Source organism: Grus americana, chromosome 2 (genome assembly GCF_028858705.1).
Source record: "Grus americana isolate bGruAme1 chromosome 2, bGruAme1.mat, whole genome shotgun sequence".
NCBI lineage: Eukaryota > Metazoa > Chordata > Aves > Gruiformes > Gruidae > Grus > Grus americana.
In genome coordinates, this window is record NC_072853.1 from 74,313,774 (window position 1) to 74,385,862 (window position 72,089).

Sequence of the window (72,089 nt, forward strand, 5' to 3'; positions counted from 1 at the left end):
ACATTAAAATTTGCTTCTCTTGATTAGAAACCAAAGTTAATTGAAGTCAGCAAGAGAAAATTGTGATCTCAATGAAACAGCCTGATGAAGACCAGTGAGATTTGAAATTTTTACTTGATTGACTAATTTGCAAAGGCAGCATAAATTTTCTGTCACCTGAAGATAACATGTATTGTTCTATATTGCAAATACAATAGAGACAGAAAGCAAAAAAGGCTACATAATTTGCTAATGTTTAAAGTATTTGGTGTCTACCAGTGTATTATTTCACTATTACCTGTTCTTATTTTTTCTTCTCTATTGTGTTTTACATTTTTAAAAAATTTGAGTTGTACATATTGTGTAGTTTAATTTATTGCAATTTTGAATGTTTTGTTAAACCACCCTGCTTATTCTCCATGGAGAAAGAAGCCATGGTGAGAAAATGTTAAAAGTACATTTTTGAAGCAGTTTAGATATGCAGTGACTGACCTAGTGATACTACATGACAAGTATGAGATAAGAGCTTACACCTGTCCTATAAATTTAATAGACTTTAATCCTTAGTTGCTTAAAATGGTTGTGCCCAGGTAGGTCAATGATTTGTGGGAGCATAGGAGATTACAACTACCCATCTGCAGACAAAAGCAGAAATTTTCACTTCACGGATAAGATTTTTTCCCTAGAACTTCACATTTAGGCGTGACTAGAAGTCTCTATTCTTCCAGGAAAGTAGACAAAAAAATCTCAGTTATCTGATGTTTATTGAATGAGTTAATCATTGTGATGAAAAAGGCAGTATCATTTAGAAGGATTTTTTTTACAAAAAATTTTGACTGACATTTTTCTTTCTTCTTTGTACTAAAACCAGACCCTGATATGACCAAGGGTGACACATAAATACCCTAATCACCTATAAAATATTTCAAGAAATTATGTCCTATCACCAGAGGTGAAGAAAGGGACACAGGTAATATATTTGTGTGATTTATAGGATTACATTTTTATCTAACCTGCAAGATCCTAACATTGAAATGTCTGATTTAAATTAGTTAAAGCAGGAATCTCTAACCCAAAGACAGAATATGAAGAGACCTTTACTTTGACTCCGATTCAGCCATGCCCAAGATTTACCATGGACATTTTGAAAGAGAGAAGAACAAAAATAACCAGATGACCTTATGAATGATTTCTGGGGCAAGAATGTTACATAAATAGCCCAAATATTTTTTTTCTATTTTTTTTTTTCTGAGCAGTTTCCTGTTGAATATTCTTTATGTGCAAATCATGGTGAAAAAAAGCTGCCAGATAGCTATTATGAATATAAAAAAAAATTCAGTCATAGTGGGAGTTAACAGAAGCGAATAGCATAATGAAATGTCCAGCTTAAGTGCAATTTAAATTGACTGTTGCATTGGTAAATAACTCTATTCCTGTAATATATAGTAGCATTTCTGTGCTAGCTTAATTTAGACAGAGATGACTATTAGGCACAACCAGAATAAAGCCCTGGAGATCTTTGAATTATTTACTTAGGTTGGTAGGCTCTCTGTAAGTACTGACCTCTGTATCCTCATGGCTAGTCGTTTTTCTTCAGCTACGTTATCAATTGTTGCCTTTACGCTTTCATTTAGCAAGATATATATATACACTTTAAAAAGAGAGGCATTACCTGATCAGTAATGAGTACTTTTTTTGGGTCTGCTTTATCCACAGAAAGATGCTAGCTGGTTTGGGTCAAACAGTCATTTAGTTACAATTCTGCACAAATAATTCCCCAGGCTAGCTTGGTAGCCATATTTGTTTCCAGTCTGCTACTACAGCTGCCTGCGTCTGCTCGGGGCTGAGCCAGGTCTGAGGCTGCTCCCACGCGAAGGGTTAGAGATGAGGCACGTTGGACAAGGGGAAGCTTTCGATTACTCTGTTTTGCTCAGTGAAAATGGAAGCGGCCTGCCATGTGAAGCCATAAAAAGCTGGCTTTAGGGAGAAGTGCTGCAGTTCCTGCACCTTTAGAACTGGAAGGCAGAATCGATCTATGTCAAAAGGGGGCATTGCTAGCAATTGAAAAAGCTTATCTTTCCAAATCCTATTGAGTTGTAATGTCCTCTATGTTTATAGTTTTGTTGAGATAAAAGAAACAAACTTTGGAAAGAGAAGAAAAGTACAGCACTTTGCTTGAGAAATAGCTCCTGCCTAGACTTTATTTCTAAAGGTGCCATAAAAGAGTCGTGGTGTGTTTGGGGTTTATTTATTAATATTTTTGGGTTTTGCTTTTTTTTTTTGTTAAGAGCAAGAGAGAAAGAAAATAAAATTATTTCGTTCATTTCAGGGGTTTTTTTGCTGCTACAAAATCTTCTATTCTCATCATCTTGCTTTGGGAAAAATAATATGCTAGTTGATGAATATATACGTAAACAGATATATGCATACATTAATTCTGCTGCTGTTGCTAGCTACTTTTCTCCTACAGTACTAGTCTTTTAAAGGATGTGCTCCTAATATTATTCCACCAAAATAGATCTTATGAGTTACAAAGACAGAACTTCAGAGAGGTCCCTGTTCAAATGGAGTCACCTGAGTCCATGTGAATTATCTTGTCCTCCTCAGTAGTTTACTGGGTTTGCATGGCAAGGTTTTGGTAGTGGGGGGGCTACAGGGGTAGCTTCTATAAGGAGCTGCTAGAAGCTTCCCCCATGCCCGATAAAGCCAATGCCAGCTGACTCCAAGATGGCCTTGCCACTGGCCAAGGCCAAGCCCATCAGGAGCGGTGGTAGCTCCTCTGGGATAACAAAGTTAAGAAGAGGAAAAGCTGCTGTGGAACAGCAGTGGAGAAAGGAGTGAGAATATGTGAGAGGAACAACTCTACAGACACCAAGGTCAGTGCAGAAGGAGGGGGAGGAGGTGCTCCAGGCGCTGGAGCAGAGATTCCCCTGCAGCAGACCATGGAGAAGACCATGGTGAGGCAGGCTGGTCCCCTGCAGCCCATGGAGGTTAATGGTGCAGCAGATATCCACCTGCAGCCCATGGAGGTTAATGGTGCAGCAGATATCCACCTGCAGCCTCTGGAGGAGCCCACGCCAGGGCAGGTTTGCCGGCAGGACTTGTGACCTCGTGGGGGACCCATGCTGGAGCAGTCTGCTCCTGAAGGTCTGCACCCTTTGGGAGACACCCACGCTAGAGCAGTTTGTGAAGGACTGTAGCCCATGGGAAGGACTCACGTTGCAGAAGTTCATGGAGAACTGTCTCCCATGAGAGGAATGCCACACTGGAGCAGGGGAAGAGTGTGAGGAGTCCTCCCCCTGAGGAGGAAGGAGCGGCAGAATGATCAATTGACCATAACCCCCATTCCCCATCCCGCTGCGCTGCTTGTGGGGGGAGGAGTTAGAGAAATTGGGAGTGAAGTTGAGCTTGGGAAGAAGGGACGGTTGGGGGAAAGGTGTTTTAAGATTTGATTTTATTTCTCATTACTGTGATTTGATTGGTAATAAATTATATTAATTTTCCCAAGTGAAGTCTGTTTTGCCCATGATGGTAATTGGTGAGTGATCTCTCCCTGTCCTTATCTCAAACCATAAGCTTTTCATTATATTTTCTCTCCCCCTTCCGGCTGAGGACGGGAGTGATAGAGCGGCTTTGGTGGGCACCTGGCCTCCAGCCATGGTCAATCCACGACAAGTAGGAATGAAATCAAGTCTATAATTGCTCTCTGTAAATTTTGTTTGAGTTCTGAATGCATAGGCAGCCCCTGGGGCACAGGTACACCGAAGACTTGCATAGTCTTAATACTGAGCGATGTCTCATAAGAGACCCTCAATCCTGGATTAAAAAGGCAGATGAACTTTTAGTAATTGTTATTTCTTCCTATTTTTTTTTTTAACAGGAATGTGTAAACTCTGGAAACTCTTCCCTTTATATTGAGTACTTGGATGCAACTTGAGCAGTGTCAGTTACCAAAAATCTTAAACTATGATGTAGCCTATTAAAATGGGAAGCAAAGATATGAAGTCAAATATCAGTTTCAGAGGTGGATACTGAGGCAAAGGAGGATGATTTCTGTCTATGGTAGGCTCACACTTCTATTTATCTATTGACATTTAGCAACGGAGTTAGGAGATGACTCATCTGAAGAGGCAGCAACAATTATTTGAGATGTGAAAGTTCACTGTAGAAGATGCCTTGTTAAATACTGTGGTAACCAGATTAACAATTCTTTGCCTTTGCCCCCCTTCCCTCCCACAGCCCCCTTCCCCCACCCCTGGTTTTCATTGCATTTTCCAAAGCAGGCAGAAACTACTAAAAAATTAGTACGTGTAACCTTAATTAGCTAGTCTTAAGTATGCCCATCAGAGACAGATAGTTTAGAGAATGAATTGGTCCAGACTAGAATTATATGTTTGCAGAATGTCTCCATTGGCCTCACATATTTACATACATAATTTTTCTGTGGAAGAAGAAAAATAAAAGTAAAATATGCATTCACAAATAAGAAAATAAAACTGTGCAGGTTCATTGTAAGACATGGACAGACTTCTCAGGAAAAAAAAATGCAAAAAACCAAAACAACAACAAAAAAAACCCCCAAAAAACCCAAAACAACAAAACCCAACACATTAAGCAAAACAATTACCTTTACAGAAATAAAAATTCTGATGGACATTGTGGAGTAAGCTGGGAAAAGGAAGTGTGTAATGTAAAAAAAATCCATCATGAACTGGAGTACACAAAAATATCTACAAATCACAAAACATGAATTGACCTTAGGACATTCTATTAACTTGAACAACAAAGTAATAGCTACTACCTTCAACTACACAGAAAAGAGAATAAAATGAACTTTTGCTGCAAGGTTAGCAAACTCTTTATAATAAAGTAAGCAAGATGCCATAAAGTAATTTTTTCCCCATCACAAGAACTGAAATCTAGAAATACAGCAGAACAAAAAGTTAAATCTGAAGGTTACTTTTAACTTTTCCTCAGAGGTCCATTTATAACTGAAAAATGCAAGGAAACAGGATGTAAATCAAGAGCAGTTTACAAACTAGCTAAGTATAGTCCTGTATATACAACCATAGCTCTCTGAATAACAAGGTCATAAACTTTTAAGTATCTGTAATTTTAAAAAAGAGTTCACAAATATCTATTTGCTTAGCACTTACTCCTGAATAGTTTCCTGGAAATCAGCAGTTCTTTAGTCTGATATACTTCAACCCGCTAAACTAAACATTCTAAAAATATCTTTAGCAAGTGTACAAAGATCAATATTCTTGTTTAGAAAGGCATTTCATTATATTACCCAAGCATAAAGAAATAATTACATGGTTTTGTCAACCTTCTGTTTTCCCAAGTTTTGACAGTCTGGAATATTTCTTTAATAGGTGCCAGTTTTCAGATGGAAATTCGAGACTATCCATTTGTTACTTCATATTTCACATCCCCTTTTTGTACATAGCTGTGGACAGTGAGATTTAATAATGCTAATTTTTCTGACAAAGTTCTTTGTAATTCTGTGGAGCTTTTCCTTGCAGAAACATGTGGACTTGTTCTCCAAAATGGTAACTGAAGAAGTGATAAGCCTTCTAGTAGCATTAGTAATTTTTGCAGAATCAGATGTTCAGTAAGACCAGTAAAATTTAGTTCAGTAAGTGTAGATTACAATGGGGGATACTGACAGACCCCCTGGAACTTCAAATATCAAGCCTTTGACGATCATTGACATGAATATATGTATCCCTGAGCTGAGCTCGTACTGCTGTTGGCACTGTATGTAGTCCTTTTTTTGTTATTTCGCTCACATTTGCACAGTATTCCATTATTGATTTTCATTGTTCTCTAAGGCTTTACGTCACAGTCTAGTTTATTCATTTGCTTTATAGATAAGTCTTCTAAATTGTTAGGCATTTTCACATGCCCCTTTACCCAGTCTACTACTTTGCTAACTGGTATTGATTTGTAACAATGGGAAACAAAAATCATAAGGCTTTCTCGAACATTAAAGATTCAGCATCTTCTACATAACCAGTGATTGTCTTTTATTTTTTCAACAAGTTTAATGTTAAAGGCAGAAAGGGGATGCCCTTGAATTTTCCTCTAATTATTTTTATAGGGCTTTTGTAATTTTTGGTTTTAATTGTTAAAATACTTTGGTGGGTGTATTAGATACGTTAGTAATAAAAGCTATATCTATTCATCGCTAGGGCTATAAAATCTAAAAGAGAAAACCAAGACTAGTACTGACATGCATTATACTTCCCTACATTTATTTACAACCTACTAATATATTAACAAGATTACATTTAAATCTTTTCTGTTTGACTGGAAGCAATTTCACTCCATTTTCTGTTGCATAAGACCGAAAAGATCTTCTAACTCTTCCAATCCATGTCTGTTGCCATTACTGCAATGTTTAACTGCTGTTACAGTGAGCGACCATGATACGCTCAAACGTGCCTTCCTCTGAATTACCTTCTTTAACTGGTCATTGTTTTGCAGTATCAAAGTGTCCTAATAATAATTTGTATATAATCTCTTTGAGATCACAGTCCTGAGGTATCACAACAAAAGACTCCATGGCCTTGAAGACATAATGTCTTTGCATAAAAGATCTCCTAGACCTTGCTCTTATAAAATGCATAGATTTTTCTCAAATAAAGTGAAATCTAATTATATCTTCCAGATCAAGACTCAAAACTCCTCACTGATGCTATTAGAATTGCAAATGGGATGATTTGCCTCCAAGCTAAAGAACATTGTGTTGTATTATGCCAATGTTGGAGTACTGTGTAAGAGGAAGTATTTAAAAATGAGAATTATTAGCCATTTCAATGTTAGATACTGACTCTGCAAATTTCTTAGATTGTAAATAGTGGAAGTAAGATTAAAAAAAATCATTCCCCTATACTTATATAAGGTATATGTTTTGCTTTCTGGCACACTAGCAGAACTCTGTGGTTTAGAAACTATTGTGCATTTTGTCTGCTTCACAGAGATCTTTACTGTATGTTAAAGACTGCTGGATCTGAAGAATGAAAGAGAAACTCAGCAGAAGTAATCATTTTGCTTGTTGTGTAATGAAGAATGCTCAGTTAATATTAAGGAGACTATTCCAAGAGCATTTTAATGACTATAATTTGAAACACAAAGTAAAACTCCTTAGGCGTTCAAATTATTCAATATGAGAATCCTACAGTATTTAACATCTAACATATGAAATGTTTCTACATCTGTCTGGAAATGAAGTCAGCCTATTTTCGTGGTGTTAATCACTTTTATTGCATATACTACTTCACAATATCCAATTTGTCACATAGAAGCTTGTGTTTTACAGTGTATGGTAGATTCAAAATAGAAAAGAACCTTTCTTGGAAGGAGAAATGTATTAATTTCTACCAATTTAACTACCATGTAATTATCCTCTATAATACTGTCTGAAAGGTAAAAAATGATAAATGACTGCAATAAAGAGACATCACACATGCAGAATGAAGGTTCAGAAGGGCTCATTCAGCCTCCATTTTACCAGCAGTTTGTTTCAGCCACTCGGTATTACTGATAGATTTTTAGTGTAATCTAGATAAATGGTTAAAATAATAACTTATGGTTCAAAGGGACTGAAAAGAGACTTTTTTTAAAAAGGACACTTGTCTCAGAACTGCGGTGAGATTTCTGGCTATGGAACACTTAGCAAAATACAAATAGTTATTAACAATTGAAATTTATTTTCCATATTGTAAAATAGTTACCCTCTTTCTTTTTCTAAAAAGCTAAAAGCCACCCATTTCTCATACATTTTGTTTCAGCTCATATCCTGTGAATGGCATGGACCATTTAAACCACAAATATGGTTCTATTTTTCATAAAGAATTATACTTGTGAGAATCAATTACTATAATAATGATACAGGATTTTTTTCTTGCCCTCCTTGTCTCTCTCCACCGGCTTGTGTAACAAGCAGTGGAGAACATAATTATCTTCAACTTTTCTATAATTTACAAGAAATTTCCATTCATCCAGGTTAAGTACTTGATTTGTAGTTGTGTAAGGGAAGAGATACAGCTAATGATGAATGAGAACTGTTAATTTAGAACAACTGTTGGCACCATGGAGCTTCTAAGTATCGCCACTGTTGGTTAAAGAGAATTAACATTATTTATGCTGACCTTAGTGGCCCCTAAGTCTTGCTCTGTAGAGAGGGTGGTTCAACCTCTTTAATGCTATAGTAAGGTGGATGGGAGTTTCAGGAGGCATAGATCCACCAATGTGGGGGTGAACTGCTGGAGCTTCACAACCTTCCTTAGGAGCAAGACGATTCAGTCCAACCTTGTGCACAGAGGAGGATCCACCCTTCAGGAGCACCCAGGGAATTTCTCAAGTTGAAATTTAGCTCCTCAGTGGGAGCAACCACATAGTAGTTGGTGTCATTGCCATCAGCTTCTGCTGCAAACAATAGCCCCTGACAGCAGCATGTCCTGTTTTCTCTGTGGCCAGTTGGGCAAACAGTGAAGTCCTCCTTCTCCTGCTGCAAGGGCAGACTGCTTACTATTGCATGTCTGGACCAAAACAAGGACTATTGCATGTCTGGACCACCAAGTAACCAGAATGTGAGGAGCGTTTGGAACTGGTTTGTGGCTCCTTATTTCAAGAGAGAAGGTCACTTTCACCTGTACCTGTGCTTTCCCTTTTAATTTGGCTATAATAACTAAGGAAGAAGTGTCAGTGGGCACAGCACAATTCATCTTTTCTTTGCAGCTAGAAACCCAGCTACGCTGCTCCCAGCTGCATGGAGGGAAAAACAAGCAACTTCTCTTGGGTTACACTCTTCCCTATAGTGCCTTATGTGAAATAAGTGTTTAGTGACAAGCTGAGATTATTTGTCTCTGTACCTGAAAACCTAGGATAAAAGTTTTACCTTCATAGTTTTCATTTTTACTGTTGCCATCATGTATCTTTTTCGCTCCACTTTAGTGTTGCTTCGGTCATTACATCATTGGTATGAACTGTGAATGCCAGCTAAAGCGCACTCTGACTCCTTGAAGCACAGTATCTTTCCATTGTCACATCTGTTCACCTCTAATGGCCATGAAAATGTTATTCTTCCCCAAGTCACTAACTGACCTTGTTTGAGGAACAAAAGGTTGGAGCTTAAAGGTCATTTTTCACATGCCTCTTTTATAACCTAGTCTATCTAGTAAGCATGCATGAGCCCATTTTGGCTAATAAGGCATATGTTTGGTAATCCATGTTGTGCGCTGTAGAGTTAAGATTCATTGGCATGTGTCTGATATGGTGGCATTACATATGAATGGTGAAGAAATGATAGACAGCATTATCAGAAATAACTAGTGCTTTAGGGAATATTAAAACATTTTTATTTTTAGAAACTGTTCATTTAAACATCTGGAAGGGAGATAAGGGCCTACTTCTGAAACTCTGTCTCAAGGCTTATCTTTCACATACCTGGCTAGACTCAAAGGGATTATTCGTGAGATTAAGGATCTGCAGAATTTGCTTTACATTAATTTGAGTGGCAAATAACTAGAAAAAGAAAATTGTTTTCTCCACAAAAATATCTTGGGTTTCTGAGCCTGTGCATTGCTGAACTTGTATTATGAAAAGATAAATTATTTTAAATACCAGATAATTAGATGCTGAATGCTCTTTTTTCCCTTGTGATGGAGCCTAGCCTTCTATTGACCATTCCTGTATTTTATTGTCACAATACCTTTCCAGTATGATAAATTAACAATGTGATTTTTTTTCCCTATCCTTTTCCAGGCAGTTCAAACCACTGTCCTATTCAGAAGAGAAATCCAATTGCTAAACATAACTTATTCTACAAAGGAGATTCTCCAGTGAAACTCAAGAAGCTGGCCTCTGAGGCAGCTGCTCCCATCACCCTTTAAATAAAGATGACACTCTGCATCTGTTCTTTGATAGTTTGGACTATTAAGTAGTCCCGGTTTCATAAGCTTCATCTCTAAAGCAGCCCCATTCAAATGTTCAGGATTCACTAGACTGTTTCTCAAGCCAGAAATACTAGATCTTTGTGCATTTTTATAAATGTGTGGCAATGCAGTTTTTCAGTTGATCATTATATAATTTCAGCAGAATTTTTTGAAACATGTTAATGAGACCTGAAGATATAAAATATCTTTGGTTTATAAGAGTAATGTGGATGATCTACATATAGCTCTAATTTTTACTCTTGTGCTCCTTCACATGTATTTTTATCCTGGTTTCTGTCTACAAAGCAAGCAAGTTTATGCTTGCCTTGTAATCAGTTTATCCTCCTCAATAAATGCCCTTTTAAGAAAGGAAATAAGGTCATGTTAAGCACTTACGGCATCAAAGTGTCCCCACCAATAATTTGTACAATTTGTTCTTTGTGGCTTTGCCTTTAACAGTTGTTCAGCTTAACCTAAAGTAGTTATAAAAGTTCTTTAAATGTTTATGATTTATAGCTTAAAGACAAGGTCTTTGAGCTTATAGCTTTTCCTTAAAGAATATAACAAGAATTAATATAAACCAGCTTAATATTTATAGACGTTCTCACTCCATCTAGTGAAATGTTTTAAGTAAACTCCTTCCCAGTTATACTTCTGTGTTGGCCAGTGTGGTTTTGTATGACAGTTTATCAGACTCTGCAGACCCCTACGCTGATGGACTGTTTCTATCATCAGACATGTAACAGCAGGTAGTTATCGAGTGGTTGACTTATATTAGCCGTGGGATCTTTGCTGGGGCCAATATTTATCTGAAAAGATGAAAGACTTGTTCCAGAAGCAGAGATACCTGAGTTTAGTTAGTGGGGTCCTACAATAAAAAGACCTAGGAGCAGATTAGGTTTGTTATTTTTTATAGCAAAACTACAAGGAAGTGAGGAAGGTAAACTTTGACCATATGCAGTATGTTGAAAGTACTTAAGGAATTTTACCTGCTTTTGGTGAAAATGGAACAATTTGTTTGTTTGTGATCCTGAAGCTTGATTTTAACAATGTTCGTGGCTTGATTATCAAAGTGGTTACTTTGGATTAATTTCGTATTCAGCTTGATAGAAGACAAGAGGAGTCTCACTTAATCTACTGGGCCATCTGATGACCAAACTTTACTGAATTTGGAACCACTCCATCAATGTCTTATGGGCTGTTAAAATTTACATTCAGCTCGGCATTAGATGTGGACAGCTGGCTAACAGGAAAATACAGGAGTAATTGCCTACTAAGAGGAAACCTTTCTAAAGCCAAATTGCTTGGTAAAACAACTCAAATAGCTCTTAGGGAAAAGCCCTAAAGGATTTAACAAGACTTAAACCAATAATGTTCTACAGAAATCACTCATACTAACCTGTAAGGCTGAATGCAAAGCACTGTCCTGTCTGATGCAGTTTTTAACCATATGCTTAGTATTCCATAGATAAAAAAGCAGGATTTTATCTCAGGTTACATAAGGTTGTCCACGAAACTTCAGAAAAGTAGTAATTTTCTTGCTAACATTAATTGTGCCTTTCTGTAAGTATATTTCCGGTTTGGGGCGGGGGGCGGGGGGGGGGGACCCAAAGAAAGAAACTGCTATTTATTTAAACTACCAAGTTTTTAGGCAAAGCCAATAAAAAGACCATCATCTGAGGCTGTCTCCTGATCTCCATTGAAAGGCTCTATTTTTAATTACTGATAATTTTATCAGATGTTAGACATTTTGATCGAAACATTCATTGCAAGATATTTGCATGAAGCGATCATTGAAAATAGGACCATCAAATTGGTTCACCAATTTCTCAAGTAGCAGCAAAAATTATACTGTTTCTCAATGGTACACAAATTAACTTGGAGAAAAAAAACAACCTCAAAGCTAGTAAGCATGGAAGAATTTCAGATGGCAGCAGGAAGAGAAGAATTTAGTGAGGGTAAGAGAGATGGAAGCACGATGTGAGGAGCAAACTGGGACTAACTGGATAAAGCCTGGAGTGAGAAGAGGGCCTATAAACTTGGTCCTATATTCTGGACATGGGTCCTGTGACAATCTCATGTTTGTTCCTACAGTGAAGTGCGCCCTTGTGCCAACACACCACAGACTCATATGAAGTTTGTATCATCTGTTACATCATAACTCCAAGTCTTTACTCAAAAACGTATAAATTATCTTTCTGTGATTTCTTTGATTATTTTTGTGTGTGTTTGTGTGTGTTGTGTGAGTATGTAATAAATATCTAAGACTTTGAAATTTATTATTGTGACAAAGGTAAAAATGAGGTTTAGGTCCCCATGGAGCATAAAATAAGTGAAAAAGCTTGCTTCAATGTAAGATGCTTTTACTGGCCTTGGCTTATTTTTTGTGAGCCTCTGTTCATATAAGGGGAAGTATACAGAATATTCTGCAAATTAGAAAAAGCTTCACCCAAAGAATCTCATGATATTACTTTTAAGCTGTCATATTTCCCCTATCTTGTATGAGAGGAAACTGAGAACCATAGTAAATAGAAACCTGATGGTGCAAGTGATATTGAAGATCTCTATAGCATGCATATCTTGAGATGTCTGCCTATATCTTCCCATGGGCTGAGAGAGAACTGTGTTCACACAGAAACATGAGAATCAAACAAAGTATCAGTTTAAGTACATGTCATGCTAACTCAATCTGGATGTCCAACTTTTAGATCGAATATTCAATTATTTCAGAAATTATTCCTGTTATTTTTGATGGATTAAGATGGGGTTTTGTGGCAGAGCACAAAAGGAAACCAAGTGTCCTAATTCCTATTCCCATGTTGCTACCACAGATTCATCTTGTAGTATGAGTTATAACTGAATTATGAGAATAATTTCAATTGTTATTGTCTACTTAGAATGAATAGTCTCCTTCATATACTCTCTTGTTAAACAATGGATTTAAACTTCATTGTCATAGTCTATGGGAAAGGTCTTCTCTGCAATCATTTATTCAGCTCTTTTCAGAGAAAATATAAGGAAATCCTTTTATGAAAGAAATCTAACAAAAAGGCTGGTAACAATACCAGTTCATTTCAAAGGGAAAGAGTGGAAGAGTCACTGATTTTAATTATTTTTTTCTTTTTTTAATTTTTTTTTTCTTTGTAGGTATGGCAAAAACAACATTGTGGCTGTTGTATGTGCTTTGACATTGTTGCTGTGCTGTATTCAGAGACTTGATCACATTTCACATTCTCTGAGATTTGTTTTTTGGTAACAGTAGATAGCAGTGAAATCAAAGGACCAAAACACAAGTGATAGCCAACTATGGAATCTTTAGACCTCTTTTATACTACAAATTTAAGGTCTCATTTAGACTTTGCTACATCACATATATAAATCATTTCATTGAAAAGGAGTCTAATTGGTCTGTGCACACCACAGTGATGGAAATGTAATATTTTATATGCCATCTTTAGTTCATTTTTGTGCCAGGCTTCTGAACACTGGCTTGTATGGCTACATACAGCCTTGCAGAATAAGGGCTTGAGAGCCCACTGACTTCTCATCAGTCAGTCTTCAAGAGAGCAAGGTGAATGTTTGATTTGGTTGATGTCACTGGCTGAGGGCCTATCTACGTGTTGAAGTTCTTTCTTTACTTCCATTAATGAGATGGCACATATCTCTCATCTTTATGTGATAGGTGAGGCAACAGAAATTTATGTTCTTTCAAACAAAGACAATGAAGCCAGATGTCAAAAGAAGGAGTGAGCAAGGGGAGAACACGAAATAAGATGACAAAATGTATCTACCATCTCCCTGACAAACAGGTGATGAGATTAACTAAGCATAATGAGCTGGAGGGGTGGGAAGAGAAAGATTAGGGCTGGTAGTGAAGGTAGCTAGAAGGCTGAGGATTTCTTTCGAGATGAGATAATGAACCTTAAGGCCACTCATGCCATGAGGTCCCTTTCAAATGGAAGGCTCCTGTTCTAGTGACTTTGCAGACACTGATATTGTTCCCTAGTACTGATAAGCTAAGAACATACCTGTCAGAAGAGAAAGAAAGAAACCATGTGGATATTTAACATATCAAACCATTTGCTAAAAAAAGAACAAACCATCAGGAACAGCAACAGTAAACGGAAGGTAATGCTTTAACCTAGCCCAGAATGAAATTGGTTGAGTTTGTGTGACCTTTGCTACAGAGTTAGTGTTTGATGGGTCATTAAGAAGGAAAACGTTTCACAGCAGGAAAGCTGTGAAAGAAATTGAAGTCACAGAGCTTTGTTTGAACACCTAGTCAATGAATGGATGAGGTAGATGTGACCAGTGTAGATTACATTTCCTGTCCAGAGGTGGAGCAGTGACCAATTATAAAACCAAAATCGAAGTAGATGAATGCAGATCAGAATTTAAAGTTCTTAAGATCCTCAAACTGAAATGGGATGCCCTGAAAGAAGAGCTGAGCACTACTTCACTGTGCATCCTCCCCTTCCCAGCTAGTCATTTCTATCCTTGCACTTTCTGAAAAAATTCTTGACGCCAAATGCAAGGTAACAACCTATGGGAATGACTGCTTGTTCCTTAGGGTAACCTGTTGATCTTAGAAATGAGCAGACATAAGGGCGAGGTGGGGGGCGGGGAGAAGGATAAAAACTACCAGAATACTGCTCTGAAGTCTTCTCTGTTGAGGAAAAACAACAAGTCTCTCTCCTTAATTTCTCCTGGACCTCTAGGTCACATAACAAGTTGCCTGTACATGTTTCATGGTGGTATTGATTGAAGGGTACATAATGGTTATGACTGACCAGAAAGGCAAGCCCCCTTTACTCCATTATGTCTTAAGACAGGCGCTTGTAGCTCTCCAGCTATTTTCTGATGTGGCTAGTGGATTTGCCTCTCTCCTGTTATTTTTAATTAGTAGGTAGCAGGTTTGCCAGCCAACCCATTTCTGTAACAGAAAAAGAAAACATCCTTGATCCATTAACTGTGTTGTTTTTGTGGGACTGAGTATTGGGTCTGGCTGGGATGGAGTTAACTTTCCCCACAGCAGCCCCCATAGTGTTGTGCTGTGTATTTGTAGCTAGAATTAAGTTGATAACACACCAATGTTTTGGCTACTGCTGAGCAGGGCTGGCACAGCATCAAGGCTGTCTCTGCAACTCTCCCCAAGCCAAGGTTAACCCATCATAGACTGAGAATGGAAAAACTCATCTCAGGCAATGTGACAGTACAAACATCTAGGATGGGTCATTTTTCTGTTGATAAATACAATTTCTAATATTTTTTTAGCAGTTGTGTTTGCTTGTGGAGAAATATTGGAGCAAGTCTACCCCGTATGAAGTGCTAATGAGGGACAGTACTGCCCAGCAGCATTTCGGTCTCAGCAGATGGGGGTCATCTTTTATTTGTGTGTGAAACTGTGAATTTCTTTTTCCTTTTATTGCTTTTTTTAGTTCTTGCTTAAGCATTATTGGTTGTTCTCTAACATATTGTAGAGATGGGAAGGACTACCAGTGTGCTCTAACATTGTCCAGGCTGATTTTTGAATATATTTGCCTATGTACTTATGCTTTTTAAAGCTGCCTAACAACCTGATATCTGTGGTAACTTGTCAGTGAAATAATATTTCAGAAAGATTTGTATTATGCAGCAGAATGCATCTAAAGCAACAAATACATTCAGTTTTGAGTTTATATGTATTTTTAGGTTTCTTTTTAGACCTAATTAACAGCATATTTCCATGGTAGAGAAATAAGACTTACTAAACTACTGACAGATCTCAAAAAAAATAACAGTGCTAGTTAGGACTGCTTCAGCTGTAATGTTTTAAGTAATAATCTTTGCAATCTAAAGAGAAATTGCTCTGACTGTGCTACATGAACTTAACCTAAATAAATCAGAACTTATTTGATCATACTATAATTTCACATTTAAAATTTTTTCAGCTTACATGATGCACAAAAAAGACTCTGACCTCCAAAGGATGCAAAAAGATGTGGTGCTAATTGCTATCTTCCTGCCCTGAAAAACAGTGGGAGGGCCAATCTCATTTAAGCAACACAAATGCTACAGGTTCCTGAAATTTAAAAACTGGACTTTAATTCAGATATAAAACAGATATTTAGGACAGAGGGAAATATAAAATATGTCTACTGTTCAAAATGAATCTGTTTAAGCCATAATGAATATTTATTGATCTAGTATCAATTTTTGATTGAACAGTAGACAATGACTCAGAATCCTTACTACAGAATTCCTAGGGGTTTCACGCTATAAAAATTAACAAGTTGCCAAAAGGATAAAATACTTGCTCAAGTCTCCTTCAAAGGATAAAATATAGGTTCCTTGTAAATGTCTTTGTGAGGGAATGAAGAGCCTTGTTCTTCATGACACAGGAGGAGGTCCTTCCAAGTCTCGCACTTCTGTCCCCAGGGAAATGGAAAGATCTGCTGAGGTATTTGTCTCCTGGGATCTCTGGGTGATGCCAGACAGTAAGGCAACCTTTTCTGATTAAAAGACTTGGTTCTTGTGCCCTTTCTGCAGAAAGGGCAATGCTGAGTCAGAGATGAGAATTGGAGAATCCCATACCCTCTGGCTCTGTGTCTGATTAGATGCTGACATTTCTTCTGCTTGAAAGTGGCTCAAGCATGCCAACAGCCAAATTAATTCTTTCATGCTTTATAGAAAGCCTTTCATCTCATTTGTACTACTATATGCACAGAGTAACTCCACTGGAAATACGCTGGTGTCTCAGAGGTTAAAATGTTTTTAATTAATCTGATCACTATTGCTGCCTGTAACTTATATAAATTGCCAAATGTCAGTTTGCATGGCTTCTGTAAGACTGCATCTCAGCAAAGAAATGGAAGGTGGATAATTTAATAATGGATTGCACAGGATACAATAGACAGTGAAGGCAAGTACATAGACTATTCCTTTGATGAGGTGCTTTGTGTTTACATGCAATCAGTCTTCTGTAACTCTAAAGCAATGCACAGGATTTAAATATCTTAAACCATGTAAAATGACTTTAGTATAAGACCTCATCTCCCAGGGGGTGTTTTCCTTAAACTTAACTTTTGTTTGTATTTACCTATTCTGTCATCAAAACCAATACAAGCACTCATTTTTCTAATGTGTGTGGCTACTGCACTGTTAATCCGGTGATAAAATGTAGCCAGGAAATCCCCAAGTGAGAAATGTAATGCCTCCAGTCCCTTCCTGTATCACCAGCAAGAACTGACCTGACGTTCTCTGAAATGTGCTTGGAATGGTTACCTTTATATTACAGGGATTTGGCACGCAAAAAGCCAATCTGTTTGTCTAAATTATTTATTTATTTTTAACCACCTGTCATGTTTGAAACAAGGAGCATTTTTCTTTGGAAAAACATAAATCAGAGTGAAGTCATTTGACTATACAAATATGTAATAATATTGGTGTGGGCTGAAAAAGTTGCGCAACTTCAGTATTATAACGATGAATGTAGAAATGTTTAACTGTATACATTCCAGGTGCCAGTGGTCCTGAAGAAGAAGATTAATCAGCCTGTGGAGCAGCTCTGAATGAAGATGAAGGAGCTCATCTTGGGTTTCTCAGACATTTGAAATAAGGGTATGATTCACTGGCCTCCTAAGACTGTGGAGCTAGGCTGGGGTGCTTACAGTGCCAGATGTTTATGAAAAAGTCAAGGTTGCTACATGTGGCTGTCCTTGTAGAGAGGAGGGGCTGGTCTTTCTGCTTGACAACAGCTTTCTTTTTTCATGTTTCAGGTAAACCATAGAATTTTTCCATAGAAAGGAAGGAAGAGATCGAGCGAGAGAGACTTCTTCACAAAGTAATTTGGAGGCTTCTCCATATTCCATTATTATCAACGCTGTAAGGTTTTTTGATAGTTTCTACATTATAATACTGTTATACTAATATATAATAATTTCCTTATCAAATAAGATTATTGTATTCTATGGTATTATTTCAGCTTAAATACATGTTCAAAATAATTTTCTTTACTAAGTCTTTTTGCCTTTCAACTTATTTTCCAGTCACACAGTTAAACTTCATGGAGAAAACACATATAAACTGCAATTCACAGAGGCTGATCATTTCTCAATGTAAAAGCATGAATAGAAAGCTTAACAGATTTGTAGCCACATCCTAACAAAAGGTAAAACTTCTATAAAACTGTTCTAGAAGTCACCTTCTACAGCCTTACTTCATGTTACCTTGAACCATAAAAAATGATGAGCACTTGTCAAGAGAGGCAGTCAATGAGCCAGGAGCACTATACCTCCAGCAGTATCACTCTTATCATGTACTTGTCTTGGGCACTAGACAGGAACAGTAACAGAAAATCAAAGACTTCTCCCAAGAAAACTCCCTAATGAGCTGTGCTATGCTTCTACAGGATAACATTTTATTCAATGACTACTCAAAGTTTTCTAGAGATTAACGTGGTTGAAATACACCTGGGGCTAGTAATGTTTTGTAATCAGAAAGCTAATAGCTAGTTTTGCCCAACAATATTTAGTCCAACACAGGAGGAAGACTTTTGGGCATATCCCAAGATCCTAGTTTCCTTTACTCTGGATCTGGTTTCACATGAGAGCGTAGTGCAGCTCCCTTCTGCGTCCAGGCTTCCTTCCTGCAGATACCAGGGCATGGAGGAGATGGGGCAGTATATGCCTTAGTCTACCTCCAGCATGTAGGCAATGTGAGCATCTGAAGCTGGCCATTGAAAAGAGTTCCCAGGCCCTACCTTTTGGATATAACTTTCACATTTTGCAGTCCAGCTCAAATTTGGCATTTGAACCCAAAGCAACATCTTTATGTGCATTCAGAGCCCAAAGACAGTACTTTCATCATAAACCCACATTATTTCAAACTGAGCGAGCATGTCCTATTCACCTCCTCTTTACTGCCTCATCTCCTGTGGCCCCAGAAATGAATTTCCAACCCCCCACTGATATGTGCTGAGAAGAGACAGAGTATGAACAACATGAAAAAATCGTGAGCTCCATTTTAAATCAGCATCTGTGAACTTTGCTAATCAGAAAATGTAGAGTCTATCACACTGCAGATTTATAGGCTGTGTTAGAATTGTCTTGGTAAAGGCCACAAAAGTTTTAAAATTTAGTGATTGTTATATGTTGATATACAAAATATGGTCTCAATTCAGAAGTCTGAAAAGTTCTGTAAAGCACATGTTTACTTGCCATGCAGTTAACACTCAGTGAACAGAAGGCCCAAATAAGAATCGAACTGTCTGTTGCTATTATAGTGGGATCACAACTCACAGGGTTGGATTTCTTCATCTTTATACCAGTTTTATAGCAACATAACTCCACTGATTTTTATTGGTTATTCACACATGAAAGGAATGAGATGTAGCTCTATTGAGTATTTTGTATGGAAAGGTCTTGGCTCTCCTTTGCCTTGTATGCACACTGCTCAAACAGAAACAGTCTGAAGTTAGTATAAAGCCAGCAAAACACTCACTTTTCCACACAGCCTGAAAGCTAATCACAGTGAGCTGAGGTGAAAGCCAGAGGTGGTTCTTTGGAAGCCACTCCTATAAAGGGATAAAGCTTCCCTCGGTGTTTTCTTTTGTTCACTTTTTTTGAAATGCAAAATGCTCCTTTAAAGAGTTTTCAGGAAAAGAAAAAAAGCCTATAACTCCTACTATGCTCTGAGCAGATTTTGAAATTGAACAGAAGAAACAAAAATCTAGATTCACTTAGTATTAACAAGTTTATTCTTTGTTCCCTTGCTGGTGAAAAATTAGTGAGGTCTTATGTCCAGAAATTAATACTTCTACAAGAAATAAAATTGATTTACATATATCCCTGGTTGTTCTGAAGTGTCTAAAGGGGTCATTTCAAAGTTTAAAAAAAGCTAAAAATGAAAATGGGAAATGAGTCTACCAATGTGATTCAGGAGAGCTAATGAAAGTCAGGCGGATCAATCTCTTCTGAAATCAATGCGCTTGTCTTTATTACCAAAGTCAACACAACCATACAACAGGAAACCAACCATTTAATATCTCTGTCTGAAATAAAAGAACTCTGCTTTGGTTAGCCTTAACCTTTGTGAGATTTCAGTTCAGATCTGCTTCAACTCGAAAGGCTTGGATTGGAAAGGACAGATGGCTGTTTGACAGAGTGATAGCAGGGTGCAATCTGACATTTTCCCAGCCCTGTGGCATTCAAGTCACAGCACCTTGTCATTCAAATCTCCCTGATATTCAGCCAACTCTTGCTTTATTACTTATTTCTCTGAGAGTCTATTAAAGTTTGAACAGTGAGGTGCAGAAGGATGCCTTCTGACTTTTCACCTTACCTCTTGGTGAATTCTGCTTCTGATCTCCAGTTGTCAGAAACCGTACAGCCAACTACAGTCCAGATGTAATGAGAGGTGATTTTCTAAATATTGCTCAAACTCCAAATTTTGACACAAGAAAACACTAACCAACTTCTTAAATATTTATAATAGACATAATAAATATGAAGTAAAGGAACAAGTAGATTTTTTTAATGACTTTCTGCTCTGGGGTGGGGGTGGGGGGGAAAGCTATGGAAAACACCACCCTTGCTAGCTGTACTCTTTCCTTTTAGAAAAGCATCAGTGTCTAGGCAGTGTAGTTCATGGTTTTGAGGCTGTGGGAAGGGACTACTGATATTTATTATTTAAATATGAGCCATCTCAAAATATAAAAAAATACAAAAGAGGAAGCCCTAAAATCAATGGAGCTATGGTATTTTGAGGATCAGCCCATAGCATTGAACCGTGGTGTCTCATGCTGAGGTAGTGCCATAAAGACAGCTTTTGTACTGTGATTTAAGTGTAAAAAATTCAGTTGTAGCTACTACATAAGTCTATCAGATATTGCAGGGTAGATGAGAAAGGTGCATTTAATTTTAATAGCATTATCGGCCTGCTGTGGTGTGTATTTAGCCAAACTACAGAGACAGTGTTGCATCAAACTGTGTGCAGCCTAGTAGCAACTAGTACAACTCATAATAGGTTTGTGTTATGTTTCAATTGGTAGCAAGTTTCCTGTAAGCCTGATTAATCTCTCACTTCTTATTTTTATGAACAGTGGCAGGAGGCGCAGACATGTGGCTTGGGTTGTAACGTCATAGATGGACAGGTGACTCCAAGTTTTGAATTCATATTTCCTCAGGCTGAGTTGATTCACCGTAAGTGTTTTCTCAGTGACCAAATGAGATAGTTCAGAGTATGATTAACTGGAGAGTGATTAATTCACAAACAAGACAGAAGTGAATCTGTAACACCAGGGAAGTATGTAAAGAAAGGTATTTTTGTCCCATTTTTTAAATGATTTCTTTGTCCTCAAAGCCAGAGAGTATCATCTTCAATGTGCCTCGTTTAGAGCTAGAGCTTAAAGTGGCAAAGTTGTTCTTTTCTTTGTTGAAATTTATTTTTGTTATAAAATATTTGACAAAAATCCACTTTTTTCTCTTTTCAGAATAGTTTGACAATGTTAGTTAGCAGGGCTCATTGAAGAGCTTTAAACTAGATTTGAAAGGGGAAGGGGATAAAACCAGGCTCACTAGAGATAAGCCTGTGGGTGGCACATCAATGTTTGTGGGACAGTGTGCTAGTGCGGTCCTTTGGTCTGCCCTGTCAGTGAAGGTAGGAGATGGAGAGCCATGTGACAGCAAAGACACGAGGGTTATTAATGGGTTAGAAACCACAGAAGTGCCTGAGAATGGTCATGTAGGAATTAGGGCTTCTCCCCCAAAAAAGGTGGTGGGATCAGTAGCCCAAGTGAAGTGCACCTACACCAATGCATGCAGCATGGGCAACAAACAGGAGGAGCTGGAAGCCATTGTGCAGCAGGAAAACTATGACATAATTGCTATCACAGAAACATGGTGGGATGACTAGCACAACTGGAGTGCTGCCACAGATGGCTAAAAACACTTCAGAAGGGATAGGCAAGGAAGGAGAGGTGGTAGGGTGGCCCTGTATGTTAGGGAGTGTTTTGACTGTCTACAGCTTAATGATAGTGATGATGGGGTTGAGTGTTTATGGGTAAGAATCAGAAGGAAGGCCAACAAGGTAGCTATCATGTTGGGAGGCTGTTATAGACCATGCAACCAGGATGAAGAGGCAGATGAAATATTCTACAAGCAGCTGGGAGAAGTCTCAGTTGCTAGCCCTTGCTCTCATGGAGGACTTCAACTTACCAGATGTCTGCTGGAAATACAACACAATGGAGAGGAAACAGTCTAGAAGGTTCCTGGAGTGTGTGGAAGATAACGTCCTGACACAGCTGGTGAGTGAGCCAACTAGGGAAGGCTCGCCGCTGGACCTGTTGCTTGCAAAGACAGAAGGACTTGTGGGTGATGTGATGGTTGGAGGCTGTCTTGGGCATAACGATAATGAAATGATAGGTTTTGATTCTTGGAGGAGTGAGGAGGGGGATTGGCAGAACTGCTGCCTTGGAGTTCTGGAGGCAGACTTTGGCATGTTTAGGAGAGTGGTTGACAGAGTCCCTTGGGAGGCAGTCCTGAAGGGCAAAGGAGTCCAGGAAGGCTGGACATTCTTCAAGAAGGAAATCTTAAAGGTGCAGGAGCAGGCCGTCCCCATGTTCTGAAAGATGGGTCGGTAGGGAAGACGACCAGCCTGGTTGAACAGAGAGCTTTGGCTGGAACTCAGGAAAAAGAGAGGAGTTTATGAGCTTTGGACAAAGGGACAGGCAACTCAGGAGGACTAAAAGGATGTTGTGAGGTTATGCAAGGACAAAATGAGAAGGGCCAAAGCCCAGCTAGAACTTAATCTGGCTACTGCCATTAAAGACAATTAAAAAATGTTTCAATAAATACATTAACAATGAAAGGAAGACTAAGGAAAATCTTCATCCTTTATTAGATGCGAGGGGCAACATAGTGACAAAGGATGAGGAAAAGGCTGAGGTACTTAATGCCTTCTTTGCCTCAGTCTTTAGTAGCAAGACCAGTTGTTCTCTGGGTACCCAGCCCCCTGAGCTGGAATATAGGGATGGGGAACAGAATGAAACCCCCGTAATCCAAGGGGAAATGGTTAGCAACCTGCTACACCACTTAGACACATACGAGTCTATGGGGCAGGATGGGATCCACGCAATGGTAGTGAGTGAGCTGGCAGAAGTGCTCACCAAGACACTTTCCATCATTTATCAGCAGTACTGGCTAACTGGGGATTTCCCAGCTGACTGGAGGTTAGCCAATGTGATGCCCTTCTACTAGAAGGGCCGGAAGGAGGATCGGGGGAACTACAGGCCTGTCAGTCTGACAGTGCCTCAGTGCCAGGGACGGTTATGGAGCAGATCATCCTGAGTGCCATCACGTGGCATGTATAGGATAAGCAGGCAATCAGACCCAGTCAGCATGGGTTTATGAAAGGCAGGTCATGCTTGACTAACCTGATCTCCTTCTATGACAAGGTGACCTGCTTAGTGGATGAGGGAAAGGCTGTGGATGTTGTCTGCCTGGACTTTAGTAAAGCCTTTGACACTGTGTCCCATAGCATTCTCCTGGAGAAACTGGCTGCCCATGGCTTGGATGTGTGTACACTTCTCTGGGTGAATAACTGAATGGCCGGACTGAAAGAGTTGTGGTGAATGGAGTTAAATCCAGTAGGCGACCAGCCACAAGTGGTGATCCCCAGGGCTCAGTGTTGGGGCCAGTCCTGTTTAATATCTTTATCAATGATTTGGATGATCTGCACCTTCAGTAAGTTTGCAGATGACACCAAGTTGGGTGGGAGTGTTGGGCCCTTCTCCCAAGTAACAAGTGATAGAACAAGAAGAAATGGGCTCAAGTTGCAGCAGGGGAAGTTTAGATTGGATATTAGGAAAAATTTCTTCACTGAAAGCATTGTCAATCATTGGAACAGGCTGCCCAGGGAAGTGGTGAGTCACCATCCCTGGAGGTATTTAAAAGACTCATAGATGTGGTGCTTAGGGACATGGTTTAGAGGTGGACTTGGCAGTGTTAACAGTTGGACTTGATGATCTTAAAGGTCTTTTCCAACCAAAACGATTATGTGATTCTATTCTATGAATGAGACCTTTTTGACTTGCGATTTAGAATATTGCAATGCACTTTGAAAGGGGAAACACTTAAAGAGTAGTCAAAAGCAACATCTACAAACCATTCAGACAGTGGCTGTTCATCTGCCAGGTGGGATGAGTGAGAGGGAATGCATTACACAATGCTCCAATACTTGCACTGGCTTCCCCTTCCTTTCTGGGTACAATTCAAAGGATTGCATTTGATCTAGCCCTACAGAGGATTAAAGGAGGATTAAGAGGATGAACAAGTCAGTTGATGGAAGTTTGCCATTGATTTCAACAAGGCCAGGATTTCACCTCTAGTGACTGCCCTCTGTAATCAGAAAAATGTGCCTCCTTTTAGGCCCATTACAAAGAACAGGACTGAGAGGATTAAATTTTTGTAGTTAAGCAGTCAAATGTCTAGAAGTACCAAAGTCAAGAGCAGATATGAAACCCCTCCTTTCTGCATGCGAATAGCAGAGAAGCCTCTGACTATGTAACGCTGCACAGGCTGGCTTGGTATGCAGGAGGGAGAGGAGCTGTGGGACCTACAGACATGGGAAGAAGGTAGTGATGAGTCTTGCAGCAAGCACCTTTTTTCCAGAGAGGAAACCCCAGCCCAAGTTAGTGTCTGAGCAGGAGTCCTTGGGTTATAACAAGGGCAAGTGACAGCAGATGAAATAGCCTACCTGATAAAATTGTGGAAAGGAGCAGTAGCAGAGAAGTACAAAAGAGATCAGAGTTCTTACTAGGGATCCAAACACCTAAAATTCTCCTTTGCTTGTAGCACGTGGCACTGCTCACCTCTTGGCAGCTGCTCAACACAACAGCTTGTCATCCCAGAGGCGGAGGGGTAAGACCAACCTCCTTCTCCACCTGCTGACAAGTAAGAAAGCTTTTCTCATGCAGAGTGAAGACATGGCTGCCAGGAAAACTTCATGGATGGCCCCAGCTAATCCTGCTGAAGGACAGCATCATCTTATTTTTTTTCTTCTTTAATTATGATTTTTATTCCCTGTGGTGAGGTCACTCTTTAAGGTGGGACCAAAAAACATAGCTTCTGACAGTTCAGCCAATGTTTTGTCCCAACTACCCTTATCCTTCGAAATAGGACAGTATTTTACCTGATGTGTTGTGTTGCATTTCCATAACAGAACAACCATCTCTTAGACTACAGTGTTACCTGATATCTCAATTTTATCATGTAACTTTATAAAATGAAATTTGATTTTTTTTAAAGCTATCGCAGAAAAAGAACAAGATGAGTTAAAATAGAGTGGGCTGAAATGGGATGACAGGTCCTTCTGGTCAGTTGTTAAATTTACCTTTTTTTTAGATTGCTAGGCTAAAGAAACTGTTTTTTTCAAACCTACAGAGCTTTGGGTTTTTGGTTTTTGTTTTTTTTTTTTTCCTTTTTTTCTTTGATAACTCCAGAAAGAGGGCATACATTTCTGTTTATAAAGAGCACATGACATCCTGGTTCTACTGAAGCTGGAGACAAACCTTTGAAACAGGTTGAACTCTGATTTAATTAGGTGGGTTGACATTATTTAACTTGTATAGTAGAGTCTTTTTTATCTGATTGGGATAGTAGTTTTATTTGCTTTTTATTTGTCTTTTGTTTTGTTGGGAAACATTCACTTTCCCCTTGATTTGTGCAATCCTAGCATTGTGAGGAAAAATCGTGATTGTCAGGGAGAACTAAGTTATTTCTTTAGCAAGATGGCAGGGAGAAAACCTAGTTCATTCATTTATGCCTTCTAAAGGACCACTAGTCTTATTTTTATTCATTACACAACCAAAGAACGATACCTTAATTGAATATATTGATGGCATAATTTTCTTTATTTTGGTAGTAATGAATTAAAAACTTATTTTTATGTCCATTAATGTAAATGCAGTTGTGATGGATGCACTCGATCCCTTAAACAAACTAGCTGTAGTTTGGTACAGGCTCCAGGGGAGGTAAAGGCCTGAGCTGTAGCCAGGCCAAGAACTCCTCTAGTTTCAATCTGTTCTCTGAACACCCACAAAGGAGCGGAGTGACACAGTGAGCACAGATGCATATGAGCTTGGAACACCCATCATGCGATTAACACATGAATAGTATGTGGCTTTTCCAATACTTTGATTGTGTCTTGCTAACTTTGATTTGTGTCTTGGTAACTTTGATTTGTGTCTTGATAGTTTTGAATGATCAAATTATTGTGCTGTACAGTAATAGAGTGAACCTTGCTTGTGGTTTTAATATGATGTTGTAAAAGTGCAACAGTTTGATGTGTAAACCACTTTTGCTAATACCTTTGACAGTGTTTTTTTAAGTGATCTAAATCACTCATTTGTGACAGAAGGTAAATGTACTTTCGATTTCTGTGTTGGGTTTGCGTGGCAAGGTTTTGGTAGCGGGAGGGCTACAGGGGTGGCTTCTGTGAGAAGCTGCTAGAAGCTCCCCCTGTGTCTGACAGAGCCAATGCCAGCTGGCTCCAAGACGGGCCCGCCGCTGGCCAAGGCCAAGCCAATCAGCGCCTCTGTGATAACATATTTAAGAAGAAAAAAAACACTTAGAGAGAGAGCTTTTGCAGCTGGAGAGAGGAGTGAGAAGATGTAAGAAACTCTGCAGACACCAAGGTCAGTGCAGATGGAGGGGGAGGAGGTGCTCCAGGTGCTGGAGCAGAGATCCCCCTGCAGCCTGTGGTGAAGGCCATGGTGAAGCAGGCTGTCCCCCTGCAGCCCATGGAGGAAGGATGAGGGGGTGTAGCGATTCCACCTGCAGCCCGTGGAGGACCCCACGCCGGAGCAGGTGGAGGCACCTGAAGGAGGCTGTGGCCCGTGGGAAGCCCATGCTGGAGCAAGCTCCTGGCAGGACCTGTGGACCTGTGGACAGAGGAGCCCACGCCAGGGCAGGTTTGCTGGCAGGACTTGTGACCCCGTGGGGGACCCCACGCTGGAGCAGTTTGCTCCTGAAGGTCTGCACCCCGTGAGAGGGACTCCATGTTGGAGCAGGGGAATGATGAGAGGAGTCCTCCCCCTGAGGATGAAGAAGCGGCAGAAACACCGTGTGATGAACTGACCGTAACCCCCATTCCCCGTCCCCCTGTGCCGCTGAGGGGGGGAAGGTTGAAGCTGGGAGTGAAGTTGAGACCGGGAAGATGGGAGGGGTGGGGGAAGGTGTTTTAAGAGTTGATTTTATTTTCTCATTCCTCTACTCTCTTTTGCCTAGTAATAAATCAGATGAATTCCCTCTCTAAGTTCAGTCTGTTTTGCTCGTGACAACAATTAGTGAGTGATCTCTCCCTGTCCTTATCTCGACCCACAAGCATTTCGTTATACCTTTTCTCCCCTGTCTAGTGAATGAGGGGAGTGAGAGAGCGGCTCTGGTGGGCACCTGGCCTCCAGCCAGGGTCAACCCACCATAATTTCATAATGACGTCTTAATGCTTTGTTGAAGTTTTCTCTCCTTGATTCTGTATGAAAATTTCCTTTTAATGTAAAGCATTAATTACTTTGTTAGAAAAGGATTAATACGCCATTGAGGACCAAATGGAATATTTGGTTTTCAAAGAACTTTGTCATCATATTACTTGAGCTTGTCCAGATATGTTGTGTATGACATAAGTTCTCACACATATTTCTAAATTGTTTTTTGTAAACAGATTCAGAATTCTAGTGTTTTTCCAGTTCCATGATTCTTAAATGTACTTATATTTCTTTGTAAATTTAAGATTAACCCTGTTGGTTAATTGTGGCATTCTTTGCTTGATTCATCATATTTAAAATATGTAAAGATGACTACCAAGGCAAGTTATTGCTACAGGTCTTGCAACCTGTGTCTGTGGTGCCTGTTTCAATAAACCCTATTTGACACGGATTTTTCAGAAATTACTGTGATGATTTTTCATCCTTTTTCCAAGTGCTGATCAAGGGTTAGATTAAATGAAAAGTCAAGCTGGTTAAAGATAAAGAAGGATTTCCAAAAATATGGTAATAAGAGAGGTAGTCGTACACTCTCCATAACACTTTTAGGAATTACAGGGGGAACCTTTGTACAGCCATATATATAGGTATCTGAATGCATTTGAAAATCTAGCCTATACACTAATCTAGTACTCAACCCAGGTAACGTGTGGTAAAGGTTAGTCAATGTGCATTGGTTTTGCTAGGAGAACTTGATGGAACTTTTGGCAGTGAAATATCTGAATATATCTGTGGGGCTGACATTGCAGACTTCAGGCACGATGGTTCTGGGAATATTTTTTATTTATGCTAATAGTGTGGGCCACAAATACGCAGTTTCTGTAAATAGACCTTCATAATTCTTTGTCTCGTTCATTGAGGTCAGTGTGCTGCATGGCAAGTATATTCAAAACCCCAACAAAATCACAGTAGACAAATGCATTACAGGGAGGGAAGTGATCTGAGTTGTACATGATCAGGCAATACTGTGGGAAAAAATGCTATTGTATGTATCATTCAGTCACATAATGCACTGCTACTGGCAATGCTGACGAGTAATGCTGGAGTCCTTACAAAAATCCTCCCTGTACCTTCCTGGCTCTCGCTCACATCCACAATTAGTTGCATGCTAAGACAAATCAGAGTTCTGCCATGCTTCTGTGAAAGTCACAAAGTCACAGCTCCATATATTATCTAAGTAAGTGAATATGCTACAGTAAAACATGAAAATAACTCCATCTGGATATTCTTGGTATAATTAATCGTATGAACTCTGGGGTTTTTTCAGAGTGTGATGTCATCAGAACCCTTCAACAGAATTATTTTCCTGTGCCTCATCTATTATGCTATATATTAACAGAGAAACAGCTGTCATTCTGATGAATGTCCTGAGGGCATTCAAAATAATGGCATGTGAAAGTATAGCCAAAAATACTTGGCATCAACTGCCACTCATTACCGAAGTTCAGCATCCTGATCAACGTTTAATGAATTATGATCAATTTTAAGTGACCATTTATCATCTAACATTGACTGGCATGCTAAATCTTTGACAGAATAACAAACCAGTCGTTGCCAAAGTCTGTCTTTGACTGAAGACCATTGTACCCTATGAACAATCCACCATAGCATTCAAAATATAGCAAATTGTAGCAGTTACTCTGACCCCCATCCAAAGGATTGTTCTAACTCTTGTTGCTCTCAGAATAGGAAAGATACTGAAGTTCAAAACGGAAGTGTTAGAAAACTTTACTTTGCTAATATTAAACATATTCATGTGACAGAAATAATTCAGATTTGGGAGGCAATGTGATTAGTATCCCAACAAAAAAATAGGTAATTTTTATTCAGCCAATATTCTATTGACTTTATGAGGCATTCTCTCCTTAATTTCTCTTTTGCCCTTTCTTTCATATTCACATCTTCTTTAATTATGTCTGCAACATCAGAATTCTGTTTGATTTTAAAACATTAGTGTGGTTTGTTTCATGACAGATAGGTGGATTCCATGGCCTATTGCTGCTGTTGAAATAGTTAGGATTTTAATAAAAAAGGTGGCTCACCTATTCGCATAAGTTTTTTGAAAGAGTCACATACAGCAATTTAGACTTTGAACAAATACTTATAAACCAGCTCAGCACTTGTTTTCATCCAAGTGTATCTCTATAGCCTGTAATACTAGATTAAGGGTAGACAGACACTTCAGTACAGCTATAATAGTTCAAAGGCTCTTATGCAAACTCTTGACATGGGAATGATTTTTATTCACATTGCATGTGCATATCCTAAAACTTTTTAATGAATAAGTTTAGAGTTTATACTTTTACTGGGAAAACCTAAGCAAGCCAAAGGCAGAGTGCAGTTAGCTCAGTACTATTGCAGCAAGTCTCTCAAACTTGAAAATTGATGATGGCAATGATTTCCGTAGCACTATTTATGGTTATGAACAATCTAAGTCCTATCCAAATTCCAGTGTGTTCACACTGTGCATACCCTCCTCGAATCCTAAAAGATCCTTTTTCTAAAGCAATATCTGAAGCTTATTCTTCATTGGTCCCAATGGAACTAATGTAAAAGGAGTTTAATTTACATATTTCCTTAACAATATTGCCAACAAACCCATAATCTTCCTACAAGGAAGTTTTCACAAAAATTTAAAATGTGCGAGAGCAGACTGAGGTATATTGCAAAGAACTGACTTATATGTATATTTATTTGCACAGCTCTTAAGAGCATAGGAAATGCCATTCAACATGAGACAGTCTAGCCAAAAAAGCTTGCCTAAGTGGCCAGCAAAAGAGAGGAAAACCAGTGATAATTCATCCGATTCCCCGCTGCCAGTAATATGCACTTTAAGAACGTACTTGTTTGTAAGAGCCCTCAATAGTTTCTTCTTTCCTGAATTTGTCTTACTGCCATTTAAGCTCATCTAAATGTTTGGAATCCACAATATCTTTTGGCAGTGAATTTCCATTAAACAATTAAACAAAGCGAAAAAATACTGCTTTTCTTCATTTGTAACCTGCTGCTTCATCACTTCATGTGATGCCCCCTTCTTCCTGCATTGTGTGGACAGTGATTAATGCTTAACTTCTCATCTTCTTTATGCTATTTTTAATTTTATAGCCCTTTAATCTTCTTTCCCCTCAATTGTTCTTTCCCAGGCAGACCTTTACAGGTGTATTTGCCATTGCAAAATCAGGGAGCATCTCCCTTAGCTTGAATGGTTTTGTTTGGATGCAATAGAACAGTATGGAAACAGATCACTATGTGCAGGTTAGCAATACAGGAGAGAATTTCTTACTGCTGGACCCTATTTTTTTGTCCTATGAGCCGTCAAAGATATGCTGTGGCTCTGTAATATACTATTGGATTTGACATTGTATAACTATTACTGCCATCTACTGCACTGTGAAGTTCTTTCTCATTAGGGTATGCATCACTGTGTCAACCTGAGAAGGCTGCCACAGATTTGTTAAAATATCCATTAAGGCTTATTACATGGAAAAGCATGTGGGCCATAATGTTTTATTCAGCAAAATTATCTCACAGGTACCTGGGGTTTGGACAAGGTGCTTAAAGAGGAAGATTTGCTTGCTGACAAATATTCTTTCTTTTTTGTGTGTATTAAATTAATGGGAACCATATGGTGAAGTACAGAAAAAAACCTGTGTTAATATCCCTTGCTAACTACAGCCACCTGCTATAATGGCCAGACTAATAGCAGGCCTGTTGGTAGTTGCTATTAACATATTCAGAGCCATTCTCAGCTGGTTTTGGCAGTCATATAGAATTGTGCATCACCCTCCTCAAAACTGAAAATCCTGTGGTTAGTTGTTTTGCAGATCCCGAAGGCCAATATGGGGCAGCCATACATAACCTTTCCTGTTTAAAAATCTGCTTGCTTTGGTTTTCAACAACCTTATGATAAAGGACAGTCTGTTTTTGTGTTTATATGCCACTCAGCTTAGAAGGCTCATGCCCACTAATTCTCACGTTCTGACATGGACGTGTCATTGCGGTGGATTTTTTTACTGCCATCATATTTCACCTTCTTCTCATTCTCCATGCCCCATGGGCTGTGATCATGCCTTAGTTCATTTGATTCTCTAATCTGAGTTGTTTGTCAACATGCCTAAAAGCAGTACAAGTGGATTCACTGACAAATTAATAGTTGGGACCTATTGAAAATGTGAACTCGTCCTTTATAATCACATCTGTTCCATCCATCTTGTTCTGATAAATAGGATAAATAGGCTGCAAAACAATTCTGTGTAATGAGTTTCATGTACTAGTTAACCATTATTGCTAATGTAAACAACACCCTCTGCCATATATATTTGAAGCAGTAATTGTGCTTCCCTATGAGATTTTAAATTCGCAGGAGTGAATCTGTGAATGAAAAGGGTAAAACCAGCTTATAACTCATTTTTATCTGCTTGGTTGCCTCTGCTCCTTAAAAATCCACCAAAACATAGTGTGAAAGAAAAGCAACAAGCTAAGAATTGTTAAAACTAGCAGGGTCAAGAGTGCGGTTGGATTACAGCCTTACCAGTTGTTAAATTGTTGTCCAGACACTACACCCGGTGAGCAGTGGCAGTCAGTGCCAGTATCAGAAAAGGAACGTTTCAGTCGCTCTACTGGATCCAGCTGAAGAGTGGACGAACAGATCGAAAACATCCTGAGTGTCTTGAGGAGAAGACGTTAGTTCTGTAGATTGCATGGTAAAATGTATTCTTAGGACTCAAACCAGGAAAACACTCCCTTTCATGAAGAATAAAATGAGATCAAAACGTACTTACCCCTAAGAATTTGCTGCTGTGCTTCTGGAGGTGAAAAATATGCCACCGTTGTACTGACTCAGTGTGGCCACTCTTACATGAGTCCCACCTCATGCTCTGGTCTTCAATAGCACAGTTTTCCATACATTTAATGATTACTATTGATGTAGAGGTTAGCCCATTAGTTTCTTAAGAATTTTTTTCAAGATATCACTCTTACAGTTTATTTAGCTTACTAAAGAATGACAATTGTTTAGAAGTTTTTAGGGAAAGGAGCATTATTCCTTTTCAATATATATCAGAGTAAAAGCCTATGTCTAATGACCTATCAGTTCAACATCTGGAGCTCAGGATGTAGTGCCACTGAAGCAATCATCATGTATAATAAATATTGGTCACAAATATTATTTTATTTTATTTTATTTTATTTTATTTTATTTTATTTTATTTTAATTTTATTTTATTTTATTTTATTTTATTTTTTAAAGTTTGCCAGAGCAGAAATGCATGAGCTGGCAGAGTGGGGCTGGCAGTTCTGCATAGGTGCCCAGCGGCCCTGAGTGAATTGGCCATCTCAGTTTTAGAAGCCCCCATAACTTTATTTAGATAAAACTGTACCTCAGCAGGTAAACCCATACAGGAACACACAGTGGAGGAAGGGAATTTCTAGTGGCAGTCACTGCTCCCTGAACTATTTATCCATTTTACATTGGCTGTAAGAAAGAGCAGAGAGAGACTTAGGGACAAAGATAAAAATCTAGGTTTTTCCATCTCCAGTCATCTCCTTTCACTTTGAAACTTGAGTGACTTTCTGCCTCATAACTTCTGCTGGCTGGAGGGGTCATATCTTCAGCAAGACCTTTGGTGAGGTCATTCTCTGGGTAGATAGGAGCTTAACCCCTGGGGTTAGGAAGGTTTTTAAGAAGGCCTTGGGTGGTTTTTTGTGAACATGAATAGTGTTCAGACAGAATAACAGAAAGATATTTAACTGTGTTGGAGATAGTTTCTTCAAATTTTCAGCATTCATTATTGGCTTTGTTTTTCTCTCTTCAGCACACTAGATACTGCAGATATCTTTTCTTGGCATGTAATTCTTGCCTTTTAATGCAGAGAGGTGTTAGATGCTTGACTCAGGCGCGTGAATTCCTCTCAGTAATGAATATCCCTGGGCTATGACCCCGTTTTAGAGCTGTCCCTCTGTACGCACCAGTACTATTTTCCTACCTCAGAGAGTTATTATGACTATAAGTACATTCGAGATTGTGAATTGCTCGGATAATAACAGGAGCTGCACAATAGAATGGGTATCTAGAGGAGAACTGGATGAAATAATTTGGCTGTCATTTTTTCATGTAATAAAAATAAATGAACACATCTTTGGTGAAGTTGAAATATTTTCTGAATTAATTTCAAGTCATTGAACTGTTTGTATTGTGGGAAAATGCAAAGTAGGAAAAGTCAAACTTTTCACGTTGACATTTTCAATTGGAATATCTAATTTACTTTTAAGTTGAGAAGTAGTCTTTTATCTTTCAAAACTTTCAGTGCTGTTTGAACCAAAAAAAAGGGTAACAAACTATCATCTTCTTCATCTGAAATAAGTTGGGGGTTTTTTTGTTTGTTTATTGTTTGGGTTTTTTTCTCCAGCTTCTCAATTTTCCATATTTTCTAAGAAAGGTAATTGTTTCCATTTATCTGCAAAAGATATTTTCATTCGATTTTTTCAGAACTGCGAGGAAACCAAAATATATAAGGTAGAGTAAATCCCACTCTGTGACTGACCTTGTCTGACAGTTGTGCTGTGTAACTTGCTATTCTTCTTATTTTTTCTGTTTTCATGCATGTGTATTTATGACAATGGCAGATAACTGCTAAGGATAAATAATTAAAAAGTGATGAGTAAAATGTCTCCCTTTCTCATGAGAGTTAGTAATATTTTATTCCTGCTCCAAGTCAAATTCTCTAAGGAGCACTCAAGTTAAGAAAATTATAAGCTGAATTATTTATAAGTGTAACTGAGTTCCTAAGGTATTTATCAACACTTATCAAGATACAAATATGGTAGATAGCAATACTATAATTTTTTCTCCAATGACATAGTACATAGTTTTCATTATTGCTATAAATTCAGTTCTGCTTCCTTTTATGTATAAACAGAGTATTTTATCATATAATATTTTCTTCAGATATTGCAATATTTTTACATGGGTTAGTTTTAAATGTGTATTTCTACCTTCGTTTCATCATCGACCTTGTGTATGCAGGCAGAGACTATTATTACTGCTTTCAATTTCTTTGCTATTTGCTTAATAGCAGGTTTCAGATGATGTGACCTTTTACTTGATAAAAAGAAAATAGAGCATCAATGGATTGCTATCATCAATAGGATACAATTAACCAGGCGATGATTTAATGAAAGAATAATGTCAGAAGAACTGTGTTGGAAAAGCTATTTTAAGACTTGGAGACAATTTTATGCAAAAAGCATATGCAGAAGGTAGTGATTTCATTAGCATAGTGCTTAGGAGTTGACAGCATCCTTGATTTTCTTCTCTTTTCTCTAATTTTATGCTTAAGTGATCATTGAGGTAAGTGATGTGGAAGAGAGAAGTACTTCTCCTTTGTCTTTAAAAGATAAGCAAAACATTTAAAGAGCAAAAGGAGGCTTCAGTCATCTGCCTTCCCAAATTACTGTAGTTGCAAAATAACGACGACTGTGACCCCCATTAAATGCAGCCTGATCTTTGCTTACTTGCTAGGTAGTACCTGATCCAAAGAGTTCTAAGTAGGTAAGGAAAAGATGCCCTGAGCATTGGTTTTAAGGGCATTATTTTGTAAACTGCATGACCTTTGTTTTGAATAAAACAGCTCGAAGAAAGTAACCAACGCTGTCTTGACACCAGTGAAAAATGAAACTGTACTGTTTTTCAAGAGCTTTGTTATGGAAGTGTTGTGTGCTGAAACATACTACATGTAAAGCTTTTGCATTTTTTATTCCTTTTCTATCTCACCTTCAGTGTGACTTTGGCATTCATAGTGCAAATGTCTGTCTTCTCATATTCAGCTAGAAAGACTTAATGTCCCATCCCACCAAAATAAAACACAGCTGGACCAACAACTCATCAAACATCATTCATGCATTAATCAGATTTTCAAAATAAGAAATATCTTGCCTTCAATCAACTGTGCATTTATTAAACTCTTCTTCAGAAGTATTTCCTGTTACTTTTGTACTGTCTGTATGTTATGGCCAAGCTACAATATTCCAAGTCTAGGCTTTCATTGTAATAAGCATTGCAAATAAATGTTACAAAGATAGTCTCAGAGTCCAAATGTTTGCGCATAAAGAGGTTAAATGAGAAAAACATAGCAGAGAAACAGCAAGACAAAATGATACACCCCTGCAGACCTGGAGAAGAATCAGTTATGCCAAAGGTAGTTTGTGCTGAAATAGAGACTGTGTCATTGGTCTGAAAGGGACAGGTTATCTCTGCTGTAAAGCACAACAGAATCATGGAGAAAAGGAAGCAGATGAAGTGACCAGTAAAACTAGCTCCAATAATTATGTCAAAAGCCAGGCTGCAGATAATTGCACTCCAACTAAGCATTAACATGATCATATTTTTAAATAAGGATAAGTTTAGGAAATATTTAGGAAATATTTGTGTGCACACTGTTTGCCAGCAAAGCTTCTTCCCCCTCTGAAGGTGTTAGGTCCATTCTGAGCATTCAGAGCATGGTGGCTTTGAAATCCACATTTCAGACTTCCTAATCTGTACAAAAACATATGGAGAAGAAATATGGGCCAAAAAATATGAGCAAGCCATCTCCAGAAAACTGTCTGAAGTGTGTTATTTTGCTCCTTATATTCTGAGATAATGGGTCTAGCTGAAGTAGTGTTAAGAGCTCTGTTAGGATTTGAGTGAAGATATCTTATTAAACCAGCAGGTTATGTATAACGTACTGAGTTTGCAGCTCAGGAAAAGTTGTTGCAAAGAAATTTCCATTCATAAAGAGACCAAGCCAATATTCTGCAGAGACATACTGAATTTACTCTTTCTAATTTGCTTATTTAAAAAAAAAAAAAAGTGTCAAAATATTCCTTGCAACATACTTTTCCTGTTCACACATTGCGTCTTGGAGTAGTGCTCCTCAAGATACTTTGGTGTGCTCATGCTATGACTTCTATGAATGTGTAGCATTGCTCTCTCCCAACAATTGTACATACTCCTCTTGAAATACCTAGTGTAGTATCAAAAAAAATTGAGTCTGTATGAGCTTTTTGGGGAAATTATTTTGTATCATATTTTGAGAAACCTTTTACTGTATTCCATTATTATTATTCTTATTATTATGTTATTTATTTTTCTCCTGCTAGCTTACTTCTGTCTTAACTTCGTGGGCTATTTGTTTCTACTACAAGACTCATAATTTTATGTAATTAACGAAGAGTCCTCTAGAGTCTAGTTTACCAACTTACTAAATAATCTTTTTTTTTTTTTCTCTTTTTCCCTCTGCTGCTCTATATGAGATAAGAACTATTGATAATTTATTCAGGCCTTCACATTTCTACTTTTCAGATAAAGCTGCAGATGAAAGAATCAGGTAAATTATTAAAACAGACAATGCCCTCTGGTTTACACTCAATTAATTTTTTTGTTATTGTCCATGTTTCCATGATAAATACCATTCAGCTGGAGTTTTATATTGGACACCACATGAAATATCAAATTCTTACAGGAACACATATTTTGACGTTACATTGATATTTGCACAGTATCAATAACCAGCACAACTGACACAGACCAAGGAGTCCTTAAAAGTATTTGGCACATTACTAAGGAAAGAAAGAAAGAAAGAAGGTGCAGTAACCAATTCTTTTATACCACAGTTACATTGTTGTGACTCTTGGTGTCAGGTGAGTAATTATTTATGCCTAAAAAAGAAGAAAGAAATTTATAGTGTGTAAAAACTTTGGGAAAAGAAGAGTAAACTTGTACTTCCCAAGTTTAGAGATGTAATTCAAGATACCTCAGTTAAGAGACTAATCTCTATGGGCACCAACGTAATGAGCCATGAGAGAGAAAGCCTGCAATGGTGGGTGACTTAAGAGCAGGATATTAAATAGGTGTCTCAAGAATACACCATTTTATTTCAATTTTTCCATTGTAATTAATATCTATATGAAGTGACACCATTTCAATGGTGGTGTTCTTTTCTCTTTCTTTCTAGTACTGTAACCTAAATATGATAATATTCATTTCTGTTTGTTTGTAGTCCAGTGGGAAAGGAAGACAGGCTAATCCTACATTATTTTTTACCACATAAAGAGCAAGGGGATCTCTATTAAAGCTGTATATTCTGAATCTCTACTTGACCTGGAAGAGCAGCTTGTTACTGAAGTGAAACAAATGTAAAGTCCAAATAAAAAAAAAAAAAAAAAAAATAGGATATGTAATTGTCAAAGTTGCTTCTGGCAAAACAGCTTCCAATTTCCTTCTGGTTTTATGTTCTCTGGAAAACCTGCAAAAATGAGATAATCTTTAATCCAAAACTCATTCTTTTTATTTACTATCACTGCTTTCCTCCTTGTCTTAAGTTTCTCTGTTTTACCAAGTCTTGCATATAAAGGATGTGAGAGGCTTCAACCCCAGTTCTTTCAAACAGGGAGTGGTTCTGACTTCAGCAGCTATGGCATGAGAGCACAGTATGCCAGAGAAAATTAAGTGATAGCTTATGCCAACCTCAGTAGCCTGTTTAAGGAAACACCATACACTCATATACTCATAGAATCATAGAACCATTTAGGTTGGAAAAGACCTTTAAGATCATCAAGTCCAACTGTTAACGCTGCCAAGTCCACCACTAAACCATGTCCCTAAGCTCCACATCTACATGTCTTTTAAATACCTTCAGGGATGGTGACTCAACCACTTCCCTGGGCAGCCTGTTCCAATGCTTGACAACCATGTTGGTGAAGAAATTTTTCCTAATATCCAATCTAAACCTTCCCTGGTGCAACTTGAGGCTGTTTCCTCTTGTCCTATCGCTTGTTAATTGGGAGAAGAGACTGACACCCACCTGGCTGCAACCTTCTTTCAGGTAGTTGCAGAGAGCAATAAGGTCTCCCCTCAGCCTCCTTTTCTCCAGGCTAAACAACCCCAGTTCCTCAGCCTCTCCTCATACAACTTGTTCTCTAGACCCTTCACCAGTGTCGTTGCCCTTCTCTGGACACGCTCCAGCACCTCAATGTCTTTCTTGTAGTGAGGGGCCCCAAACTGACCACAGGACTCAAGGTGTGGCCTCACCAGTGCTGAGTACAAGGGGACGATCACTTCCCTAGTCCTTCTGGCCACGCTATTTCTGATACAAGCCAGGATCCTCTTGGCCGCCTTGGCCACCTGGGCACACAAATGACTCCTATTCAGCCAGCTATCGACCAACACCCCCAGGTCCTTTTCTGCTGGGCAGCTTTCCAGCCACTCTTCCCCAAGCCTGTAGCGTTGCATGGGGTTGTTGTGACCCAAGTGCAGCGCCCAGCACTTAGACTTGTTGAACCTCATAGAATTGGCCTTGGACCATTGATCCAGTCTGTCCAGATCCCTCTGTAGAGCCTTCCTACCGCCAAGCAGATCAACGTTCCCACCCAACTTTGAGTTGTCTGCAGATTTATTGAGGGTGAGCTCGATCCTGTCATCCAGATCATTGATAAAGATATTAAACAGAACTGGCCTCAATACTGAGCCCTGGGGATCACCACTTGTGACCAGCTGCCAACTAGATTTAACTCCATTCACCACAACTCTTTGGGCCCGGCCATCCAGCCAGTTATTTACCCAGAGAAGTGTACGCACATCCAAGCCATGGGCAGCCAGTTTCTCCAGGAGAATGCTGTAGGAAACGGTGTCAAAGGCTTTACTGAAGTCGAGGTAAACAACGTCCACAGCTTTTCTCTCATCCACTAAGCAGGTCACCTTGTCACAGAAGGAGATCATGTTAATCAAGCAGGACCTGCCTTTCGTGAACCCATAGTGAATGGGCCTGATCACCTGGTTGTCCTCTACATGCCATACACCTTTAATCTTTTAAAATAATTTAGACCTTTTTTATTGACATTTGTTTTGATGCATCCATTGTCTAAACATACCTAATAAAAAATGCTAATATGCAAATTCCCATTTGAACTATGTACTGCATTCAAGATTGGCAGTTGTCCAGCAGGAAGAGCAAACTGTCATTTTTTTCAGCACTTCAAAAGATTCCCGCATTTGTTACTACAGACAAGACCTCACTCCAAATTCCCATTAATTGTTTCAGTCAAAATGTCATATAGGTGCATGACTCATGGAGTTCATTTAGCATTTACCATTTAAACCTCATGGGCATGAAAATATAGGGGAGTTCTTGTAAAATGAGCTGAACAGCATGACATGATTGAAAGGCTAATGATCAGATTGTCCAACAGTATTCATAGTAGGAAAAAAACCCCAGAAACTTACCATTCACTTTGACTTCAGTACTGCAAAACTGATGTCAAAACCCCATAAAGTACTATGGTATTTTTTAAGTAAAAATACTTTACTTTTCTGAATAAATTGCCTTTTTTTAAAGCATATACCTGGAAAAAATAATAAAATTGAAAGGTAAAATGTGACACAGATCAATTTATGTCTCTTATCTTTAGTAGTTCATCTCATTCTCTCTGTCCTCTGAAAGGCCCCACTGTAACCTTGAGAATGGAATAAATGTATTATCTATAGTGTATTTTGAAACGACTTCTTAGTTATAGTTAGCACACAGCTCCTTGTGAAATTCCTGTTTATGTTTGCATTTCACACAGTGCAAACTGAATGTTGTGCAATTCTCAGCACATTTTTCAGGAACAAAGAAGGATATTCAGTGAATGGATCAAGAGAAAAGTAGTTTGCCAAGTATTACCTTCTTTCTTTGACATAATTTTAAGATTCATGTACTGTTTTTTAATTATTATTTTAAGAGCCAAAGATTCTATATTGCTTTCCCATTACTACTTCTTACTTATCTCTTAGCACATATACCTCTGCTTATAAAATTTTCTCTCCAGCATCTAGAGTATTTATGGCAGACAACCATTTTAGAACTAAGAAGAAAAATTCATTGTCTAGCTACTAAGATGCCAGTAATATTTATTTGGAAAATTTGATTATATGAAAAACATAATTTTCATCACTGGAACTTTCTTAAAATATTAAATCTCACTGCAGATAAAAAGAGGTCAAAACTTTGTGTCATTTGCCTGTATTGCTAAAAATAGCATGAAGGATATTTTTCTATCTATCTACAACATTACTAGCAATCATTAACCATAAAATGTAACTTCTCTTAATGAATATATATGATGATGTTATGTGATTTTATTTTTGTAGTTCAGTTATAGCTAGTGTAATTATAATGTTAAACTTGCATTTGTAAGGGACAGGCTATGATTAGAGGTACTAGCAAGTAATGGTTCTTGAGCATTGTAAATATTTTTCCCCAGGTCTCAATTCAGTAAACCATTGCTCCAGTCATTTTAAAGCAGTTCTCCATTTTCCAGTTCTGACAAGAGATGTTACAGTCTTAGTGAAACAGACATTCATATGGCCAAAAACCCAAATTCAAATCTCTGGCTGTCATTCAAAAAAACCCCAAAAACAAGAGGGGAAACAAAAAGCCTAAAGCAAATATGAAAATTATGGAAAAAAAAATTAAATTGTGGTTGTATTATCCAGGTAGTATAAACCAATCTTTTATAATCAGTATATGAGCTTTTCCATTCCAGATTCCATGTAAACAGTATTCCACTACAGCAGATACCCAAACACACAAAGATTGGTCTGGCCTCAGGTTAGCAAAGACAGATATGCATTATTCTTTTTAAGGAGGTAAGCAGATAAAAATAAACAGCCCAGAAATACTAGGAAGGGATTATTTGAAGGATTCCTTGCTTTTTAAGAGGAACAAAAGCAAATCTGCATTTAAAACATCTCACAGGAAAGACTGGATTTTAATAATTTTAATAATTTTAATAATTTTGAATCTAAAGTCTAACAAGGAGACGTTAGAAATAATGGTCTGTGTACTAGTTTGATGGAACTTTTAGCTCAAATTTGCTTTCCTAAATCTGTTCTGTAGCCCAGAAAGCAGACCTGCAAGGAACAGTTAAGTGTGAATGCAGATTTATTGGATCTGGCAAGCTTTTTGACTGTGAAACAGTAAGCTCAAAATCAAATCCTTTCTTCCACATTATTGTCAATCAATCAACAGGGCAAACTATCCAAGCTGTTGTTCACCTTAAATGAACGTCTTTTAGCAGTGCATTGAAAAACAATTCTGTTTCAAGAATTTCTGTCAGTAAAACAACATCCCTGAAACAATGACCAAAAGCTGTTCAGAAGAACAATGAGAAAAGAATAAATATATAGAAGATGTGGAACAATGCAGCATGTGATGAGCAGGACAAATCTTTAGGAAAGAAAAGCGTTTAACAGAGCATTTTTTAATTCTCACTGTATCCTTCCCAAGATGCAAAGAAACAGTTAATTTCCCTAAATAACACTGCATTAAGTGCTGCATTTTTAGAAATGTTTGGTGGGCAAATTTCACTTAACAAATTTATCTGTCATGATTAAAAAATATTCTATTCATTTTTTCATTAAACTTTAATTCCAAAGTTACAAAACACAATTTCTTACTGAGCCTGCCTGTTAATACAGGTATTTGAATACAAGGTGGTGGAAACAAACTTCAAATACTGCATTGAACACATTATTTTTTTTTTATGCAGGGTCCTTCATCAGTGAAATTCATTAGGAGCTTTGTAGAAGAACATAATGGTGAGTATGTAGTGTCACAGGCCAGGGTACTGCTCCTATGTCCTGATATAAAAATAAAGACTTCTCTGTAGCAGTAGCTGGTGTAGCATATGCCATATTCTGGTGGTGCTGTTATTCTGCTTCCATTTTATGGTGTTGCAACCCATATTCTTCATATCACAACTCCTAATTCTCCTTGCCTCCCACCTTCCACCCCGGTCACCATCTAAATCTTACAAAGTGTTCGGCAGTCATCCCATGCAGGAAGACCAGTGACTTACTCGCTGCCAGGCCCCTTTTACACCAGCCAGCATTAGCTCCTGAAGGCTGCACCTGCACTACTTTGAAAGGAGCTCAAAGAATAGAATATGAATAAAAAATTATGATCAGGCCTATCAAAAGTGGCTAACTGATTTGGATGCGTAGATTGCTCGGACTCTTCAAAAGGGCTTTGAATGAAGGATGAAAACTTTGGATGCTTCAGCCTGACAGGTTTTGTATTTTTCTGTGAAAAAGTCAGGTTTTCTTCTTCATTATCTACAACTGAGACATCCCACCCATTGTATGTCAATAGTCTCTGTTAAGAATATACTAAGGTATTATAACACTTTGGGAGAAATGGCGTATATTGCTTTTCATGTGTAAAACAAATTAACTATTGAGAAGCAGTAATATTATGTCCTTAATATTATGCCTCTGCTACTCTTCCTGACTGAATGGCAACACGATAGTAACATATTTATGTAGTACTGCTGTTACAGTGGTTTTCAGCTTTATGATTTGGGAAAAAAACCCCACCACATTTTATAACAATAAACATTCTCCCTGGATTTTCTGAACCTGTTAAAATTTTCCTATATTGCCCTTGTCAGATGCTTTAGTATCTCCTGTCTTGTTGTCACTGTATCTCCTGTCCTCAGGAGATACACAGACTTAAAATCAGTGGTCTGAATGTGATGAATGTTTTGTGAAATAATAGTCAGGAAAACTGAAACTCTGAAAGGTCTTTTGTAAAAGACTAGTTGGCTCTGAAATATTAATTATGACAGGAGGATCAAGACATACTTTTAAAAGGAAATGGACAACTGAATTCCAAACTACTTTGAATATCCTACTAAGGACATTGACATCTGTTATTTAGCCAGCTCTATCCTGAACACAAATGCTAATCATAAATGGTTCAATGATGCATAGTAACAGATGTAAGAAGCCTATTGTGTCTGCTAATGCTGATTCATCACACGTGCAAGCAACTATTAAGTCAGTACATTAAAAATTTGAAATGTCAGTGAAAGTTCAGGTACGTATCATGATTATCTTCACAGACCAGACCCATGCATTGATTAAAAACTGCCCAAAATGACTCTGGCTACTTGTGATCATTTAATGTGACCTAATGCTGGTTTAGTTTCAGTTGCAAAGCTGGGAAACTAAAAGTAAAGAGAAACTTCTCAAGACAAACTATAACCACAGAGAATCATTTTTTTTTTTTTACTGAAAGGCTGAAGATTAACACTTTTTAAGTAACATAAAACTTAGTGTTTATTGAAATTTTGTATTTTCTGATCAGAGATATCTATAGGGACCTTGTTGCGACATTTTATTGTAATCACTACTTAGTTCTGGTTCTTAAAAGTGACTGCTTTTCCACCTGTCTCCTCACATTTGCCTTTTTCCTCTGTGCTCATTCCATCCTGGTCTTCTCTTTATACTTTTGTAGGGAGTGAAAGTCAGTTAGAGAGAGAGAATAAAGAAAAAGATTAGAGAAAAGAAACAAAGTGTTCTGAAACTATTCACTAGGTGAAACTGTTCACCTGGAGCCATTCAAGAGCAACTGCTTTGAATCCCTTTGAAACGCCATTCAAACTTTTAGTTGCACTCACCTCAGTAAATAATGCTCTTTGAAGCCAGGCTCAAGGCACAGACTAACAATGAAAGAAAATGGACCAGGGAAAAATAAAAAACTGTCAGAAGCAGAAAAAGACAGGGCTGGAAGAGATCATCCAGGCCACAGATTCAAATTTCTTTCCACTGCATGCAAACAATTTTTATAATTCTTTTTATACACATTTGAAAATTTAATTTTTAAAACTGTTTAATTTCTTATCTCCATCATTTATTTCAGAAAATTACTCTAGAGATTAATTTAATTTTAAAACATTAATAAATTACATGATCATTTTTATTCACCTCTGAAGGAAAAACAGGCATATGACTACACCACATTTGGCTGCCTCTATCCCACCAAGTCTTCCATACCCTTTAATGCCTGCACACAGTGCCCATACCATGCACACAAAATGCAACACACAAATCATGCTGTAAATACCACTCTGGAGTGCTGAAACAAAACCCTCATATTATTTTGGAGCTGGGGAAAAAAAACCAGAAAAACCAAACCAAAAAACCCAAACCAAAACGCTGCATAATTGATAATTATGTTTAAGCACCACAAAAGTACCACATACAGCTGGGAGGAGACCAGGGTGAAGAGCAGGCGGTGTGGACAGGGCCAGTCACCTTCAGCGGTCTTGGTCTCGGAGCTGCCCCTGTCCATCCCTTCGCCTGGGGATTTAGAGGTCACTGAGTGGGGCGCTGCCCTTGACAGGGTAGATACAGTCGGAATGGTATTCAACTCCTGGAATAGCTGCTTCTAACCTAATACACAGCCTTCTGTGCTGCCCTGGAATTGTTTTAGGACTTTATGCACATTTCCCTTTCTGTTAGTACAAACTGCTGCCAAAGGCCATTGTCATTTTAACATGTCATGAAATCTTGCCTGTATGAAACAAACAAAAAAAAAGCTTAGTTCCAGCTAGCATTGGATGTTACAAACTAATATGCAAGTAATTTTGGTAACCTTTAGTCTTTTTCTTCTTGCCTACAGCTATATTATAAAAAATGTTTTGAGACCTAAACTGATGTCAAAGGAATTGGCTACAAATTTAAGGGAAACTGTGTCAATATTTGGCTTATTTGACTTGATCTAAATATTGTTTAGATGGGTTTGTCACTCTCTTCACTATAACTGAGCAGGTCTTAACAATGTTACCTACCGAGAATTCAGTCTTAAGAAGTGAGTGAATGTTGAATAAAGACTTCAGAATTTTCTGTGAGTGAAATTAATCTAATGAATTGACTCAGGAATAACTTATAAAGTGAAATAGTTTAACATAACATAGTGGGTAAAAAAATAAGAGAGATCAATAGAGAAACTGATTTTTTTGTTTGTTTGTTTTTAAAAATAAGCTTGGTAAATTTGACGTGTTATTTGTACCTGTTGAAAGAAAGAAAATCTCTCTTTAGAGAGATTATAATCCATTCATCTGATTGCCACAGGTTTTTTTGGCTATATCAGTCAATTCTTTTTTCAAACTGTGATCGTCTGTGTTAGAACTGAACACAACATCAGTCAGTCAATCATGCAGCTCATGCAGCTGAATGGCCATTTAGGGGAACAGCTTATCACTGCAGTTGGTAAGCAAGCAAGCAAGTTAAAGGGTAGGTAACAAATGCAAGTGGAAAAATATATTCTGCATTTGGGAAGTCATTAAATCATACATAATTTTAATTACAATTGATATAGAAAACAGTAATTGTAATAGTTTATAATAGCAGTTGTAATAAATTATTAAAACATCCCAGCAAACAATTTCCTGCATATATCAATTGCTACTGCATAACATATTATATCTGTTCACTATTTGTGTAGACATGTTTCCATGGCACTTGTCATTTGTCTGTCTCCAGAGCATCAGTGTTAAATGAAGTAGTGGAAGGTGACTGCAAGACAGCCAGTAGAGCTTTCGGTACAGTGGGGATGGGGCAGATGTTCTCATCGCATCTAACTAACCCCATGGTTGCTGTATTCAGTGGCACTTTACATCTGTCTATGTCAAATCTTATGTTAGTTATGGAAGTGGGATCTGGTGATTTTTGTATAAAAGGGATATAAAACAGTATAAAACAACTTGGATCATGATCGGATCATGACTGTGTGTCAACGGGTCATGATCAGAGAAACCAGGCACATTGTGAGCTGCTAATAGTTGCTTTATTGTAACTGCAGTGTCTTTAGATTCTTTTCTAATTCATATTAATGTAATTAGGAAGATGGGCTGGATGGCCAGAACATCAGCCTCACTTTTACAACCTGTAGATCAAGAGGAAAGATAACTGGCCATACTTCGGTTTTTTTTGCTCTCCCAAAATTCAAAATGACACAGCAGGCCCTAAATTAGTTCTTCAAGGCCATATCTACATTAATTATCACTGCAGCCCTGTAGAGGCAGATGTGAAAAGTGAAATACGAACAGTAGACACCTCTAGAGGATATACTTTGAACTAGCTTTAGTCTGATCCTGCAGGCTGATGCCTGCTACTGGCTGCAGCCCATCAGCTGTGCTCCTGGAGAGAATCTCCAGGTTTAGTTTCACCTGAAATAAATCTAGTATGTGCACTGAAATGTCAACTGAAATGTGGCAAGTGGGGACATTTGGGAAGTTCACATCAAAAGCTTACTTCAGATCTGAACTGATATGTAGCGTAAATGCACCTATAGGTAGGTAATCAGTAGTGAAAATCCTTTGAAATGCAGTGTTTCCAGAAAGGGAGTCAGAGGATTACGAGTGCCATTAATGAATTCTGCAGTGTAAGACAGAATCTATATGTGGCAAGGCTGGAAAACCTTAGGCAGCCTGAACAAAATGCCTGAACGAATTAAACAAACCACCTTCAAAAGATGTATTGCCAGGTCTTTGTCGGCACTAAATATTTGGCTTCTTTTGAATCAAAGCTTTGCAGTTTAATATTTTACTTGTAAGAACAACTATGTCTTTTTCATTTGTCAATCTATGTTTGAAAAAACCAGACACTTTGGCTACAGCTTCAGATTGAACTTATGATTTTAATATTTCAGTGAAATGTATTAATAAATTAAAAAAAAAAAGTGCATCACCTCTAATTAAATAAGGATGAGACCGATACACATAGATAATTCTGAACTATTATGCAGAGAACTGGTCTTCCTCATGACTGTTCCCCTAGTGCTGAAGCTAATGTAGCTGTAGGCGCAATGATATTTTGCAACTGTAAATATAACCCATGATCAGATGAAAATAGAGAATACTCAGTAGAAAATTCATGATAGAAATGGCATAGTTTACATCAAGATGATTTTACTATTTGAAATTTCCTTATTGCCAGATTAGGTGTGGTTACACAAGAGGTTGTGCAAGGCCTTTCAAAGAAGTCATATACTGGACTTTTAGAAAAAATAACTGTGGACTTTTTGTTTATTGTCACAAAAAAGTCTGGTCTCTCAACTTATTTTTTGAAATAATTTCTACACATCTTAGAAAGGAATACCTCCTGTATTGTGGGTTTTATTAAGTCTGATTTATAAATGACTAATTTTGATGACTTCCAGTTTCATTCTGTGCTCATTTGCTGTCCTGAGCTCAGTGTAGTCCATGGTACAACCAACTTTTATATTTGAAGGCTTTTATGAAAAGCCAGTATGAGCTACATTGTTGTGATGGGTTGGACTAGATATGATCTCCGGAGGTCCCTTTCAACCCCTACCATTCTGTGGTTCTGTGATTCTGTAACTTAAGAGCACAACCCTATGAACGAAAGGTAAGATTGCCATACATATGCCAGCTAGCCATCAAAAGATATTGGAATCTTTTTAAATCAGAAACAAAACAGTTTTCTATTTCAGAACCTTGTTAGATGAATAGTGTTCTTTTGTGCAATTGGGAACTTCCTTTTTATTCCTTCTTTTTAATTTCTGTAGAAAATACTGAATGCTTTTGCAGAAGTGCAGTACAGATTTAAAACTTACTGTTCATAGTGAACATCAGCCATATAGAAAACTACAGAAAGTAAGAAAATAAAATTCCTGCTGATTCTAGTATGTTATATTTCATTATAAAGATCAGATTACAAATTATGCTTTGGTTTGTTTGGTTCTGTTTTTTTCCCCCTCGTTTTTTTTACACGTGATTCCGTATCTATTCATTTTTTCACTTCATCCATGGAAGCCAGATTACTACAGCTGATAAAATAGTGAGGAAAACCAGTGATATTAGGCCTGTTCTACCTTTCAAATTTCAGTCAGAATTTTTAGAAAAATTGGAGTTATGCATTTGTACAGATATGTGAGTATAAAATGTTCACTGCTAAATGTACATAAATATGAGACTGATTATTGAAAGGATGAGTAGTCCAAACTGATTTTTAGAACACAGTAATTTCTTTAAGGCTGAGTGGGGATCTTATTTGATGTGGCAGAATGTCAGCATGAGAAACCTGAGCATTCACATATTCTGCACAATACAGTGTATATACAAGTATGATATGATATACTATAGCCCAGTTTGTTTCAAATGCATTAAACCGAAAAAATTCTACAAGCACAAGCATTGTCATCTGAAGTTTACTAAAAGAATCCCCAATAATCAGTTCTCTTATCCAATGTAATAACACAGACGGTAATGATTACTCTAAGAAGGTATATGTATACGCAGATGGAGGAGCTCTGCCTGCCTCCAGTATTTGTGAGAAAATAAATGTTCTTCACAATGAAAAGTTACTTTTTCTTAGGTCAGTAGTGGATTATGTCCCTTGAACACTACTGCTGTGTGAAACTGTAGAGGGATAATACCTCTATTTTCCCCTTAACCTAGCATGTTGCTAAATCACAGCTCTTCTGAAACGTTAATGACTGATGTGATGGGATTAAAATAATAAGCATCCAACAATCTGGGGAAGCCATCAGCAAGGAAAACCCATCCTACAGACATTACTACTGTAATATTCACAGCTGGTATCAGTCTGCCAGGTGAAATACATGGAATAGGTTGAAAATTTGTCTCCTCATATTTAAGTAACAAAATTGGTTAAAATAATTACTTATAGAATTATCTTATACTTTGTTGCTGCACAGACATATTAACGAAAAGTTATTCATTATAATTTAAGAAAATTGTTGAAGTATCGGCAGGCCACACCTGTTTCAGTAGAAATATATTTTTTCTTCCTCAGGGATCTGTTCTCTAGTTTATAAACTAGCAGGTCCTTGGAATAGCTGTTTCATGTATTCTGATTCTGTATTTAATAAGATGAGCTCTAATCAAGGCCTGGAGTGAAGTTGCCTACTATTGCTACCATCAAAGAAAGAAATATTTTTGATGTTGTATCTATAAATGAATCTGAATTGCTCTGTTCCTAATTTCCCATTATAATGAAGAAAACTACAGATAATTTGCATGTTTTGTGTTTATGTATATATTGCAAGCTTCCCCTCTTTAATTAGTGGTTAGACAGAACTGAGTTGAAGGAGTTAAAGATTTGCACGTCATTAACAGCTGTCTCCTAAAAATGGACTGCATGGCTGGGAACAACAATAAAATGCTCTAGTTGTTTACATGACCGAAAGTATTTGAAAAAGGAAGATCTGTGATGTTGGTGTTTCTGTGTCCTGTGCCACCATCAAGCCTAGAGCACTCATATCCTAGTACGTGTGGCCATCACTTGGTGTCTGGATTAACCATAGCTGTGTTTCTGTGGTTGTCTTTGACAATCTATTATCTGTCTGTGAACAACAAAGAGGCAGAAAGCTCCCTGCCATCATAATTTCTTTTGATCTCAGTTATTCACAGGTCTTAGAGAAGTGATGATGGGGTGAATGGGGGATGTCGTTTCCCATACTTGGAACTCACACACCCCTAAGCACAGCTGAAAGGTACAGAGGCTGCACAGAACCTCAGTAAAAATGGTCCCTGAGAGCCAATCCATCATCTTGGTTTCATATCCTAATTTCCTCCTGTATTTACTTGTCTTAAAAGTCCTTCCACCCCTGCTACCTGTCAAAGAAATTTTGTTACAGTAGTCTTTTTATCTGCTTCACTTATGCAACTTCTTCAGATTTGCAGAAGAATATACTTAATGGTCTGAAGTATGAACGGTTGCTATTTTTGTTTAACGCATAGCATGTGGATCACTTCACCAGCTCTGTAAAGCACCTGTGGCAAAGAATATGTCACAGTGTATGAAATCTTGGCAGCATATCTCGTTTCTTCTCTGCTTAGAGGATGCATCCTTGAACCCACCTTCTCTTGTAGGCTGCCTAGCTCACTTACGCAGGTGCAATGCTTGTACCTGAATGGGAGTGCAAGGTTTAGCACATTTTCAGAATGTTCCTTTTGTGCATCCATGTTGCTATTGCAATTTGTTGTCTTTTCACCGTTTCCAATGTTTGCATCACTGCCTACATTGTATTTCCATGTAAATGTAATTTGACGATGTGTTAATACTTTGGATCTTGGTGCATTTTTTAGCTGCTGAGTCTCTCTTTGTATATTTTGAATACCCAATCTCTGTACATTATTTGCTGAGTTATATGATTCTTTTATCCTTCTTTTTTCCTTCTGTTTCTCTGGCAGACCTAACTTATTTAATTTTCCCTGTAAGATTCTTAGTTAATGTCCAAATTTTCCCCATTTTTTTCCACAGATTTTTTCTTGTTTCCTCCATTATTTTTTGCATTACTTACTTTTTTGTTCATTCCCCATTGTATATACAATATATTTGTAAATAAAAAAATGGATCCTAACTTTCAAGTTCAGGCAATATCAGTCAGTATGAAATGCTGTGTTGGTTGATTTCGCCTAGATAAATGGCTTGATAAATTGTTCAGGGTTGATAAATTGTTCACAGACATTGTTTTGTACTGACTAATATATCTCATGAGGTATGTACTTTTGCTTGCTGGAAGTTGTTCCAAATTTCTAAAAAAAAGTGTTGTAAGCTCTGTCAAAGAGTCAAGCTGCAGGACATCTTTTCTTGAATTTAATGGTGAGGATGTAGAAACAAACAGTGACTTACAGACATTTGCAGGTATTTGCAGAAAGTAGATGGGAAAGAGTTTATAAAGTAATCTCTTCGGGAATAAGTGTGAGAAACTATAAAAATATGGGGGGGGAAGTAAGAAGGAGAGTGAACAGCATGAATGAATTCATCTTCCTTTTGCTCTAATAGTTATTGGAAGGGCAAATAACTTTAAAATGTGATGTTTTCTCTCACATTCTGTTTTGTCCCAAGATGCCCTGAAGGCCTTCTGGCTCTCATAGAAGACACTGGGAAAAGAAAGTCTCCAGAGCAGTTCTCAGCATTTTCAGAAAGCTCAGAATAAAAATAATGAACAAAATTATTTTGCCCTTTTCAAATTGCTGTAAAATATATCACAGCAAATGTCTTTGGCTTTCCAACATGTACTTATTTCCTGTTGATAAACCAGTGTGCCTCAATTCAATGGATATCCATCAAGACTGTGGGACTTGGAGAGGGACTGTTTATCAGGGTGTGTAGTGACAGGACAAGGGGTAATGGGTTTAAGCTGAAGGAGGGTCGATTTAGATTAGATATTAGAAAGAAATTCTTTACTGTGAGGGTGGTGAGGCACTGGAACAGGTTGCCCAGAGAGGCTGTGGCTGCCCCATCCCTGGAAGTGTTCAAGGCCAGGTTGGATGGGGCTTTGGGCAACCTGGTCTAGTGGAGGGTGTCCCTGCCCATGGCAGGGGGGTTGGAACTAGATGATCTTTAAGGTCCCTTCCAACTCAAACCATTCTGTGATTCTATGATTCTAAGACCTCTGTAAAACCAGTAGAAGCAGAATCAGGTAGGCCAAAGTAGTAATGGTAATGTGATGGTAACATAATAGGAGACCACACGGAAGCTAAACGTGAATTTATGTAATTTATCAGAAAAGTATTTTCCTCTTCATTCTCAAGTCAGAAAAAAGAGAATGAAATGGACTAAGAAGGTCTCACTGTATTCCTTATTGTTCATGTTACTGACTCTACCCCTGCTTACCTGGCTGTGCAGTTATTCTCTGATAAAACCATAAATATAAGGCAGAGATACCTGCACTGGTTACAACAGTGATGTACATCACTTTTTCAATATTCTGTTCACAACTTTAGGAGAAAGAAACTTTTTTTTTTTAAAGGAAATCCGAGGCTCTGAGACTTTGAGAAGTGAAGCCTATATCAGGCACCTATTATGCCTCCAAATAAATGGTCAAAATAAGATTACTGAAATCAGAACTCAGATATTCTAGTAAGATTTGCATTTCTTCTTGGAAAGTTCCAGCACATGAAGTACCCTCCTTACGTGCAAAACTACATACCCCATTTCAATTACTGCTTTAATCCAGTTGTGTTTCTCAACTTTCCTCATGGATATTGAACTCTTTTGCAGTAACTGTTGATTACACACAGTTGCATTGACCTAAACCTACTGTTTCATGCTGGTATCCCAGGCAAGTCGAGTACTGGGACGGTATTTTTTTCTTCTTCTGCATCTGAATTGCAGACATCCTGCTTCACTGTTTGCCGGGTCTGTATGAAAGGAAGAGGAAGTTCCTGGTGATCCAGCTCAATTCCTATTGATGCCAATGGGAGTCTCTTCACTGCTTCAGTGGGAATATGACAGTACTTTATTAGAATATAATCTTTTCCTTGTTGGAATTATATCCCTAGCTTGTTTGTCATGTTCTGAATGTAAATGTGTCAGGTGTGTGTGAGAGAGGGGAGACTGACAGCAGCAGAGCGTAGTTTACGTTTCCCAACTGTGAAATAAACCTTGAAGTATCTTTTCTTCCAGTGAACATTTTTCCTCTAAAAAGGATGATAAACCACCACAACTTTAAAAATAATTTCCTAAAAAAATACATCATTTATCAAAGAGAAGAAGTGCCCTGGGTGTGAAGGCCTGTAGTCCAAACACATCCACTGATAACATAAGAATACAATGTGCAGCAAACACTGTAGTTACTTTAATTAGCAGTATCATCTGTTAATTACTGATAAAAGTTTCTTGCTATTCAACAATGAGTTTGGCATTCATGAAAAAAAAAAAATGTTGTCAATATGCTCCATTGTGTTACACTGGACAGTTTCCAATGATAAGGCCTTGGCCATAAGTCAAGAGTCATGACTGCAGAGTGTCTCAGTGCAATGTGACAACACATTTGGTGTGGGGATTTTTTCAGCTTTTTATTTGATTTAATGCCAAACATATCAGCTGTTAATTTAGATAGCCTCTATCCCATCTCTTTATAATAAATAATAATTAAAAAAAAGCAGCATAGGTAATAAGAACAAAAATATTTTCCCAAATTTGTAGGTAACTGAATGTTCTAAGGTCGCTTTTCTGTCATTTTGCCTCTCATTTTTCCTGTTTTTACTGTTAAATCTAATAAATGAAGTGCTTATCCTCTTCTAGCTGTTCCCTGGATGCTCTGGTGCTCCTTGAGGATGTGACAGCAGTTGTGCCTTGAGCTTCATTATCAGAACAAATAGTAAAGAAATAGCCCTCAAACAAATGAATGCATGTTCCATAAAGCCATAGTGCTTTACAGGGCTACTTTGAATGAAATGTTGTTAATGGTTAATCTTGCAGCTGAAAGGGAATAGTTTTAAGCTCTTTATTTTGATCTTTTTTTTCCCTTCCCATTATGCAAAACATCAGTCATGACTGCCTGCTTGAATTCTGAACACCTACTTCTTTCAGCAGTGTTAATATGAGACCAACGGATCTGACCCACTTAGATGAATGACTAGTTTAATCCATTACAGCAGTTCCTGAGTTCTAGGCAATAATTTTAAGACACTGAGGCAGCTATTTGCCAGAAACAGTCATACACAGAGGACATAAGGCCCTTGAACCAAAACCCAACCAATAACGTAGGAATAAAATATAGACAGATATCAAAAATCCAAAATAAGCTTCCCTCTAATCAGGTCATAAAAATGGAGAGGAAGATCCCACAAACAAACTTCCACCAAAACCCCTTTGTAAAAGGACAACAGCTGAACGACTCCCACTAGTAACATCAGGGAATGACACTTCAGGAAATACTTTCTCAAAGGGAGGATGGAAAATAGTATCTTGAAACAAAACCTAGATGAATAACAGAAAATGTTGTCTCTAAATACTAACTTGAATGTTTAAACTTTTTTGTTCAGAGAACATTTATTCCCTTATCATGTTTGCTCTCAAGAATTATTCCACTGATGCATTTTAACTGTATGCATGTGTGTGTGAGGTCAAAGAAGGTTTTCAAGGGGAATTTCTGGATTTCATTCATCAAGAAGTCAAAACCAGTATCACATCACTTATCTCACAATGCAGTAATCTACTTTTTAATTCACATGCTTGTAATAAACCTAAAAAACCCCCCCAACCATTCTGAAAGTTACTTACAGAATGCATTCACAGACTCAATACGTTATTGGAAATCAAGAGCTACACATGAGCCTTTTGTAGGCAGAAGAAGGGTCTGAATTAGTCAAATAAATGTTTTCTTGTTAATTAGCAAATTCCCACTAGGCATTTGCTTAAAAACTGTTCTTAGACAATGAAGGTGGTATTGTGCTTTTACCTGATTCAAATCCTTTTACTGTCCTACTTTCATATTCATATCCATCCTTAGCTCATAACTTCAATCTGTTCTTAACTTTCAAGGAAACTAAACTTAATCCTTCAATTGAAATAATTTACAACTGAAAAATTATCTACATAAGAGTAAAGAATGAAAATAATTAGTAGAGATGGGAAAACCTCAAAAGGTTCAGAAGAGTGGTTCAGAGGAGTATAAAAAATCTAATACACTGTGTGCAGTATTAGAAACTTTTTTCCCCTGAACCGCAGTTTCTTATTGCTTAAAACAGGTCTCTCATGTACTTCAAAGACAGAGATACTGCAGATTTCTCCATGGTATTTTCTGGCTTTTAAGTCTTTTGAAATGTCAGTAAGAGTCACTTGTATCAAAAAGAAAGTGATGTTTTGCATTTAAAAAAAAAAACAAAAACAACAGAAGCCTGTTTCTGATTTGATAGAATCATTTTGTTGCAGGTATTCCAAGTAGTTGGATTTGGTGAAATATCTATGACAAAAAAAGGTAAAATGGATACAGCTTTATGCCTGTGTTTACGTGTTTAAAGCTATCACCTCTAATACAAGCGTATTTAAAATCAATTTGCAAAATTGGTAAGTTCTTCAGAATTTTATCTGCAATTGACTGCAATCATCAAATATCCAGGATCATCTATTGTGAAAATAAGGAATGAATATTTAACATATTGAGATGTTCTTTCAGTTAAATGGAGTAAAATTTTAAATTATTTTTTTGCATTTTCAGTATCTCAGAACTGTAGAAATCAGGGACAGTGCCTATAAAATGCTTTTTGCTACATTGAGTGTTTTGGAAATGAAAAGGAAAAACAAAGAAAATACTTTACAGTATGTCATTGCCCTTTAACATTTTTTTTATATGTGTATGTGTGTGCATGTGCATTTATGGACAATTTATTATTACAGTTTCATGAATATTTAGTTTTATATACCATCCCAGTGAAACTAAATTACTATAATTCTGCAACACATGAGTAGTTACACTCAGTAGGAAAAATAATAAAACAGTCTGTTCCCTTTCAAGTGTGAGGATAATTAGATATGTATATATTGACAAGCATTTTAATAGGGGATATTATCCATCTTCCCTGACCACGCCGCTGTGCACTGCACTTCAAATACAGCACAGGTGGGACCTCAAGTCACTTTCCTACAGAAACTAATTCCAGCATATCAGTTTTGCAAGAAATTCTGAAAGACTTTCCCATAAGAACAAAACTGTGTTTGTATCCACATTTTAGTTTAGATCCACAGTTAATTTAAAGCTTTCTAGATGGTTTTTTATTTCTCTTTATGAAAGAGGAAGAAGGAGAACAATGAGCTTGTTACAGAAAAAAATAATAACATTTGTATAGTCTAAAATTATGTTTCATTTTCCCAGGAATATCTAATGGATAACAGGCATACTCTAAAGGCCTTGATTTCTCATTCATGGAAGTACAAAGCTGCAGTTTCCAAGCAGGTGAAAGAATGCCATGGTAAAGAGGTAACAAGCCATACTGTGTTGTGTGCAAGTTATAAACTATACTAGATATCAGTATATCTACACTTTAAAGGATGCTGAGAAATTAAGTTGTTATAACTGATGCTAATTTGAAATGTTTCCATTTTCTTTTTTTTTTTTTTTATTCTTACATAGTTCTCAATCTTATTTTCCACGAAGGGGAGGGTTTAATCTCTAGAGAGAGGCCACTGTCATTTTATGAGAAACCTGTCTTTCTACTAAATTTTGGGTATGCTATATGTTATATCATCTAGCTTCAGTGTTGTTATTTCCATATTTCCAAAATTTTTTTCCTAAGACATAACATCATCATGCATTTACATGCTACAACTATCCAGATTTTAAAAGTGTCTCTCCTTATTTTTCAAGTCCAATTATGTCTTTCCCAAGGTGTAAGAGAGTAAGTATAAAACCTGTGTAAATCAGATACAGAAAAATGAGGGTTTGCTGTTTTTCTGACAGTGAGACAGAAATAGAATAGGATAAATAATACAAAGTTCTTTTAGCATATATTTGGTCTCATTTGTAATAAATTTATTGTGAATATGCACATATCTTCCTTTGTATTTTGTTTAGGACAATTTTGCAACAGTGGAGGTTTATTATTACCCATGTTCTTGCAGAAACCACATGCTAGTTTTAAACTTGCATATATAAGAGTTCATTTGGATCAGATACAATAAAACAACGAAATAGCTCAAATATACGTTATGTTCAATCCCACCCTGTAATGAATAATAATCTAAAAAGATATTAAACCGTTTATGTTTAAATACCAAGTATTTGGGTGAAATAAGCACTTAGGAAATTGGAAACAGAGGTTGTGACCTTGTCAATGTAGTGAAGGAAAGTGGAATAAGTGAATCAGTGAATAATATATAAGATATATTAATTAATAGTTCTAGGGGGAAAAAAAAGGCAAAAGTTGCTTAGCCTCATGAAAACAGAGGTAAGCCAGAGCCTATTGAAGTCTGAAATGCTTTTCTGCTGCAATTCCAATTATCTACACGTGAAATGCAGCTCTTAAAATGGCTTTTCTGAGCTGTGGCAGTGGTTGCTGCCTCCTGGTCCTTACTGGGCCCGTTCCCGCTGAAGGGTCCGGATAGCTGGTAGAGAGGCTGTGTGAACATGACCTATTTCACCTCACGCAGAGCAGCACGTTCTGATCTTTTCATTTAATTGAACCAGAATGGCTTTCTCTCCGACAAAATTAGCAGGTGAGTGAACTGCTCTGCCAGAAGCTCAGCAGGGCTGGGATCATGTAGGGCTGAAGAGCAGCTGGAGAGTCTCTTGCTTCGGGGCAGCTGGCACCAGCGTGGCGCGTCAAGAGGCCATTCCCAAAGTGCAGAACAACAACCATGGCCACCTTAGGTCTGTAATTCCTGTGTGGACATTAGGACTTGCATTGTTCTTTAGGCTGAAATAGCCAGTCTGCAAAGATTTTTCCCTGTGAATAATGGAAAAATCTGCAGTTGTCTTTTCTGGGCACACAGATTAAAATAAAGGAAAAATTTGGAAGGCTATCTGCACATGGGTGGTACTAGCTGGCATTTCTCGTATTCAGTAGTCATAGTAGCAGCTGGCAAATGCTGTAGCTGCCATTTTAGCATACAGCCTTTATAGGCTGGCCAACAGAGCACGAGTTTGGGTCATGCTCCAGTTGGAACTGGCATAGCTGCAGCAAAAATAAATTGTTGCAGGAAAATGGAAACCTTGTGGTTACATGCTCAATAACACACGAATAAAACTCATCTTCTGTCTCTGTTCTTATCATCCAATGAACAATTCACAGCATTTCTATACCCTATCTCCACAGCAAGTTTGAATCATTGAGAGCTATGCTGTTTTATACATGATATGTAGATCTTTCCCCCTACCAGTCCCTTTGTGTTCTCTTTGCATAGTGGAGGTTAATTAATACATGTCTTAAATTTTCTGGGAGTTTTACATGAAAGATGATGATAGACATTAAAATAGCCTGATAAAATTAAATTTTCTGATATTACTCTCTGTAAAACCTAGGCTTGAAGCACTCCCTTAATTTTGTTCTGGAAATAGGCTCTCATTGTCCAGAAAAAGACAAGGTAGAATAATTATAATGTATTTAATTGCTACAAGATAAACTTCTTAAAAGACCCAGCAAAGATGTAAACAGTGAGGACAGCTATCCACAAAAATATTGAAAGAGAAAAGATTGTCCAACTTTAACAACATAGTCAACATTTTCATTGACAAATTCTGAATCCCTGTAAATATACTGCATACAGTTCCAGAATATGTAGTAAGAGTCTAGAAACTTTTTCTCAGTGTGACAGTCACACAAATCTTTAATGACACTGAGATTAATTCTAGCATAGTTATCTGTAGGAACCCATGCACTAGAAAATTGTGGTTTATAATGTATTATTGTTTCATGTGTAAGGTTAAGACTAAATATCTAACCAGGTGCTTTCGTTTCACCTTCCAGCAAAGTGCCTAAGTACTTTCATTGTAAATTATATCAGACACCCAAGAAAATATCACTGGACAGACAGTTTCTAAATCAAAGGTTAATACTAGCTCATATTATAACTAGAATTCCAGATTAATAGCATTATAACTCTAATTATTAACAGAATGATCATCTGTATTCTTATGGTTGGGTTGTAGCACAGTGATTTCTACTTTTGTATGTATATGGAAGCTGGGACAGGTATCCTGGGAAGAGTACAGGGACGCTGCCTGGTTTTGTAAGGATGAGGTCAGGAAGGCCAAAGTGCGACTGGAGCTGAACTTGGCAAGGGACACAAAGAATAATAATAACGGCTTCTATAGCTGACGCAAAGCTGAGTGTCGTGCAGATGACACCAAGCTAAGTGGTGTGGTTGACATGCCTGAGAGATAGGTTGCCATGGAGAGGGACCTGGACAAGATCGAGAAGTGGGCCCATGTGAACCTCATGAGGTTCAAAAAGGCAAAGTGCAAGACCCTGAATATGGGCCGGTATCAATACAGGCTGTGGGATGAAGGGATTGAGAACAGCCCTGTGGAGAAGGACTTGGGGGTACTGGTGGATGAAAAGCTGAACATGAGCCAGCCATGTGCGCTCACAGCTCGGAAGGCCAACCATATGCTGGGCTGCATCAAAGGAATTGTGGCTGGTAGATCAAGGGAGGTGATTCTGCCCCCCTACTCAGCTCTTGTGAGACCCCACCTGGAGTACTGAATCCAGCTCTGGAGTCCTCAGCCCAGGAAAGACATGAAGCTGTTGGACCAGGTCCAGAGGAGGGCCACGAAAGTGATCAGAGGGCTGGAACACCCCTCCTATGAAGACAGGCTGAGAGAGTTGGATTGTTCATCTTGGAGAAGAGAAGGCTCCAGGGAGACCTTGTTGCAGCCTCTCAGTACTTAAAGGGGGCCTATAAGAAAGATGAGGACACACTTTTTACAGGGCTTGTTGCGATAGGACAAGGGGTAATGGTTTTAAACTGAAAGAGGGTAGATTTAGACCAGATATAAGGAAGAAATTTTTTGTGATGAGGGTGGTGAGAGACTGGAACAGGTTGCCCAGAGAGGTGGTAGATTCCCCATCCCTGGAACATTCCAGGTCAGATTGGACGGGGCTCTGAGCAACCTGATCTAGTTGAAGATGTCTGTGCTCATTGCAGGGGGATTGGACTAGGTGACCTTTAAAGGTACCTTCCAACCCAAACTATTCTATGATTCTATTCTATTCTATGTCGCAATGCTGGGAAAAAAAGGGACAATACAGGCCTCCAGTAATATGAGTAGATAAAATTTAAAAGGAAATCAAAATGTTTGACAAGAAGGATATTTCCTCAAGTTTTCTGTATTTACTGGAACAGGACTACACAACCTACTGAATGTTTAAGAAATACATGGTCTAAAATACTGCCTAGAATAGACTGTCTCAATGCATAATCACAAAGTGGGCCATGGGTTTTTCTCTTTGCTTTTTGAAACTGGTACAACTGGGAGTTGTTATGGCCATAAATAACTTAAGCATTTTAATCCATAAAATGCTAATATTCTGTTTCCAACAACTGATAGCCTAAAGTGGATCATAATGAACAGGCAGGAGAGCCAATATTTATCAGCCAAGATGGGTATGATGGAACATTACCTAATAAACAATAATAGACAGTTAATAAGAAATAAAAATCAATATACTCTCAAATAGGAAGCCAGTGCAATGCAGCTAGTTGAAAAAATGAGTCCTTTTTTATCTGAGTAAGTACCTAAGCCATTGCATTCCAAATGAGTTGCAATTTATGGCCAGTATTCTGGGAGAGACCTATAAATACAGAATTATAATAATCCCGTCTGGACAGTAAAATCCATAGATCATGAGTGTGCTGGTTTTGTGACCATTTAAATGCAGGCTATTTGAAGTATTCATTTTGAGAAAAAAAGCTTTTTTTCAAAAACTAGAATAAGGCTGGTAGGACAGCATTCACAATTCATAGCCTCCTACACTCATGTGCCCGTTCTCCTAAATGGGGAGTTTAGACAGAGACTCATATAACAGCACTGACTAAAGTAAACCCATGGATTATTGTCATCCTGCTCATGCCAATAAGAAGTCAAAGTCATCTGGTAAAATTTAGATGTAGTCTATTAAGTGTTTTCATCCCTATGTAAAATGATAGTTTCTCTCACAAAGTAAATAACTTTTTCTAGATTTCAGGATTTTTTAAGCAAGCTTTTGAAAGATGGAAAGGGTGCAGTGAAAGTGGGCTTTTTTTTCTAATAAAATTCTTTCACCTGCAGAAAAAAAAAAATGAATAGGTCCTCTGAAAATAGCACCTTTTTTTCCATTTTTAATTTGTTGCCCCCTGAACTTAAAGAAAAAACAAATAATGATTTGATTTTAGCTGAAAACTTTTAGTAAAATACAGAAAAACCTTTTGCAGTAGTTTTCCAGTTGGGCAGGTAGAAAGATATATCAAGAACGACTAAGGCAGAAAAACAATATTATCCCTCATTCTGTCTTTCCTAGTATTTCACATTTTCTCACTGAAAAAACCCCCCAAACAAACAAATCAAACTTTTCCAATGGGAAATGAAATTTCTTCTTGTATATGGGAGAAGTTTCAATTTGTATGACTGGCCCCACTAGACCTATGAATCCACAAATCAAAGGCCAGTTTTCTTTCAAAAGGTATTGCAAGGACAACTCAATATATATGCTCATTAAGCTTTAAGACTTTCTTCAGTATAAATATCAAGACTGAAAGAATCTTCCTGTGTCATTATCACATTAAAAAACTTGAGGTTTCTCTGTGCTTTTTGACTGGGGTGGCTACAACTCCAAACTCTGCAGAATACAGTTTTTACCTGACATGCCAGTGCTTCCTGCCAAGAAAGAGTGCAGTGGTATAGGGTGGGGAGCCTTTTCCCAGTCCCGTATGCTTTGAATTCAATTGATGCCTTTCACCCCTCCCATGAAGCTGAGGTGGTTTGGTCAAGGGGATATGCATTTTAGCCCTCATAAGAGGTGTTGAGAAGGAAAATGAGTGTAACGTGAATAACCATTTCTGATGAGCAATTTAGATCTAGGAATCATCTAATTAAACAGGAACAATACCACAAGACTTAAACAGAGAGACACTGTACTACTTGTAAATGCCAAATGACAGTTTTTACAAGCAAATGTAAAATTCAGAATAGGCACTTAATTGGAATATGTATTTATGTACACGTGTCTGTTCAATAGTCTCTCTTTTGTAAATGTTTGTGTTAATTAGGCAATACTACCCTCATACTGGTAAAGAAAGGAAACCACTAAGGTTGCTAAATACTGTGATATTGGAAATTGCCTTATTGCAAGTGCTGATACTGAATATATTACAAATATGTTATTCTGATCATTTGCTCTGTCTACTTATGCAACATATAGTGATTAGTATAGTTTAAATACAGAATAAAAATGCAAGTAATCTATATATGCTAGTGATATGCCACTGTATTTGTAACTTAAAAAGATACCTCTATCTAACTGATCTTAACTCTAATGAGAAAAAGTGTAAACAATAAACAGAAGTAGTCAGAAATTCAACCAGTGAAGTAATTTTAAAGTCCATTTTCCTTAATGGATTTCCAAATTATTTTCTCAAGGACTGAGGCACTTACAATCCCTAAATAGCTACAAAATTTATAGATTTCATTAAATATAGCCTGTAGGGATAAACAGGAACACCAGGTTATATTTGACTAGAGGTTGGTTCAAGGTGCGGAAATTGGAAATGAAACAAAACATCATCCCATTCAAGATTTGTGGGCTTCCTTTCTTTGTCTCTCTCTTTCTCTCTCTGCCTGCCCCACTTCTTTTCCTCTTTCTCTCTTCCTTGCTTTCTTTCTTTTCAGATGTTATGACTTTTATTTAGGTTCCACAAAACTTCATGGAGGTTTTGAGCTGTTCTAGTGATTTCTCCTGTCAGCTATACTAACTGTGTCTTATTAATAGAAACAAAGAAGTAATAAAGTCAGAAAAGACAAGCATTGGCAAAGGGGGAAACATAGTGTAAGGTTTATCTGCATGTTTTATATATATGTTTGTTACCAAGAAGGCAATACAAATCAAGGAAGGAGGTAGACATTAATTCATTGTATAGGGAACTGAGATAGCATTTGCAGCATCATTTACACTTACTTTTTCTTTGCGGTTGTCACCTTATTTTTGTATACCTCAAATTCTGCATTCTGTATGAGTAATGAGATTTGAGACTTCTGTTTCCTAAAAATCACTTTGAATTCTGTTTTGAAAAGTTCTACATAACAGCCAACTGATATGTTCTGTATATTATGCCTAGTGTGTTTTCTGAGTTCCATTTCCTAGAATAGCAGTGAATTCTTTAAAAAAATATCTATTTATAGGTTTGGTAATGTGAAGTTAATTAGTACTTTTTTATCTTTTCTTGAGAGAAAAACCCTCAAAAATCCTTGAAATATCACATATAGGAAGATAGGATACTGGAAGAGCATTGTACTATTCACTACTCAACCTCTTATTGCTAAAATCTGACTTTGTATGCTCAGTTCCAAAATTCATATTCAGGGATGTTTAAATGTATACTTAAGCCTTATAGAATCTGACAGCTCTGTTTATTTTCAAAAACAAAATGACTTTTCCAAAATAGGTATATTTCCATTATAAAAGGGTAGTATGGCAACTTTGTGATAAATGGGTCCAGACTGCTGAGAAAAATTGACAAAGAAGTTAACGAAGTTGGAAAAGATTATTCTTCCGCAGAAGTTTAGGCCTCAATTATAGGAGGCGATTCTTCATAACATGCCAGTGAAAGACAGAGAGAGTGATTGGGAGCAGCAATTTAACATGGGAATGTGAGATACCGTTCTGAGGTGCTTATTCTTTTTCAATGACTGCAGAGGGAGTCTATGCAATTAGATGGCTGATGCAGATACCAGGTTTGAACACAGTGAATACTTCTTTGAGTGCACACTCTGAATGACCCCTAAACGATTTCTCTATCATCTCCTCTGTCTATACCAGGAGGGGAGACAGACTAGCCTCCTGAAGTAGGTATGGATGTGTTCAATGCTGTTAATGCCTTTCATAGTCTCGAGATAAATTCAATTCTGAGTATGTTTTTGAGAAGCAGAGTGTCTGGGTTTTGGCTGAGATAGAGTTACTTTTTGTACACAATGCACCACGGTCATATGCCAAATCATTGGCAGTAATGGCCTAGAAAGACGAAGAGGCATCAACAGTGAATGAATGGGCTGGCCAACTCCAGCAATACAAAGAAAATCTCTCTTTCTCCCTATGAGCCTGTGTCTCGGCCACGGAAGGATTGTCCAAAAAATCCGAAGACCTGTTTGAGAAACTGTCCTGGGAGGTCTGGCAACAAAAAGAGGAATTGTCCAATTCTCCACTTGTATGGACCAGTATCTCAGCTGTTAGGAGTAAGCGTTCCTCTGCTCAAGACAGAGGATATAGAGGGCACACACCACAAGGCACCCTGTGGTTTTACTTGCATGACTACAGAGAGGACATGAAGAAGTGGGATGGAAAACCTACCTCGATCCTAGAAGCACGGGTATGTGAATTGCAAGGATAAACAATCACAAATGGGGATTCTTCCAGGAAAATTGCTGCTCCAGTCTCCAGTGCGCAGTTGCCCAGAGAGAGTAGGAGGATTGATCTTACTTCTGATCTTATGGAAGGAGTTTCTGATTCGTATTTACACGAAGTGAGTAACAAGGATGAGATTTGAACCCATGTGCACCACATGAATCCATCTCTTGGTAACGAATACAATGACCAGGACTAGAGAGGTCCTGCCTCCAGCCAGGTGGAGGAAATGGACAACTGGGTTTACTGGACTGTGTGGATTCAATGGGCTGGCATTGAATCAGACCCCCAGGAGTATAAGGCTCTAGTAGACACTGGTGCACAGTGTATCATAATGCCATCAAGCTGTGAAGGGGCAGAACCCATCTATATTTCTGGAGTGACAGGAGGATCCCAGAAGTTGACTGTGTTGGAAGCTAAAATAAGCCTAACTGGGCATGAGTGGGAAAAGCACCTCATTGTGACTGGCCCTGAGGGTCCGTGCATCCTGGACATAGACTGCCTCAGGAGAGGGTATTTAAAGGACCCAAAAGGGTACCAGTGTGCTTTTGGAATAGCTGCCTTGGAGACAGAGGAAACTGAACAGTTGTCTACTTTGACCAATCTGTCAGAGGACTCTTTTGTTGTGGGGTTGCTCAAAGAATAACAGGTGCCAATTGCTGCCACAATCGTGCATCAATGGCAATACTGCACCAACCAAGACTCCCTGATTCCCATCCATAAGCTGATACATCAACTGGAGGGTCAGGGAGTGATCAGCAGAACCCGCTCACCCTTTAACAGTCCCATATGGCAGTGCGGAAGTCCAATGGAGAGTGGAGGCTGACAGTAAACTATTGTGGTCTGAGTGAAGTCACGCTACCGATGAGTGCTGCCGTGCTGGACATGCCAGAACTTCAATATTAACTGGAGTCAAAGACAGCCAAGTGGTATGCCACAACTGATATCATGAACATGTTTTTCTCAATCCCTCTGGCAGCAGAGTGCAGGCCACAGTTTGCTTTCACTTGGAGGGGTGTCCTGTACACCTGGAATCAACTGCCCCAGGGGTGGAAACACAGCCCCACCATTTGCCATGGACTGATCCAGACTGCGCTGGAACACGGTGAAGCTGGCCAAAGGGATATTCCCTACCATGTAATGTCATGATCCATATATAACTGGGGAAGCTAGCTGGGAGGCAGATTTTGCTGCTCAAAAACAGACCGGGCATCAGGTTGTGGTATTTTTTCCTTCTGTATGTGGTGAACAATTGCATTTCTGTATCACTTGTGTTGTTGTTACTGTACTCTTCTTTTTTTATCCTATTAAACTGTTGTTATTTCAACCCACCAGTTTGGGGTTTTTTAATTCTCCTCCCCATCCCCTTGTTGGGGAGGGGTGAGCAAGCGGCTGCGTGGTGCTTAGTCTGGGGTTAAACCACAACATGAGGGAAGAGATAAATATGTCAACTGACACAACCTTAGCCTGTTCTTATAAGTTGGGACTCTCAGGCACATCTTTAGCTTTTTGAAAATATTTGCTGGTACCTAAGAAAAAAACCCTAGCAGCAGTTTTATTAGTTGTCTTGGAGAACAGGTGGTCTACCTGAAGAGATTTGATGGAGATAATTTGTTTGGTGGCTTGTATATTTGCATAGATACAATGTGTTCATTAGAGAGGGAAAATAAAGATTATTTAAAAATAGATGTAAAAGATCATCCAGTTGATCATGCTGAAAAAAGCTCCTTTTTGAGCTTCTCTGAAAAACTGTTATCACGTAAGAGTGATATGGCAGCCAGGTTCTTTAATAAATTCACAGTTCGATTTCAAAATGTAATATTATAAAAGAAAAAGATGGTGCAAAGCACTGCACCATGATCTTGCTTATCAGCCATCCTTCTGAAAGTTTCTTTTTGGAAATTGATTACTATGAGATGTCACCCTCATTTTCTGATTAAATTGGCTGATATCAATCAACAAAACTCTCTATAGAATAAGATATTAATCACAAGAAATAAAGTTGGCAGTCCAATCCCAGATTATAGCTTAATTGTGTGAGATATTCAACATCTTCAAATTGTACTGACACTAATGATAACAAAGCATGTTATACCTTTGACAGATGTGTTCTTTTCAAGGCTGTACTTTTGTTTCAAGTGGTGTATTTTCAGTATTTATAATGAATGTAAGACATAAAGTTGAATGAAAATACCAGAAACATTTTGGATCTAAAATGAAAATTATTGTAACGGGCCATTTGATTTTTTTATATCTATATATCTATATCTGTATCTATATCTATCTATATCTATCTGTCTATAATCTAGCTATCTAGCTATCTGTATTTGTAGTATTAAGGGCACAAATGTTACAAATCAAACCCTAGGGTATAAATTCATAAAGTATTCCTTTGAAGATAATTTTAATTTTGCTATTAACTTCAGTGGAACAAAAGAGGAAATACTAAACGTAGATCTTATGTGGAAACGTAAAGCATATTGGAACAGCATTCTTTCCTCAGTAGGATCTCTTAAAATTTTTTAAAACAAGTCGATTTCATTTTTCTTCTCATAACTACCTTCATCTATGTATGAGATGCAAAATATGATAATAAATCTTAGAACAGGCTATTACAGTTAAGTTGGTATTGATCACGAGGAGTGAAATTGCTATATTACATGTTGTAAAACTTACTCATATCCCACAAAAACATTACATTAAAAGTATAATAAATTGCAATACTTTAATCACTTGGCAAATGATTTGGTTCTTTCTGTTCAATTTATAGTATCATTTCAGTAGCACCTGCTTCATAAAATGTGCATATTACTGATACTACTCTGATGGCTTTTATAGGAATGTTATTGGAATAATTTATGCAATTGCTCTTTTTAACTAATAATTCCTTTTTTCCTCTTTCCCAGATAGGTCCACTTTTACTTTTTCAAAATTTTTTATCTTATCTTTTTTCTCCTCATATTCACCATTGTCACTTGTCGAGCTAATGAAGTATCTTTTCTTCATGTAACTTAATGTTTCATAAGAAAAAAAAAAAATCACAGTTTAGTATTTCTACTACTTGCCTTAATTATAAATGACACAAATACAAGTTTACAAAATATGCGAGTCTCTGAGATTACACTTCTGTTTCAGCTTTGTGGTACTACATCTTTTATTTTTAATTAAGTTTTGATTGAATTTTCCATTGAAGAGTAACAAACAAAGCATAAGTTGTGAATTATATATGACCTGAAACATTCTGCTTTAGTGAAATAGAAAAAAAAATCATACTTATTCAATATATATTTTTCTCCTGAAGATTATACATAGAATGCTACCCTAAAAAAAAGATATGATCTGTTCCACAATGTGCATTTATAACCTTGATCTCTTATCCATATTCTGAGGCATGAAGAGATAGGACAGCATGATATATGTAGAGCTGCATTCAGATTTGATCATGGCCTTCTGGAATAAGTTCAGCAACATGAATACCATAAAAACCCTGGAGACCAGTTGAAATAACATTATACCAAAATCCATGGACAAAATACCAGACCCAGAAAGAACTCAAATCTGGCAGGAGACTACAAGATACTCTCCTGATCACTGGTCACTAAGGTTGCTCTTAAGAAAAGCAATAGACAGTATATCTTAGTTGGAGTGAAAATGGTATTTGTTTGTGTGGTGGGTTGACCCTGGCTGGGGGCCAGGTGCCCACCAGAGCTGCTCTCTCACTCCCCTCATTCACTAGACAGGGGAGAAAAAGTATAACGAAACGCTTATGGGTCGAGATAAGGACAGGGAGAGATCACTCACTAATTGTTGTCACGAGCAAAACAGACCGAACTTAGAGAGGAAATTCATCTAATTTATTACTAAGCAAAACAGAGTAGAGCAATGAGAAATAAAATCAAATCTTAAAACACCTCCCCCCACCCCTCCCATCTTCCCAGGCTCAATTTCACTCCTGGCTTCAACCTCCGCCCCCCGCAGCGGCACAGGGGGACAGGGAATGGGGGTTACAGTCAGTTCATCACACGGTGTTTCTGCTGCTTCTTCATCCTCAGGGGGAGGACTCCTCTCATCGTTCCCCTGCTCCAGCATGGAGTCCCTCTCACGGGAGACAGTCCTTCATGAACTTTTCCAACGTGAGTCTCTCCCACGGGCTACAGTCCTTCACGAACTGCTCCAGCATGGTCTCTTCCATGGGGTGCAGACCTTCAGGAGCAAACTGCTCCAGTGTGGGTCCCCCATGAGGTCACAAGTCCTGCCAGCAAACCTGCTCTGGCGTGGGCTCCTCTCTCCATGGGGCCACCAGTCCTGCCAGGAGCTTGCTCCAGCGTGGGCTTCCCACGGGCCGCAGCCTCCTTCAGGTGCCTCCACCTCCTCCAGCGTGGGGTCCTCCACGGGCTGCAGGTGGGATCTCTACACCCCCTCATCCTTCCTCCATGGGCTGCAGGGGGACAGCCTGCTTCACCATGGTCTTCACCACGGGCTGCAGGGGGATCTCTGCTCTGGCGCTTGAAGCACCTCCTCCCCCTCCTTCTGCACTGACCTTGGTGTCTGCAGAGTTTCTTACGTCTTCTCACTCCTCTCTCCAGCTGCAAAAGCTCTCTCTGTTTTTTCTCCTTCTTAAATGTGTTATCACAGAGGCGCTGATTGGCTTGGCCTTGGCCAGCGGTGGGTCCGTCTTGGAGCCGGCTGGCATTGGCTCTGTCAGACACAGGGGAAGCTTCTAGCAGCTTCTCACAGAAGCCACCCCTGTAGACCCCCCCCACTACCAAAACCTTGCCACACAAACCCAAGACAGTTTGCAATTATTTTAATTGTCTACAAAACAAATATCAAGACTAATGAAATATATATATGATTTTAAATAATGCAACCTATTTAAATAAAAATAACATTTTAATATCCTTTTGTTCTTTCTTTTTCAACAATTTTTCCTTGAAAGTGGGGTAGAAGACAGAGAGAAGGGAAAGAGTGTGGTTAGGACACCACATTTTCACTATAATTCTCCTTATCTCAAAACACCTTCTCGTTAGAAATTGTTATCTAAAACCCTGAAGTGCATGACATGCACAGAAAGGGATTTCTTTCTATAAACCTGCCCTATTCAGATCTCCCAAATATCAAAAAGAAAGAAAGAAGTTCTTTTGTCCTACCAGTGAGGCTTGATTTGCTCTGTCCATTGGACAGCCAACAAACTTCCAGTAATACATATTTTTGAATAAACCAATACAGAACTTAAGGGGAGAAACTCTTCGGTTTTATGCTGCTAAGAAACAATGATAGCTACTGGAAACTGGGATTTTCAACTGAAGTAAAACCCGAAACTGCTTTCTTTGTTATGAAGGGAGAGATTTCTTGAAAATAAGGGCACGTGATTGCACTCCTTACCAAAGAATTCGAAGCATAATTTTGAGAAAGGGTAATTTTTGAAAAAATTACCCCTGTAATGATCAGTTGCTATTATTTAGTGTGATGGAGTTATACAGAGATGAGAGAAAGGTATTTTGGCCTACCTAATTCTTTTCGCTGACACCCTCTAATTATATTTTTTCACTATAACTATATGAATACCTCAGTGGTAATGCTCTTTGCCTTGACACGCAGTCAGCTCTGTCACTGCATTTAATAACATAAAAGGAAGGAAGAAAACATACCAGGTAATTAAATCACACAAATTAGGCACCCAAGCTGGAGTAATTGAATATTTCAGTTAATCATAGGAAACATGCAGAATATACCTCTCATGCTTAGTCTAGTTGTAGGGGAGACATGAAGGGGAATTTGAGGTTCACTAAAGGATATGGCTTTTACCATTTAGTCATTTAAGATAATAACTGCTCAAGTGATTAATTCAGCATAAATAAGAGATGCATATATTAAGAAAAAGCCTGACAACTGTGGTAATAACTTACACACAGAAGTCCATCTAGTACTAAAATCAGGCAAAAGTTCCCATTTTAAATGGACTGTGAACATAAGCAGTTCCACTATAGCACCAGCTCTGTTCATGTGTTTGAAAACAACATGGATAAAAAGTTATCAAAAGGAGACTGATGAGTGCAAACTATACTACACTTCAGTCATACGCGAGATTGACAGTGTTATAGATATATTTTGCTGAAATCTCACTAGTAATATAATGCAGATACTTCAATTACCTTCCTCTCAAGATGAATAGACATGTACCATACTGTTATGTACAAGTTAATAGATAAAATTAAAGAGTTATTATTAATGAATGGAAGAATAATTTTCTAAATAGTACTAACTACTAACATTTTGGCTTTACATGAAAAAATATTGTGATAACAAATTGTGGTAAAGCCTCAGCAGTTCTGTTATTTTTAAGCAGAGCTGGACATAGAAAAAGATAGCAGGAATAGATCTTAAGTAGGCCTTCAAAATAGCAATAGACAAAATGTAAAAAAAACAATTCTAAGTATATTAAGTACCTGAACTGTGATTCTTTAAAAGAGACAGTTACCAACAAAGAAGCTTCAGTATGGTCTGAAAATTCTTTCTCAAAAGTAAGAGTTCACCAACAGCTAATGAAAAATTTTGCCAGAAAAATAATATGTGAAGCTGCTGGTGGAAAACCAGCAAGTGAGGGAATATCAGAAAATGAAAGATGATTGCACTTTTACAGAAAGAAGGAACTATTCCTAGCAGGGAGAACCAGTGTGAAAAGATGAGAATATTCTAAAAATGAGAGAAGATGACAAAGAAATAGCAAGAGAGAGCTCTGAACAAGCTGTTCCCATCCCAAGTGATGAAAGAATGGAAAATGAGCCAGATTCCAGTTTGAATGTGTTCTGACATCAATGAATTTACCTGGATTTATGCTGATGTGAGATCAGCATTTGGTCCCTCAAAAATGAAATGCTGTTTTCCCTCTTCTGTGATAGAAATAATAGCATCCCAGACAAGACAGAAAGTATGTACGTTAACAAGGTCAGAATTTAAGTTTAACACACTTGGAAAGTTATCTAGAATATGTCTCCTAACGTTAGTTAACTTTCTTTCTATAATTAGCACTATATATCACTCTAAACTGCTTTTCAGTCTGTGTTGAGGGATTAATTGTTTGCACATGCCACTGTCGGGTTTTCCTGTACTGGACTGTCCATATGTGCTAATAAGCAGGTAAAAACCAGAGCTATCCCCAGGGGCTGGTTCTTCTGTCACACTTCTTTTGATAGCATAGTACCACTGACATTACTGAATTCAGAGCGGATTTGATTTATAAGCATGCAATAAGAAAAGTATTGAGAATATAGTTCCTCAAAATGAATTCTCAAGGAGATGGGTTATCCTTCTGCTCCTTTTCTTCTCTTTCCTCACGTGAGGAATTCAGGTGACAAAATCTGGAAACAGAACTGTCAGCCCAAAATGGAGGTCTTCCAAGTATCTTCCATAGTAGAAGATAATTTGGATAATAACAGATTATAGAAAATGCAGGAATATGCATTCCAGTTAAGACATTTTAAAGACACAGAATCAAACATGGCTCAATTTTTAGTGCAATGAATGGGTGTCAAGGATCAATCTTTTTCAGAGTTGTTTAAAACCCTCTCTTGATACTGCAGAAACTGTCAGGCAAAGCTAAATACTGAAAGTATGACAGTTTTGACATTTTTAAAGGTGAATAGGTAGACCTTTACACTACAGATAGCTCAGTCTCAGACTCTCACCTCTGTTGCTCAGATTGCAGTGTCAGTTCTGACAGCAGTTTTGATGATGGGTGAGTGATGACAACCCATGATGAGGGGCTATAGCCAGCATGGAAATTCAGCTGAGTCCTGTAACACTAGCACATGACGCAAGTAACTCAAACGTCTTAGAGTTATGTACTAGGACGAACAAAAACTACATCTGTGACTCAGGTTTTTGAATTATGTTCTAGGTGGGAGTTTGATATTTTAAATTCCTTTTTTTTTCCCCAGACAAGTATCAAACCTAAATACTGTTTCCAATATTAAGAA